We start from the raw sequence: 67,603 nt of genomic DNA, 5'->3' as shown, positions 1-67,603 counted from the left end.
GGCCATTGTGCGTGATTCCCCTCGGTTCACCCCGTCCCTTCCCTTATCCTTCGGCTGGCTGAACTGATCGATAATTGTCAGCAGCCCAACAAAATGGCATCGAAATGGCAGCCAAATGGCCAAAAGCGACATCTCGCGAACGTGCCTCACATGCCCCCGAATTTTTGGGGAACACATTTCCATACAACTTTCCAATTGAATGAGCACGTTGGCTCCGACTTCCACTTCGATCCAGGAAAGTGAGAAAATGTCTGTAAGCCAACTTTAAGCCCAGTTGTGAAACTTCAAAACGAATTCCTGCAGGATTTTCTACACTGATTGCTTTTAAAATATGTATATATACATATATATGTTCTCTTTGGAAAATCACTTTACCTAAAATAGTTGTCAAAAAGGTGGAGTTTTATTATTTGAGTTATTATCTGCTTGGCCAATAAAATTTTCTGGTGAATAGTTATCCACCCATTTCTTAATGCAAACCATTTCCTTCTTATTCATTTTGCAAATAAAGTAAAGTCTTGTTTTCCATCTGGCTTCCTCTAAATCATTGAATCTATAAAATACATTTCAATGGCCCAAAATGATTGGGCTCTAATGAAAATGGCCGAGTGATTAATGAGCCGAAAATGATGTGGCATATTGAACAACAATTAGAACAGGCCCCCCACCCTGTGAAATATTTTTGGCAATGTGTTGCATCCTCAGCATTTTCCATCCTATTTTCATTAGCCGCGGCAGATGGCGGTCATTCCGGGCCAATATTCGACACTTGGCGACCCCTCAAACAAACTTGCCATGCAAAATGTCTTGTCTGCTCGTCTTTGAGCTGTTAATTGGAAACGCGATGAGGGGAAATTAATTCCGAGACGCATTTATTAATATTCATTATACGCACTGTTGTGCGGGGGCGTGGCATTTGCTTAACCCAGTTTCGTTTTTCGAGGGATTCTCACACTCTTCCTTCATCTCTCTTTGGACACACTGAAAATATGGTAAGAAATCATACTAGCTTTGATAAAATTCAGTATTAATTACCATAAATACCATTTTACGATATCTATTTTATATTATTAAATGGCATAAACTATATGATAATTAATGCAAATAACAATCCTGTTCGGTTTTTTTTCAATTCTGTATTAATTACCATAAATACAATTTTCCAATATCTATTTTATGTTATTCAATGGTATAAACGATATGCTAATTAATTGTTAAGTTGCAAATAACAATCCTGTTCGGTTTTTTTTATCTGTAATTTGGTATCCATTACCAAAAAAAGTGTTTTCCAATATCTATAAAACATTATTAAATTATATAAATGATATTTTATTACTAATTTGACCAGTGAATATCAAACTTTTTTCTGCATTTTTTTATCTGTATTGGAAAAAAGTTGTTAACCTTTTGTTTTCGAGGCTCTCTTCCGTCCTTCGGCTCTTTATCTTTGCCTGCATTGCCTTTGACACTGCAGCACTCGGTGTCCTGCGTCCTCGGATTCCTGGCTCTGTGTGTGACTCTAAGTGTGCATAAAATATGGCGCTAAAATGCAGTTCCTCCTCCCAGTTTTCCGTTTTGCCCGCCACATCCTTTCCTCCTTGGCAGTGGGGCACATTTGTTAGCCTGGTTTTTATGGCCACGTGCGATGTTTAAAATTTACTCAGCTGCCAGCATTTTTGCCCCAAAACTGGAGAGTTGCTTAACCCCAGAGCTCGGCTCTATCTCTATATCCTTTTGCCGACCCGACAGCTGCATTGATTTTATTTTTTACGATATTGGATTCCTTGGACGAGCATATTTGTGACAGGAATTTTGTTGATTTTCCGTATTTATTTAAATGCTAGCCAACCGAATTCTGCTTAAATTCAGATACAATTTCAATATTAAATTTCCGTTTATTTGCTTGCCCAAATTGGTTTTCATCTCTTCAGGACGGCACGCAGAAAATGAATTTTTCAAAAACGCCCGAAATAACCGCAGAGTGTGTGGGTGGATGTGGGTGTGTGGGATCTATTCAAAGTGTCAGAAAGGACTCGCTGCCCCAGAGATTTACTACAAATTACGGAATCTATCCGGACCGTACATCGCCGAGTGGAGAGTCCAGCGGAGTGTCCTTATCGGCGGACATGCATCTTGGCCCCGTTGCGGATGTGCGGCATCAGAATTACAGGACGAGTACCAGGACCCAAACCACTGGCGGTGTAATTGAACCGGAAAATTACATATTTCAGGCTATTTTTATGCCGCGCTTAATGGCGGACGTGAGAGCAACGAGTGGAGTTGTTTGTGGTCAGCAATGAAATAATTTATTGTTGCCTTCTTGGGGTTACCCAAGTACCAGTACCTATGCTACCTTCTGGCCAAGATGGGGCTGGCAGATATGAGCCGGGGGAATACCTCACATAATTACACCTTAACCCGCCGCATCGGATCGGCGCGATTAAGCACAATGTGCCAGGAGTCCTAGAGTCCTGAAGTCCTGCAATCGACCTGTCCTCGAAGGGTGAAAGCATTGTAAAACTGCCGAGATTTATCGCGGCATCAAAGCAAACTGCTGCGGACAGTCCACTTACACACCGTTTAGTTAAATGGGAGAGATAAATGGGGCCAGGATTGGAATGGATAACTGCTGATAAAGTATCTACAGATGCTATGGCAACACACAAAAAAACGTTTAGCTTAAATTGACCAATATAATAGTTGAACGATCCCAACCCATCGAATTGTCAATTAGACCAACGAAATAGTTACCTTCCAAAGACCATATACTCACAACTTAACATTTTATGGTAGTCTTACCATTTAATAGTAACCAAAGCCATAATAAAATACAAGTCACTATTTTTAATAGTGGGTAACCATTTCTAACAGCTACTTAACTATTTGTATTTGTGAACTTTAACCATTTATTATTTGGTGTGAAACTTTTTTAAAGTAGACATATCCTTAATAATCTTGTATTTAAATGGTAAGAAATGAAAATCTAAAAATTGTTAAGCAGATCATAATATTGATATTTTGTGACCTTAATAAAATGAATTTATTATTTTTTCCATTATTTTTTAAATATTAATAAATATATTATAATGGCAAACACCATTATTTATTTTATTTTAGTTTGAGAATAAGGGCCCTAGTTATCATTAAATAAAAATAGTGTAAACAAGTTCTTGTAACCTACGCAAGCTCAGCTGCGAAATTGTACTTAGGTTTCTGAAGACCTACACATTTTGCAAGACCCCCTTGAGTGTCCTGGCCAATTTGGTGTGGCCATCATTTATTCGCTTTTGTGCAAGGCCGGAAATTCCCCAGCCGAGCTATTCAAATGCAACCTCCGACACTTCGTCATCGTCTCGGCAATTGGCTCTCCAGTCAAGGATCCATTGTCTTGTTCTTGTGGCAAACACTTGCCAAAAAAGCGAACTTGTGCTGTGGCGAATTTCGTGCAATTCATAAAAATTAATTAAGAGCCCTAAGGGGCCAGCTGCCAAGTACTTGGCGAGCAGCCCGGAGCGAACTTCTGACTGCTTCTCGGCCCCCTCGAGTGGCCCAAGTTATTGCCAGTGTTATTGTCTTGTTGTTATTTCAGACTATTGACCAGTTCGCACTTCAAGTTTGTTTGCCTTCGCCGGGCGACTTCCTTCCTCCCCCGGCAGCCCATTCTGCTCCTGCTCCAGCTACTTCTGCTGCACTCTGAAGAGATCCGAGTGTTTGTCTCCTCCAGTTCCGGAGGACAGTCGAGAGCGACATTACTTCGGCATACACTTTCCAAGGATGTAGCTACTAGCTAATCATATTCCTTTGAAACCCTAAGCTATGAGCTACATTTTTGGCTTAAACAGATAATAAATATTTTTTGTTGTGATATTCGTTTCCAATTTTAAATCATCTCCTGGTGACATATAGTTAGGAAAATATTACAATAATGTAATATAATTAAGGGTTTTTATTAAACAATGCTGTGTTTCACTTGGACGAAGCAAACAAAAATACCAATGTTTTTAGATTAGAATTCGATGTCTACATAATCGTTACATAAAATATATATAAATTGTTTAAGTAAAACATCCATTTTTAATATAAATAGATAAGAGCCAATAAACAGAAAATCTTTTTTAAGGCCTAGGTCCGCAAATTAAGGCAAACTATTTATATACATATTTATGTCAAAAATAAAACCTATTTTAATCATATTGGATTTAAGCATAAGATAAAAACTGTTACGCATTTGTAATGTTCCCTAAGTCTTAGATTACAATAATATGATAATACTAAAGCAATTCCGTTTAATTTTTGCTTAAATAACTGATGGTATAATTTAAGATGGAAGCGCATCTTCAGGTTGGCTTCACAGAACAGATCTAATGTACACTGCACGGACTCTACGCCTTCCGCTCGCCGGATTGTTGAAGTTGTTATTTCATTTTTCACTTGCACTTGTGTTTCCCCAAACCAACCCAACCCAAGCCAAACCAAACAAGACCAGAACAGACCAGAGGAACCGACCCAGCCCGATCCAATCCGACCGGAGATAAACCAGCTGATGTCTGACCACCGTAGTAAAGTTACCAACTATAAATTCTGGCCAAGCTGCTGCTGCTGCGGCTGGCAGTGCCCAACTTTAAGGCATAAATCGATGTCAACGCCGTTTAAAATCGCATTTCGAGTGGCTCCGCAAGTGCGCAACTCTAATTATGACTGCCACTCATTTCCATGCCGCTGGATTAGACGATTCCATGTTTGATTAGGCAACACTTACGGACCAAGTTTTACGACTCCATGGCTAATGCGTTTTCAATCATCCCAGTCGGGAATGTCGATTCGAGCGTATCGAGAGGACGTCGAGAGTTGGAGGACTTTATCCTTAATGAAGGATGCCAAAGAGGTTTCAGGCAGCAGCGGAATTCATTTCAGAAGTTTTCCTAATGGTTTTAAGCGTAATGAAGCCGGAAATTAGTACACATTTCGCACTGTGGGTGGCATTTAAAGTCAATTGACATTGCAGACTTTGAACCAACAATTCAAAGTTAAAGCTTTAAGCAAGCATTAAATTTAAGAAAACATTTAAAATAATTTTATTAACATTAAATTATACATATATGGGTAACTGTCTAAGCTGTGCTAAAAAGCTATTTTTACTTTTTCTACACGAACTATAAAATTTATCCATCCATCAAAAATGTTGCCAAACTTTTTAAATTATTAAGTTATGCATGCTAAAAGTATAAAATGGGTTAAACAGAAAATTAAAAATATATAAATGTTGTTTTTAATTGCTTGGTTAAGCGGAGAATTAATAATCTGTGAAAATTGCATACCCCACTCGCCGTTTATCTCCCCTTGCGGGTTTTTCCACTTCTTAACAGCATTTTCTATTCCCATCGCAAAGATTCCTCCAGCGGCTTGTGCTAGTTAATTCGTTTTAAGTTTGCAAACTAAAAGTTTCAGTGTTGCTGCTTTGAATTTCACCAAAATGGATAATTATTTTAGCAAATTGCGCGAAACGCTTGAGCAAAAACTTGCAGACTCTTGCTTTTCTTGCCAAGTGGCTCACCTAACGCGAGGTGTCCGCCCGTCATTAGGATCCGGGATCCAGGGATTCTAGGCCCGGGTTCAACAGTTAAACAGTCAACAACAACGGCGGCTGAAAGTCATAATTCAACTCCGACTTTCGGAAGACACGGAGAACTTTTAAGACGCCCCACGCCCTGCCACATTTTAATTAGTCGCATTTGTTGCAAGCCAACCGATTTAATGCACTCGAAATCATTTCGCGAAACTTTCCAGTGGCGGCGGTTGAGGGGCGGGGCATTCAAAACCCCCTCCTCGAAATGAAATAATTGCTAAACGTTTTCAGAATGCAAAGTAGGGATAGTTAACGGAGTGGATATGTAAGCGGATGGCAGTGTGAGTGATAAAAGAGCTGGGATGTGACCGTTCTTCATCCGGAAATCTCTCAAAAACATTTAATATTAAGATTATACCATACAAAGTCACCTTAGCTTCGCCCGAAGACCTTATTCTTATTATTCAAAAATCATTAATACAGTCTTATAGATAAAATACTATACATTCGTATTATATTGCTTTTAGGATTTTTTTTTTTAAATGATCTTTAAAATAGTTTCAAGTAAAGCGAAGATCCAAAACCGAACAGACCAAAAATGTTAATATACCTAAATAATCCGGACTTGACGTAGGTTTATCTTAACATGTTTTGTTCTTACAGTATATAAATTACAAATTTCAGATTTTTTGTGTCTTTTATTGTGAATCTTGTGACGTTTTCTATATCCGGAACACCCCTTCCCACATGAAGGCACGTGTAAAAGTCTCTCCCAGAAATCGGCGACAGCGGGAGATACTACCAATCCCATGGAAAACAGGACTCCCCGAGAGTTGTTGCTACGTGCAGTGCATGGCGAATTGCGAAAAGTCCCGGCATTGGGCACAACTTTTAACACAATTTATAAATGCTACACAATTTATAGAATTTTTGAATTAAACACAAAATGTATTTCGGTGTTGGTGGCGCCGGCATAAAAGTTGAGTCGGCCGCAAAAGTTCCTCCAGACTCTTGCAATTGTCGAAAACAAACAGCCAGTCGTTTGTGGCAATTACCGCAGTCAAACGGGCGAAAAAGTTCCTCAGACTCGCCAGCTGGGCCTAAACTCTTATATTCTGGTCCGAAAATGCAATTACGAAATATTTACGCATGCATTTACATAATTATTTAATTGGGTTATCAAACATAAACCGATTTGTATTTATGTTTCACTTTGCTTTGCCCACTTGCAGCTTAATTGGTTTTCCACGAAGCCAAAATGAAAATCGCAGCCCACAAACAGAAATATCAATTACTATTAAATTATAAATATAATTTCAAATTATTTACACCAAAATCAAATCAAATACATTGATAAGGCACGAGTGGAAAAAAAACGCAGGAATTAATTTGTATATTCAAAATTTACGGAGAATTGATAATATGTTATTTTTGTATTGTGCAGTGAGAGCAGCGCAAATTGAAAATCTATTCAATAGAATATTTAATTAGCAATCGGTAGGACTAATGAAATGCATGCATTTTATACTGAAAACTGCTCTCGATTTTATATTGTTGCTACATGTTTCCACAAACAGTATTAAATTTTTTTTAATTTGCTTTGATTCCAAAGTGTTTCAAATTTTGTTGACACCTTCAAACACCTAAAGTATTTATTCTTGGAAGTGGTTTCATTGTTCCTTTCCTGTTATGTTTGCATTTTGGCTTTGGCACCCAAGAAATGGGATATAGAAAAGGAGTTGACCAAACAAAAATCGTGGCTTGCCCTGTTTGGCATAAATTTACAATAAATCGGCGCACGCAACTCCAGCGCCTCACAATGGAAATGAAGACATTACGTATACGCCACTTTGTACCTGCCAGCGTGGAACGTGCTCGCCAAAACCGAGAACGAAAAGGGGAAATGTATTAGAAACGGAAACAGCTCAAGGGAAACACTTGAAGGGGCAAAATACGATTACGATTACCCCCGAAAGAAGGTCGGTTTTGGGGGGGAAACAATTTGTTGAGTGCGAGCAACAAGTAAGCGGCAAGGACGAAGGTCCTGTCCCGGCCAGAGACCAACTATCGAAACTAGGCAACTGAAACTACGGAGCTTCTAGCTCCTCGGCGGAAAGGACGATGGGCGGCACATTCCTTGCAGACGGCGCGCCGCATAAAAATTTATGATTATGTTAAAATGTAAAAGTGGCAGCCAGGCGAGCAACGGAGGTGCGGAGATCCTGGCACAGCGCAGCAGGTGAGCGAAATCGTGTTAATGTCCTTGCCAGGGATGAGCTAAAAACACAGCTGCAAATGTCAGCTCAATTTTTTTGTATTTTAAAAGAGCAAGCTTAAAAACAAGACATATATTAATTTAAAAATTTTAAAATGTAGTAATTCATGTGTGAAGAGCTATTGAACATTATTTTATATTTTTTGTAGAATAGAAATATTTTTTCCCAGGTTGGACATAAATAATAATAATAATAACTAAGGAGTTGCATTTATTTTAACCTTTACATTGTTTTTATGATAATCATTTTAATTGTGGTCAGCAATCTCTAGCTATTGTTTAAAATATAATAATATTTAAGAAATATAATTTATTTTTTACCTTGCATTATTTTATTTTTCATGTTCATATTCATATTCTAATATTCTTATATTTTTCAGCTATGGCACGTGCTCCTCACTAGAAAACTCACTCTTTTCTTGGCCAACTGGGTCGCCTTGAGGAATATAAAATATGATTTTTGTGCTTAGCAAAAATGCGACAAAACTGATGACGGCAACATCGCGGGTATTATGGCAAATAATGACACTACAACGGCAACAGTAAGACCAACAAATGATAGCAGCTTGCTGCATTATGGCAATTTTTAGCATTTTCTTTGCTGTTAGTTTTAGTTGCCGTTTACGGGGCCTGTCATCCTGTCATCGTTCGCAGGACTCGCAGCTTTCAAGATGCCAGGATTTGTGTCGACTTCGTTTGTCGCCCATCAAGCAGGTTTTCACACATGTGACCCTAGAAATTTTGGCAAAGTTTTTGATGATTTTGAATATGCTTATTTAGTTGTGAGACATTTTCCATCACTTCATTGCAAAATTTCCGCACATCTGGTAGTGAAGACATTTCAGCTAAATCCACTTAAAATACGCTCAAACAGTTTGGTAATCGCAGCTGGTAAGCCGATTGAACAAAGCTCATCGGCTTGGGCATTCCCACAAATTTTCAATAACCAAATCCAGAGCCTTTGTGCCATAAGCAACCTTAATATTTCTCAGATTTGTGACTGTTGGAAAATTACTTCCTGCCAAGAGCAGCAAGCTTCCGTATCCGCATCCGAATCCACATCCACATCCGCAGCCGGCAAACTGCAGCCGGAGTAAGGAAAAGGCATCAAATCGATTATGTTGCTATTACTTCCGCCAGATGTCGCTGCCAGCTGCATTCGCATTCCCCCCCCCTTTCACGCTTTTCCTTTGATATGGATGCGTTGCATACTTCTGAAATCAAGGCAGGAAAAATAAAGAAAACTGCCGGAAAGAATTCAGAATTTTATTACGATTTATTTTTTTAAATGCGAACACTGATTTTCCAAGTAGCAGGTTATTTTTTCAGCTTTATTGTAAGATATTGTTAAACGTATCGAGATGTTCTTTATGGTCTCAAAAGTATTCATATCTTTATCACGATATTATACCATTTATATATTCGAAAACGTTTAAAATAATGAAATAGGTATGGTTTCGATTCGAGATTTTTATATAATTCCTTATCAGTTTACTTTACTTTCATTTAAAAACAGTTGAACTTGAGCTCCTTATTATTTTACTAACTCAAAATTAAAGATCCGGATTTTTCTATGCAGAAAGGGTCGTATTCCAAACTTTTCATCCAACCAAAGCTAGAACAAAAGCATTGTGGCCACTTTGATAAGCCCTGACTTGAACAGTTGATTTCATGAGATGATGATACCCAGGGAGATGATGTTGAGACAATGCTATAGGAATTTTGACTAAAGCAACAGCTGTGAAGCTCACACACGTTGCCGTATTCACCATATCCATTCGTCCTCCGGCACAGGACTCTCTACATTTAGTCATTCCTGTTCAGGGCCACTGCAAACTATTGTCGATCTCACAATGGGAATATTCCCCCAGCCAAAATGCAAAAGGCTATTAAAACTCCCCCGGGCAGGGGCCTTTCGATGGGCCAAAGGAAGGGGCTGGAAAGAGCCTTTTGATTGCCTGGCAGGTGGCCCTGCATCCCCGCATCATCATCATCTGTCGCGCTTCTGTTGGCCATGTTGTGGGAAGTGTAGGTGGGCCCCATTTCCACCCATTTTACCCCATTTTCCCAGCACCATTTCCGATGCCAACCAGGTCAGACAGGCAGGCATTGCCCGCTGGGCATTCAATTGCGAATTCAATTGGCAGTGGACACCCGAAATGCAGCAGTTCATGTTGTCCAAATGGCTAATTAGCTGGGAAATGCGCTAAGCACTTGCACATAATTGCCCCATAATCCTGTCCCTGTTGTTGAACAGATCATGTTCAACGAACTCGACAAGATTGAGGACAGTTTAGTCTTTGATTGATAACAAATTGTGGTCGAAAGTCTTTGCCTTAGAAAAGAGGCTGCACTGTTAGAAATTATTAATTTTTGTAGCTTACCAGCTAACTATTTAAATTAGTTAAAAAATTAGGAAAATGTACGCTACATATTTGTAAGGCACATAAAAATTCCAACTCAAATGCCAAATGCTGATATTATAACGTGCCTAAATATTACTCTTTAAATTTCGTATTTATTTCCAGTCCGGAATGGACTTTCTGAATTTTTTAGATTAAAAGCTAAGCACGTTAGTCAGTTACAATAAAAGTTATTTTAATCATTGAATACCAACCAAGAAAATAAATTATATGAAAATCAAAATGAAGGAATGAATAAGAGGAATTAATTAAATTGTAACAAGATTTGACACTTATTTATAACAAAGAACTACTTAAAATATAATTACATTTAAAATTAAATTCCCCATTGAATGTACATATTTCTCCTTAGACTTTGAGCGATGTTTGTGACCCCGGTGAATTGATCTTTGCCATTTCTCCGAGTGCCGAGCAAGGCGTCTGCTAAATGAGGCGCGTTAATTAGAAACCATTTCCGGGAATTGGCTGGAAACGGAATGATGGAGGCTGTGGCCGAGTCCCGTGCGTGCCATCTTACACTCAATTGATTTAATGGTCTCGGAGACTGGAGAATGGAGTCCGAAGTCCGTCTGGAGGATTTTCCAGGAAGGGGAGCACTGCTCACATGATGTCCCCGCTCGTTAAGCCGTGCGATTGTCCTCGTTTTATGCGTGTCACATAATAAATCTCATTTGATTTGTTTACTTCCCATTACTCCTTGGGCTGAGGACTCCTAACTCTGGACTCCGAACTGAGCTGCCCAGGATCTGTCGGCCATTGTCCTTTGTGCCTGTCATTAAACACGGGTCATTGTTTTTGTGGCCCCAGCATCCGGCCAGGATTTCTTCACCCCCTCTTGGCCTAATTTGATTGGCCCCCGCTTAAGTGGCGCCGGTCGTCCGCTCTTCGCTGGCAATTTAATTAATAATCAAATTACGCATACGCCACGTGACACGCTGCTTTCAATTTAAATGCAATTCTTCACAGATACCGTGTTTAATAAATACCCACCGCAGTGGAACTTATTTCATTTAATTAAAGTCGTCTAGGAATCCAATTAGGCTCGACTATAGCATGATCTGAGAGGATAATTCCCCGAAAAGCATCCGGAATGTTCATTTCCTCTTTTTATTGACAAACCAATGGCAAATATTTAGCAGTTATCAAATTAATTGGCTGCAGAAAATCACAAGAGATTAATAAGCTGCGAGCCTCAGCATTTTATTTATTTTATTGTTTGAAGAAAACCATCATCGCTTTAGCTAAGCAGAGCTTCAGTTGTTTAATATGTCTACAAAATATATTTATTTACTTCACTTTGTATACAAAAGCTAAATTAAACAATACAATTTCAATTACCTTTAGAAATCTGATAAAGACAAATATTGAATTTAAAATAAATTTCAATTTAAACTAACAATATCTTATACAGAGACATATTAAAGCTAAGTGTTTTGTATATATACCTTATACCTTTCTGAATACTAGTTTTATTTAATTTGATAACTAATAATTATTATATTTTATTGTATTGAAATTAATTGAATTATACACATACGTAAATCGAATTATGCACAGCAAACTTGACTGTTTAATTTAATGTTTCACATATCACCTTCACGATTGAGTTTGAAAACATCCTCTTTATCGATGTGGCAAATATAAACAACTGGCGCCAGCATATTGGCCCAGGAGATATTTTAATTCGGGCCAGTAAATTGCTTGCATATTGGGGAGACATTAGCCCTGACCACGCCCACACATTGTCTGGAGAAAGCAATAACCATAAATGTTAACAAGAAGCCGACGCGTCAGCCCACAGAACCCAGAACTTAATGATGCCCGACGAGGAGGAGCCACTCGAGCCGAAAATTGTGGGCCAGGACATTTAGCATGTGGCGGTGACAGGTGCTAAGGTGTCTGCAGGATTCGAATGCCATTTCTATCTGCCCATGGAATTAATTAGAAAACTGCGGTCGGCACTTTTCCCTTTCCGTGTCCTGCAGAGCAGAGCATTTGGGAGCAAATTTAATTTGTGGTTACCTCAGCCGTGGCAAGGACACACACGGACAGGCATTTAAATTTGCTAGCGCAAAATCTCAGAAAATTCTTTGATTAAATCTCTTCCTTTTGTTGGAGAGTGTGGGAATAAGGTTGCTGTGATTGATTAACGTATGTGTCGAATTGAAAGTGTTGGGCATAAAGTGAGTGCAGACATGTACCCTCATATCCTTATCCTTGAGCAGCAACAAAAGTCGAACTAAGTCTCATTGCCAGCCTTTATGGCGAATGACTGATTGTCCTTGGCCCTCGTCTATAGCCGGGATCCCCTTTTTTTTATTCCATAACTGAGCGACGACGGCGACACGTTTGCCCATGAAAAATCGTTTCAGCGAATCTTATTATAAAACATGTGCTTAAGTAATAGCATCCGAAGTGAAGTCTTGTAACAGATTGCCAATCCACTCCAGCAAACGGGGTTAAGATTAATTTGTTTGCACTTTGATGGGAAATTCCTTGACGCCGAGTTGATGGAACTCAAAATTGAATCGAGCAAGGAGTCAAGGACAAGCATTGAATTATTATTGATTTTTCATATGAGCTGCCTTAAATAAATAGGATGAAGGATGAACATACGTCCAACATAAGAGATCCATCATATTTAGGTGCAATTCATGGATAAAAAGAATTAAAATATAAATCAATTAACAGACTGCTCCACACAAATGCAGATCAAATAATATGTTTTACTTAAAATCCTTAAAAATATATCCCGAATAAATTCCAACGGATGGTTTTACTCCCAGATCTGATCGCCCCATTGTTATCAATATCTTACACCACTCAATCAACCCCTTCAGCCGCACAGTGACTATCAAAAGTATGCGCATAACTCAGACGCCGCCATTTGCATGCTTCGAGTGTTCACAAATGGGATTCGGACTTGGATTTTTCCGCATTGCATAAATTCCCTTTGCGCCAGCTTGACGAGGGGAAAACTTTTTGCAACATTTTATCAGATTATGAAACACACAAAATGCAACTTCCCGTGCTGGGAATATACTAAGAAGAAAGAAAAATATAACTCGAATGTGTTCTTACCGTACCCACATATTTTGCAAAGTAAGCGGAAACATTAAAATTGTATTTGTGAGCCAAAACCGCGGGAGTTGAGGGGCTTGGAAACTGAAGCACAACAATTGCGAATCCAGGGGAGAATCATGAAAGGTGCACATGCGAAAAGTCCTCTGAAAATAGCTCAAGTTTGAAGGGAAAACTTGTAATAAGCAACATACAAACAAATTTAAGAATAGGTATAACGTATACGAACGTTATACCTCATTGTGATTTATTAAAAGGTAAGTGATTTATTAAAAGGTAAGTAATTTTAAATCTTAAGATTTCAACGTTCTAACAAAAAAGTATTAAAAAAAAATATACCAATTTATTATATGTTTTATGTATTATTTAATTTTATAACATACAAATAATTTTTCATACAAAAAATATTTTTCTTTCTTAATATAAAAATATTTTTTTTTTTGAAAATTACATATTTATAAAGTTAATTTTGATTGCTTTGAGCAATCCAATTTTAAGTATTTTGAACAACAATTAAAACAATAAAACAATATAACAAGAAACTAATTAAATGGCTCCGAAATGCCCTCTTAATATTAACCCTGATTAAATGGTGTTTATATTAGTTTGCTTTAAATCCAAATGGCAAGCTAATAGCACGAATTTATGAATTTTCCGCTTTGCCAAAATATGTTATCGTGAGCGAGAGAAGCAAGCTTTTAGTTTTTTCAGCTTGGAGCTGCAAAAAAACACAGGTGATAAAGCAAACAAGCTGCACGCGAAAATCGCATCAGCAATTTGTAAAGGACAAGAAGTGCAGGAAAAAATATGAAAGCATGCTATTGAGGCCACAGAAATGCTGTCGTTTTTTGATAGTCCGATCGGTGACCCCGATTGGCCGCATATCCTTATCAATCTCTATTAAACGATGCTTTGGAAAACAACATTTGAATTCGAGCTCGGGCACTTGCGGCGCTGAAGATGCCGACTCTTGTCTGCGGCATCGGGCAAAAAGCCATGACAAATGGCCAACAGGATGCATATTTATGATTGCACACTCCTCTCGAAATGTTGACCGCACTCAAGGGCAGGCTGAAATGCTGCCGTTGTTGTTGCAGCCACTTTGGCAGTACTCGGGTAAAATGCCAGCACAAACTTTATACGCACGTAGTCAATTACTCACACCAAGTTGCCGGGGAAAGCAGCACCACCCACCGAACAGCCCAACCACCCAACCACCCAATAAACCCACCACCCACCGCCCACTCACACGTGCTTGCATAGAATACACATATTTGTGTACCGACGTGTATTGTCATTTTCCATTTTGGCAGCTCGAAAAAAGTAAACAGAACGGAGCAGATAAATTAAACCCGTCCAAACTGATGCGGCCCTGTCATTCTATTCAACCTGCCAGTCTTTAGAGTGTATATTTTCAGAAATATACAAGAATTTAACTGATTTACATACTCGTTTTTGGTTAAATACGAGTATTACCAAAATGCTGAAGTTTTAATTGCAATCGATATTTAATATTTTCAAGAGAACAACAAATTTAAAGGTTTAAACATCATGCGTTAATAATGCATTCGTATTTTATGAAATTAAAAACAAAATCAATACAGAATTAAAAGCATTTTAAATATAATGACCTTGCATGTATTTATAAAAGTTAGAAATAAATAATTACGCCCTGTGTGAAATGCCCTGTGCAGCATGTTACTTTAAAATCAATTCGAATGCACTTCTAACGAGCACTCACCCTCTTCCCCAGCCAAAAATTTAAATTCGATTTGCATGTATTCCCCACAGAATAAACAAGGACAACTCAATAAATATTGCCCAGGATATAAAATTGAAAGTATTGCCTAAGCCCATAAAACAACAAAACTTTTAACATGTCCCTCCGTCCTCGTCCTCTGGTTGTCTTTCGATCTGAACGTTGTTCGCTCTTTGTCTTAATTTCTTAAAAGGCCGAGACAATTACAATTGGAATTTATTTGGCATTGTGGTCAGCACCGGAAAAGGAAAACAGGGAGCGATGCAGAGATGTCATGAGTTACTGTTAATTAGAAAATTGTTATTCAAGGGATTCGAGTTTGGCTTCGATGTTTAAAGTGTGAATTCGTGTTTGTGGGTAGATTAGAAAAACTTTAGGTTTAACTGTCAATTTTATTATAAATCATTTTAATTCAGTCATATAACTATTTTTTGTTAAAATTTTATTTGCGTTTTGCATAAACAATACGAGAAGGATAACGTTGGTCGAAAGTAGGAAGAAAAAACGTAAAACGTGTTTAAAGAACCGTTTGCTTCAAGAATTATTAAAATAGCTAAGCCCTTATTTTTAGATATTTAAAATTGTATGCATTTTTTTTAACTATTAGAAAAATCTAATGACGTTTTTTTAAAATGGCGGAAGTGGGCGCCATTTTTTCCGGTGGGTTACACTGAGTGGCGCCCCCTAGTGGCACGAATACACCCTCTAGCAACAAAGAATACACACATGTAGAAAACATGTAGAAACCCTATGCGAATTGTGGCCGCGGAAATATTTTGTCGACATTTATACAGACATCATCGACTTGGATAGTGACGATCTCCATACTTTTTAAAAATACATATAACGGATAAAATACACGATACTTTACGAGTAATAGGAACTAAAACTCTTTGGTAATAGATAAAGCAACAGTTATTTATTTCTTGATAGAAAAATAAAATCATTAATACATAATTTTATACATACATACTTTCCTGACAATGCCTTAAACCTTGGCCCAACTTCTCGGCCCTAGAAGGTCTAACAAAATGGCGTAATACAATTATGTCGCTGTAGCGCTTTGCTTGGCTTAGCTCATATGACTTAAATGGTAGAAGCGAGGTGCTCGACTGTCCCACGAAAAACGGGGTTCCGTTCCCTTAGCTTAGCTCTGAATGTAACAAAAACCTCACTTGCTTAATACAATTCGCAGCCACCTTCTCATCTAGATGTACTCAAAATACAGCTGCTTACTGAAGAAGACATTTGGAGTTTACAATTACAATAAGAACTACGTGTAGGTAAATGCTAAGTAATTAATAATATTTTATCATTTAAGCTATATGCTGTACTTTTTTCTTTTGTTTTTTTTGCCGTAGTGATCTTCCCTTTCAAGGGATATTCCCAGAGAAGTAGTCATAATTAAAAGCCCAGTGCGACAGAAGCTTGGTAAACGTAACTTAACGTTTGTGATAAATCTAGCATTTTCTGGACTGAACTTTAGTTTTGGTCTAACAATCGCGGAGTCTACCTTATTACCCCATCTTATCTCCTATGTGCGTGCATGTGCTTTTAATACACGACGGGATTCGGATCGCGTGGCTTGCGTGAATACTTAAGGCCCAGATCATCGGCAATTTCATCTATCGCCTCCAAGGCAAAGTCCAGCTGCTCCTTGGTGTGGGCGGCCGAAAGGCAGAAGCGGATGCGACCTTCCATTATGGGCGTGGCCGGGAATCCTGCACCCACTGCGGCAATGTGCCGAGTAGTCAAGGTGCGAACTACAGCGCTGAAATCAAGAGAAAATATTTTAAATATTATACAAAACTAACACACTAAAGGCTAAAGAAAGATAGATATGGGTATATATATCCTCATACTTACCCAATTTTAGAAAAGAGGTAGACCAGCATGGGCACCACTGGGGAGTCCTCATGGCCATATGTGATCACTCCTAACTGAGCCAGACGTCGACGGAAGTAGCGCGTGTTCCTGGCCAGCTGATGTATCTTCTGGCGGCCAATTTCCGAGCCATCTTCACCCATAATGGTCTTCATGGAGGTCAAGATCTGCTGGGCGATGGGTGGCGAGATGGACGCTGCATAGCAGTGGGCATGGCTGTTGGTGCGAAGGAAGTCGATCAGTTTCTAGGGAGAAAAATGTATTAGTTTGCGATATCCACAAGGGTAACCTTATAGACTCACCTTTGATCCAGCCAGATAGCCACCAGCACTGCCGAAACTCTTTGTGAATGTGCCCATCAGGATGTCCACCTCTTTGGGATCCACATTGAAGTAGTCTGTTACTCCACGTCCACGAGAGCCCATGGCTCCAACGCTGTGAGCTTCATCCAGATACAAGTAAGCCTTGTATTTCTTTTTCAGAGCAATAACTTCTGGCAAACGGACAATGGAACCTTCCATGCTAAAGATGCCCTCAACCAAGATCATGACTTTGTCCCATGGCTGACCGCCCTTTTTGGGATTACCATAGCAAACGCCCTGGCGAAGGACTCGCTCCAGATCGCGCATGTTATTGTGCTTGAAGACCTTGGTGGTGGCTCCTGACAAACGCAATCCCAGAATAATAGAGGCGTGGTTTTTCTCGTCACTGATCACCAAGCTATTGGGGCCCAGGAGCGAGGGAAGATTCAATGCATTCGTGGCGAAACCCATGCCGAAGACAATGGCATCCTCCACGCCAAAGTATCTCGCTGTTTGAGCTTCTAGCTCTCGCAGCTGTTCGTTGTCACCCAGCTCAGAGCGAGGGCTGCAGTAGGCCAATCCAGCCGCACGAGCGCTTTCCTCCGAATCATCAGCACACCGGCCAGTGGCGGCAGCAAATCCTAGGTAGTTGTAGGATCCCAGGTTCAAGCAGCGGGTTTCTGTTCCGGTAAATTTGAAACTCCAACCATAATCATCGGTCACACGATCCTTCAAGGTGAGCTCGTCCCCCGGAACACTGCAGATGGGTCGATTCCAACAATCCTTAATCCTTCGGTAAACGTATCTCGAGTAGAAGCTCTCGAAGGCATCGTACAGGGCCACATAACCTTCGCGACCCTTCTCGGTGGCCACTTTGGGCACAAAGAGCAGCTGGTTGATGTAGCCCAGGATCATCAGAAGATAGAATCCCAGGTACGTAAGGCAGGCGGTATGCAGGGGCACCTCCTCAAAGGAGGTCTTCTGAAAGTGCTCGAGTTCCGGCGAGAGTTTGCCCTCCGCCTGGTTGGGCTTGGACTCCTGATCTCGCACAACGGACGCATGTCCATTGGGTATTGACTTCTTTTCCGGATGGTAGTTAATCAAGCTGGGACTCTGTGAAAGGCGAGGAGAGATCAACGATTATTAGTTAGTTATTGCTGTTTATTGATTATAGGTATCGCTGGGAATCTACATAGCCACTCATTGAAATTCAATTATACGAGGGCAGATAATAGCCGGCCGAGGGAATTGTATGACCAACAGGTGCGAAAAATAATTAGGTTCGAGCAAAGTTACACTGAGGAAATAACTATTATAACAAAATAGATGCAAAATAAAAAAATTATCCAAATTTTAGTGATATAAAATTTTTTTGCGGAATTAATTTTGTTTAATTTTACATAGCCATACTTAATTAAGTTCTAGATGTAGGCTTTATTATTATATTAATGGACCTTTGATCTTGAAGCATATCATAATTTAGGTAACTATCTAAAACCATTTCGGATCTACAAAGGTATCCCCCGTAAAATATAGAATCTTTATCATATTTATCAAGCATATAGACAGCACCTCTTAACTTGCTTGGCTTTTCCATGCGGTCACTCAATTCTCGAGCCAATTAACATTAAACTAACAGATCCATATATGCAAGGTACTACGTATACAGTCACACGACAACTGAATAATGAACAATTTGCTCCACCGCTCACATGAGCCGTGTTCGACATGAAGTCACAGACAGACAGAGACAGAAAGTCGAGGAAGCCGTATATGTTTATCTGTGTTCTACAATTGCCCAACTTGGCACACTTTAACCTCAGTGGCTAACAAATAGAGCGTTATAAATAACTTATTTATTTATATGTATATATTATTCACATATTGATTTTGCAGGCCAAAGGAACCGATAGGAGATTATCTCCCTTTAATTGAGCAATTCGCATTTATGATATATACGTTTATATGTATGGCAACTTAATCGTATAACAAAAACGAGTCGGCGACAATAACATTTCGTGTTTATTATCATTTGCCACCGGGCTTGTTTACTAAATATTGGAGAGATACAGTGAGAGGAGGGCAATATGAAGTGGGTTACGCGCTGGTGAGTTTTTTAATGGACTGACTGGGTTAGAGTATGTATATAAACGAACTCCAAGAGAGCGTGGTAAATAGATAAAAATCGAAACAGAGTTGAATAAATAAATAAAAAAATGCGTAATACTAATTACGCGATTGGATGGGTGCAAAAGGAGGACAAGTAGCAAAGTTTGTGAGAACTAGATAATGACTTCCATATGTTGTGGATCCCTACAATCCAAGATAACGAATGACAATCGACCAGCGCATGCCAATGTTTTAACGACTTTCATGGGGATTCCATGATTTTTTCCTGTGAGTCATTAAGTAATTGCTTTGAAGCACTTGTAGTATTTTTAGTTTAATTCACTTTTATTTCAAAATATAACTCTCTTAAAATGCTGGTCATCCTTATCCAAGCCACTATCTTAAAAAGCATGCATAGGTATATGCAACATGCTGATAAAAAATTAGCTATGCGATAGCACGAACTATCAAGGCTAGCACGCGCAGGCATTTTTATAGCCCAAATAAATATTTACACTTGGTTAAAAATATGTAAACTTTCTTTCTTAATTCGGTACCAACCGCGTAAGGCCTATTACTATTAGTAGGGATTGAAGAAAAAAATCCTAAAGAAAATATCTAATTACTTTTCGAAGAAATACTTCAGTCTCTATTATGGATTATATTATCTTGCTTTAACACTACCTTTTCATAGCTTTTATTTAAAAGTCCTCTTGAGTTAAAAACCTTTTAAGCAGAGGTAAATACTTAAACATATAACATAATCTGTTTGATCAAGAACTTAACTGCGGCACCCCCGAAAATCCTACTCTCCGAAAAATGTAAAAAAAATCTTATCAGCGCCAAATCAACGCCCTCCCGAAAAGCACTGAATTTTGAGATTGTGGAAGCATTGTGATTCACCTCGAATAGCATTCTGCGAGGCTTTACGTAAAAGATTGGCCGGAACGAACTTGATAAGGCTGGCCCGGCATGGCATGGCATGACAATATTATTACCAGACCGCAGTGTATCGAGTATTAAGGGGCGCTCTTCACAAACATTGCACCCAGATGTATGAATTTGTTTCGGGGACGGACAACCAACCTTAGGAAAATTACAAATAAGTACAGGAGTGCTGGAGAGATTACACAGATAATACTATTTATGTTAACCAAAAAGGTGTTTTTCATATTTTCTAAAAATCACTATAATTTCTTAACACTTGTAGTAATTTAGAACAAAAATAAACCTTAAAATTATTTTTACATTCATTATGAAACCTTTACTTTTAATAGGAATGATTAAAATATCTGATTACTCTTTTAGTCGATCTAGTTTTATTTTTATACAGGATCATATTTTCGCTTTCTTCCCTAATCGTTTTGATACCCCATAATATTAAACAACTATCGTAGCTAGATCAAAATTGAACATCTTGTTTGCGATCGGTCTTATATGTTTACTCTTTACATGTATGACATCCAATTTCGTGAAGCTTATTTTGTGTTTTAAACATTAAAGAAATTTTTTTTGTTTAAAAGCTGACTAATTCGTTTATCGAACTTACTTTGTTGCTTAGAAAATGATTACTTTGACTTGCCTTCTAACAAGACCAAAAAAAGCCAAAATAGAAGTCAAAACATTCCAACTGGCCAGCACTTGGGGCGAAAATGAAAGCACGCGAGGAAAACACTGCAGTGGAGGAAAACAGCTGTGGCTGACCCAGAAACCGGGAAAAGCCGAGGAAATTCGCCCTAAAGGGAGTTCAAATTGGGGCGAACTTATCCAACTGACGCACCCTCATCACTCCCTCTCTTTTCCTCACTCGCCCTCTCACAAAATCAATGACTAGCCGGCAGAAAGAGCGAGCGAGAGGTAGTGATAGAGAAATGGAACCACATTTTCGGTCAATTTTAATGGGTTCCTTATTTTGGCTTCCTACACTGAGCCAAAATGTTACGCTCACCTTGTCGTCTACTACAGGTTTTGCATGACACCGTCGCGTGCGAATTTCAGTGTAGGCGGGTGCCGAGAATTTCCGCTGGCTAAGAAGTTCCTCTTTTTCCGGAGGACTGAAGTTCACCGCCCCATTTCCGTTGGCCACCTTTCCACTTCCGTTCGTTGTGGCGTAGCTCTCCTCGAAAACCGCTCCAGAATCGCCGTCGAAATTGCCCATTTTTCCCGATCCTCCGCTCCGATTCCGGATTACTCAAACGCGCCCAAAAAATTACGGAGAGATGAGAGTTGCGATTCGCTTAAATAGGTTTCATTTAGAGGTGGCAGCATCGTTTTTGAAAACATCGATAACATTGATTTTTGACCGGGTGTCATCGATATTCTTGTCGTAATTCATTTATAGCCTGATTCCATTTCCACAATTTGAGTGTGAATGATTTACAATGTACAGAATGAAGCTCCAAAAATTTGCAAAAAATTGATTTTTACGTATTTATTCTCATTATTTTGATCAGACCAATAATTTAGCAGATAACGGTCTTGCAATAAACAATTACTTATCGACTTTTATAGTAATATTTTATCTATTAAACGCATTTATTCAACTTGCCAAATAATCCCCACAAACTAAGAACGTTGCGTATTTGCTTATCTAAGGATTAAAAATTTTGTTTAATTCTTCATGGCCAGGCCTGGTGAAACTTAGTGATATAAAAACAAAAAAGGAACAACATTTGCAAATACTTTTATTTGAGAAAAAGTTTTTTTCATAATTTTTTTAAATTCAACACAATTAAACCGCCGAAACATCGATTCCTTGATAAATATCGATATCAACTAAAATATCGGAAAACATCGATGTCCGATGCAACGATGTTTTTTTACATCACTAATTTAACCTAGTTTTTTTTCTTAATTAGTGAAAAGTTTTAGGACATTTAGATAAATTGTAACTTAAGTGAACCGCCAGATTGGGCCAACGTAATCCAATCTACTCTGAAGATGCGACCAGTATTCGCTTTCCTGCTCCTGGCGCTCCTGTGCTTTGCCAGCACAAAATCGGAGAGTGATTTTGAAGAAGACGATAGTGATGATTTTGCCGAATTTGACGACGGCAATTTCTATGCGGAGCCAGCGGCCAAGAACGCGGATTCCTTCTCCGGAGGAGCAGGATCCAGCCGCGGGGAGTCTAGGGAGGATGCGCCCGCCAAGGAGCAACGCAAGCCGGCACAAAATGTGGAGAGCGACGAGGAGGATGGACTCGTGGAGGATGACGATGAATTCGAGCACTTCCAGGTAAACAAAGACAGGTGTTTTCTTCCCAGGGCTAAGAACTTTGATCCAATGCATATTTAATCGTTTAGTATGTTTTATAAATGAGTTCCTATCGAATTTCTACGTCCCTATTTGATTTTTTGATCTTATGTCTTGAGGTCATTCTTCTGTTCCGCTGGGAAGTTTTAAAAATCATTGGCTAATTAAAACAAGGTTTTCAAACTTTCACCTTAGCTAAATGAATATACATGTATAATTCTCTATAATTAAAACTGACGCACTGTTACTACAAATATGTAATACATTTTAAACATTTTAGTTACCCAATTATGTAACTAGATATCAGTAAGAGTTACTGAAGATCGACTGTACCCACATGTTTTTATCATATGTAGCTTGAACTTCGAACGCTAGCAAGTAGGATTTGCCCTCTAAGAACTTCTTTCATTGTATATTCTTTAGATCAATACCACCATTGAAACTTAATCAAATATTATATCTAATTTATAACATTTCCAGGACGAGGAAGAGTTCGAGGGCTACGATGGCGGAGACTCCAAGGATCCGCCCATCGATCAGAAGGTTGAGCCCAAACTCAACATACCCAACATCCCGCTGCACTTCCGCACCCACTGGGACTCCTATTGGATGGAGATGCTCATGGTGGCCGGCCTGCTGGCCTACTTTGCCAACTTCTTTGCGGGAAAGGCCAAGAACGCTCGTTTAGCGCAGCTCTGGTTCAGTACGCACAGAGCTCTGCTGGATGAGAACTTCGCGTTGGTGGGCGACGATGGCAAGGCGGAGAACGAGAATCCGGGACTGATCAAGGAGAGCGAGAGCCTGTACACCCTGTGGTGCTCCGGCAGGACCTGCTGCGAGGGCATGCTCGTTGAGCTTAAGATGATCAAGCGACAGGATCTGGTGTCCTTGGTGGCGGGATTGATGCGACCACAACTCGATCAGGCTCACATCAAAATTGAACTCACACGCGGTGTAATGGATGCATTCGTATTTGCAGTCGGAACCAAAAAGACCATAACCAAGGTGTTTAAGGAGTACACGGATCTGGTAAGAGAATAAACTTAGGTTGTACACACTTACATTTAATAACGCACACACCTTTTCACGAACAGAACAAGTTCTGTAGTCTAGTCGGCAAGCCGGAGGATCGCTACAATGTACCCACCGGCTTTGGCGTGCTCTCCGAAGTCCCAGAGGCCACGTCTGCCATCCTCGAGTCACGTGTTATTACTGCACTTAACAAGTACCAAAGCTATATCGATTACCTGCACATCTCGGACCAGTTCAGTGGACCCATCCAGCAGGAGGAGGGCGGCACCTTAAAGCAGCCCGAGACCAAAGCCGTCCTCCTCGCCGGCTTCAATCTGCCGAAGCACGCCGAAATGGAAACCATTAAACCGTTGTTATTGTTAATATTTTATTTGATGGAGCGCTTGAAGACTTATCGCATGTCCAAGGAGGTAATTATCTATGATTACTATAAGGAAGCTTTGTCAGAAATATAGCAAATTTATTGTGGTTATTCCAGGGCAAGGCCAAGTCGGACAAAAACCGCCAGCGCGTCGAGGAGGAGTTCTTGAAGAGCACTCATGCCGCTCGTGCCGAAGCTGCTGCTCAGCGACGCGAGGACAAGCGCAAGCAGGAGAAGGAGCGCATCCTGGCCGACGAGGACCCGGAGAAGCAGCGCCGCTGGGAGGCCAAGGAGCAGAAGCGCCAGGCCAAGAGGAATGCGCCCAAGATGAAGAGACTGGCCGTTAAGTCCCTGTAGATTTATCTCCAGTGTGCCATTAGCCGCAAGGAGCGCTCCTCCTTAACGTACACAAACCGACCATTTGTAGTTGTTCCTCTCAAATGCCAGAATAAAGCAATATCTATTTGTTTCCTATGGAGCGCCAAAACAAAAGCCCCTGTTGTGGTTACCTAACCTGGATCGTATAATGTTCTAGACTGTTGAAAAGCAGATAAGCAGCGATGAGAAAGAGCGTCAGATAAGTACAAGCTTGTGTAACACAATCCCTTGCCTTATAAGTAGAATGAAATCATGGTTTTTCATCGACTATGTGTGGAATGTCAGTAATGACTATAGAATTCCAACAAACTAATTTTGACACTCGACTTAACTTTGAATTTTGTTTTGTCTTTGTGATCCAAATCTGTATTATTGAATATCGACAAAAATCAATATATTTTAGGGTTTAATCCAAATTGGCCGAAAGAATACTAATATATTTATAAGGTTGACTAGGATTTGGTTTACAAATAGTTCACAAAATAATGTAACATTTTTTGCACAGGCACGCCAGTATGTTGCACATGTTTCGATGAGTCTGTAGTTCGGTTATTTCACCACTTAGCACTTGACGGGGAAACAGTTCTCGTTGGACACATAGGCGATGTGATTGCGCAGCGTTTTGATCTGCTTTTGGGCAGCATCGAAGCTGTAGGAGAGGGTATTCAGCTGACCCTGCATCTCTCGGATTACAGCCTCGCGATCATTGACGGACAGCGAGGCAGTCGCTCGGCACTGGGCCAGCTCCTTCTCCAGCCGATTGATCTGCTCCTGCTGCTGGGACTTGATCAGCTCGGCCCGTTCCTTGGTGCCGGCTATAATCTTGGCGGACTCGGTACGCAGAGTGTCCAGATCGTCTTGTGTGGACTTGAGCTGTTCGCAGAAGAGATCCCGCTGTCGAAGGAGCTCCTCCAGCTCGTTCCTGGCCTGGGTCAGTTCCATTTGACACTGGGCCAACTGGGGTCGCACATCGACATTGGGCTGCTGCTCCAGCTGGGCCTTGCAGGCCTTCAGCTCCTTGCAGACCACCACCAGTTTCGTCTGCATCTCGTCCTTTTCCTTGCACACCTGGGCCAACTTCAGTTGCTCGTTCTCCAGGAGCTTGGGAAAGTGGAGCAGTTCGTTGAGCTTTTCCTGGAACTTGGCCCGGATTTCCTTGACCTCGGTATTGATCTGCTGTTCGATGCGTTTGTTGTTCATGTTCAGCTTCTCGAGGGAGACGCACTGCTCCTCGACCTTCTGCTGGGCCAGCAGGTACTTGTTGCGGTAATCCTCCAGCTGCTGCGACTGCTCCTTCATGATGCACTTGAACTCCAACTGCTCCTCCTTGAGTTCGTTGACCCGGGCGCGTAGTAGATTTAGTTCCGCGGCATCGGCATCCCCATCGCCCCCCTTCGATGGGCAGGGTCCGCAGATGCCCTTCATTCTGCAGGAGAAAGGGATATTAAAATTCGTATTATTGTATTTTAAGTATAACCAACCGCTTCTGCATCTCCTTCATCTGGCAGTCCTTGCGCTGGAACTCGGTCAGCAGCCTGGTGTAGTTCTCCTTCATCTTCTCATACTTGTCGGCCTTGGTGTTCCTCTTTCCGCCGCAAATGACCAGTGGGTCGGGATCCTCGGGACACGGGGGTCTGGGCGGACAGGGCCTGGAGCAGGGATCGTCCTCCCCTTCCTCGCTGTCGTCGTCGCCCTCACAGGGCTCCGGACCATCGCGGTTGGTCACCTCCTGGAGCAACTTCTTCACCGAGCACTGCATGCTCTGGATGCGTCGCTTCAGCTTCTCCAAGGACTCGCACTTGGCGGCGGTTGAGGATTGTGGCATGGGGCAAGTAGCAGCTTTTTGAGGCCTTCTTTTTGGTGGACAGGGTGGAGGACATGGGGCAATGCTGCTGCTGCTGCTCTCCGGACAGGGACCTTGACAAGGACCTGGACAGGGCGGCGGACAGGGCTTGGGGCAGGGTCCTGGAACGCAAACCGGCTGCTTCTTGCAGCTCATGATGGCGCAGGCAATCTCCTCGATCATCTTCTTGTCCTCCGGACAGGCGCCCTTCATCTTCTGCATGGCCTTTTGCAGGGCGCAGATCAGCTTGTCGTCCTGACCGGCCACATCCCGTTGACCTCCACCTCCGCCTCCGCAAACACTGGCACAGGAGCTGGGCTCATCGCTGCAGGGATCCGTGGCACTGCCAGCCGGCGCACAGGGTCCTATGCCGCACATATACGGCGACAGGTTGTCCTCGTCCACGGTGGTGGTCATTGGCAGCTCCTTGTAGTGGCGATGGGAGCCAAAGTTCTGCAGCTGCACCGCCCTGTTCATCATGGTGTGCAGCTTGATGTTCTCCTGCTCCATGCAGATCCTCAGCCGCTTGATCTCGCGCAGCTCGTTCCGCGTCTTGCACGGCTTGGCGCACATGTCCATGATGTTGCTCTTGATGTCCTGGATGATTTTGTTCTGGCAGTCGATCTCTTTGATCAGCGCCAGGTACTCCATGTACATGCGCTTCTGCTCGGGATCGTCCGAGGATTCGCCCAGCTTGGAGAAGAGGTCCTCGTCGGGACCCTCTTCCATCATATGCTGCTCGCCGATGTACTGGTTCTCATCGTCCTCGTACTCGCCCCCCTCATCCGTATACTCTGTGTTCTCCGCCATCGCGTCTCAGATTCAGTTACCGATTCGGCCAAAAAACGAATAGAAGTTAGTCAATCTTGTCTGGAATATTATTAATTTTTTTTGTTGGTTTTTCCCGGTTAGAATTACTAACGATTTTGGGCTACTTCTATTCTGGCATGAAAATTTAACACATATTCTGAAAGAAAAAATTTCGAAAGAAGTTTTAGAAAAAATCAGTTGTTTTCTTCGTAAACGAATAAAATGAACTGAAAGACCCTCGGACGCTCGGCCTGGACAGTTGGCAGCAGATTTGGAATGGCCTGCTCGGACTTTGGAGCGACAAACGAAAGATCCCGGAGCACTGGGTTGGGCACAATTGTCCAGGTGGAGTGGAGCTTCTCAGGAAACCCCCACCCCGGGCAGGGTGAAGAAAACGTCCTGCAGAAGGAGGAATGTGTATCCAGGCATTTGTTCGGCGAAACAAACAACTATATTTACTACTGCCGCTACTTGAATTGGGTCAAAATTAAAACGCAGTCTAATTTAAAGGCGATGGAATTTGTATATAAAGAATTTTAGGTTTCTATTAAAAAACCCAAAAACAATTTTATAAAATATTTTAAAGCCATGTATAGTATACATTGTGGATTTTTGTATGTGGATACCGCTTAAAATACCTCGAATGTATCAAAGACCTAAGCCAAGCTAAGATATTATCCTAAATCTTAAAGATAACTCCTCCCTCCAACAGCGACATGGTCCAGGAATAAGTTGATATATGAGTAGGCGTAACAGCATATCTTCCATCAAATAATTTTCGTAACGTCTCACGTATAAATTCTAATTTTTTTGGGAAACGAATGTGTCATAACGTTTTAAAAAAATTCTCTGTTGGCCAAAAACAGTGCAAAAAATTAATCAAGTGAATTGTAAATCAATTAGGCTAAATTTTCGTAGATGTTAAAGCCATCAAGGGGGCCGCTAGCCACAAGACAACGCACACTTGGATTTCGACCGAAAAATCGGGAAAGAGTACGTTCCACCTCGATGGGACTGGATTTCGAATTGGATGAGAAGAGCGGAGATCAGCCCGATGAGAAGAGTAGCTATGTCAGCCTATCCCGTCAGAATTCAAATGTTCAGGATAAGATGAGTGCCAGCAGCTTAGGCTTCCGGGATCATTGTAGTCCGAGTATTGTGAAACTGTCTCAGAACGGCAAGGAAGGCAGAGAAGTTAATCTAATCATGAGCGATGGCGAGCCAGAAGCAGAAGATTATCACAAAAATGGTGATTCGGACAGGAGATTACCCAACTCAGAAGCTATTGGGAGCAAACTGAAGGAGGAGCTTTGCAAGTACAAGCAGGAGCTTAAGGAATACAACGAAACCACCAAGGATCTGGAGGAGAAGTATATGAAAATCAACTACGAGCTGAGCGAAATGCAGCAGAAACACGATCATTTGGTGTCCAGTAGGGGGCAAACTTCGGAAATGGATATGGGAAGTGAAGCGGATCCGGGCAGTTTCTATAGTTCGGCCAGCAGTGTGGCCTCGAAAATGACCATCCGACGAAAGAGTCCCCAAATCCTGCGCAGCAATACCAGTTTCATGACGGTTCTTTCCGCCCAGAGTTCCTGTGACGATATCAGCCAGAAGAAATACTCATCCGAAAGGGGTAATCATCCGAAGCATCGGAACAAGGAAAGTCTCTCATCGCAGGTGGACAGTGTTTTCGATAGCCGTATTGTGGAAACTTTGGCCAATCGTCATATAAAGCGGAGAAAAAAATCCTTGGAGCAGGACGATCGGGAGAGGGAGCCCGCATCATTCAAGGACGTCTATAATGTGCTGAAGGATGTGATCAATACCTCACAGGTAGGATTTGTCTGAGAAAATCTGTGGGTCTTTAAAATCACTTATAAAGGTGTCTAAGAGTAAGGACTTAAGAGAGGACTTCGACCAATACCTATCGAAAGAAGGCGTTCGTTATTTTTAGACGCCATTATGAGTCATAGGACTTTACAAAAAGATTAAAATTCTGATGATCTGTAATACTAATTATTATTTTATAATTTCTTGACTATTCCCCTTTTCGTCAAATAGGACCACAAGTACAAGCATGAACGAGATCGGGATAGGGACAGAGGCTCGGGCGACCTCAGCCAGCTCCTGACCACCATCAAGAGCCTGAAGAGCGAGCAGCTCCAGTTCCGGACGCTCATTCGGCAGCAGCAGGAACGGATAGCGGATTACCACACGCGGTGTGTCAAGGCACAGGACATCATGAGCACCCAAAAGCACGAGATCGAAAAGTTGCATGTGAACAACAAGCAGTTGGAGTCGAGCATCTATCACGACATTGACAGTCTGCGATCCAAGATAGACAACAAACTGAAGAGTGTGTCGCATTTGCCCAAGATGATGCGGGACGAGCATTCAAAATACGAGAAGGTAATGCGGGAAAATTGTCTGCTGGCGGATAAACTTCATGCCCTCCAACAGGAAGCCATGCAACTGAAGGTCAAGATCGATGAGCTGGGGCGAAGAAAGCTGGTCACCATCAATCGATTGAAGGCGGCCGAAAGGGATCTTAAGATATTCAAAAACTACAATTCGGCCCTGAAGACGGAGAAGCGGAAATTGACACAGGAGCTGTCTACGACAAAAGATCAATTGGAACAGCTCCAGGCGAGCAGTAAAAGACAACTTTCCCGCCATCGAGAGCAAAGCGAAAAGCAGCGCAGGGATCTCCAGAAAAAGATCTACGACCTCGAACTGAAACTGAGTAGGAGTCAAAACTCCACGTCCAGTTTGATCCAGGAACGGGATAGCCTGATAGCTGAACTCCAGACGCAACTCCACACCTTGGTCCACAATTTCGAGGTGTCGCAGAAGCATATAAGGGTTCTACGGCGTCACATCTACTCCATGACGAATCCGGGTGGTGCGGGCATCGGTTGTAGTGGCGGTGGCTCGGCCGGCATTACCCACTTAGCGGGAGGTGGTTCCCATCGACCCAGCCTGATCAGGATAAATCAGCAGGGGTCCAGCACCGGACGACTCGGTAGCCCGCGAACGCTGAAGGCCAAGATCTAGAGGGGTCTAGCCCTAGATCTAGATCGGCTCCATCAGATGTCCAGGCAACTTGAAGGCACGGTTGTAACTTTGACCGTATCATCAAGTTGCCTGGACATTTCCCGTCGATATCGAAACACAAATGATTTCACTCTAATGATCATGTGAACGTGTCACGTTTTTTAAAAGTTCTTTTAATGATTGGTTTTATTGTGTTGCGGTATTTGGGTTGGTTCAGTTTATTATTCAATACTCTCCCGTTCCATTAGTTCCCAAAGCCTTGAGAAAGTAGTCTCATAGGGATTTTTGACGAGATCCGTGACGGACTCACCTATCTAATTTAAGCAACAAGTACTGTTCATACAGCACCATTCGTGGCAGCCACAGCCCGCATTGATAAAGCTTCCGGGGCCCTGTTTTTGTGGATTGGAAATATTCCACTGTACTGATCCGTTTCCAAGACCCCAAAAACTGATCTTCCGTCGTCCAACCGCCCACATCCTTGCTCTCGAAGTCGAAGGAGTAGTTTCTTGAGTGTTTCGGCATCTCACAAGACCCTAACCAGGTGCTCCACTTTCCATCGCACTAGGAAAACTTATATCCAGCCACATAATATCCATCCAGACATATGACAGCAAAATTCAAAACATCCGTACTCAATCTGCTCGAATTGATCGCAAACGCTTTCTGAATAAATAATTAAAAACGAACTCATTTTTTTAGAATTAAATTTTTTGTATCTTAAAATTAATTCTAAAATTCATTACAATCTGTTATTTTGGTACTTACTAGCACAGAAGAGCTTTTTTCCTCTAATTCTACCCCGGTCACAGGCGAACACCATTTTTCCTTGCAGAAATTAACTATGATCGAATCGAAAACATACCGATCCACTAATCGTTTCACTTAAACCATTTTCCAACTGATAGAATTATTCATAGTGTCCATTTGTTTGGACAAAACTGCTTCAATTAATACTAAAGGTGAATAATTAATATTAGGCGATCAAAGTCCGTAAATTTTCCAAAAAATTCAAAAATCGCGAATGTTTTTATTTCGGAAGAGTCGTTGCTGAATTTCATTTATATAACCACATGGTGAGTGTAAGTGCGTTTATCCTTATCAGCACTAACATAACAATCATTTATTTTATCTTGATTAAATGTCATTGTGCAAATAATAATAAGGCAGCCCAAGCTGAGTCTCAACTCTTTTAGGGTATACAAATTTCTTACTTAGTTCTGCCGCAAAGTTTTTAAGCGATGAAAACTAATTTGGAATTTCTACCCTATACTGTTGAAAAAATTCCATTTAGACAAAGTACTTATTAGCATTGTAAGGGAAAAAAGTTAGATGACAGCTTTTGAGACCCTGGACTTGTTCCACATGTTATATCTTATTCAAATAACTACCCATTCTCAAACAACATTTTTCGGACAATGAAAATGGAGTTAGTCGACCAAAACTTTAAAACTCAAATTTGTAGTGCTCGTGGGCTGATTTGTACCCAATATTTATTGAAATTAAAAACCATTAATTTAAGGTTTAAGAATGTTAACCAGAGTTTTGGGATTTGGTGGCACCTGACCTACGAGCTGTGGGCAGCTCTCACCAGACATTAGCTTCACATCGTCGATGGCGATGTCCCCGAATGGACGCCTAGCGTGTTTTCCCGTGAATACCACTTTAAAGTCCTGCTCCATTTTGGGAATTGGGATCGTCAAAGTTAACCACTTGGCTGCTTGGGATTCAGCTATAATACGCCTAAAGGATAAATATTTATATTATTATAAATGGCAAAGAAAGCATTAATGCAAGTAATCTAACTTTTAAGGAAGTAATATTATATTACATATTACAATAATTTTGTAATTTCAGTTCTGAACTAATATCGACAATAAAATTAATTATTAATGATACATTTTTCTCGCGTTAGCTTTGCCCTCCTAGCAACTTATCAACTTACTTCCAAATGGTGCCATTAATGGGATTGGAGTCTGGTGCTACGGACACTTCTAGAGAATCCACTCCGCGACCGAACATGTAGTAGCTGAACGAGAAGCAGGCGTTCTGCTGACTGAACTCCTTGGGATATGTTGGCGATAGCAAGTGGTGCCTGTCCGAGGAGTTGCCTCTCCCGGTCAACATCCGCATGTAGTATCCATAGGATTCGCTTTCGGTGAACGGTCCGGTTTCGGCGTAATGGAAGTGGGTGACATCACTGACCCGATTCCAAAGACTAGGATACGGGAACGGCATCCAGTGGCACCTATTCATGTTCTCGAAATTGCAGGAGTACGCTGGTGTGGGTTGAGTGTAACATGTTCCCAGCTCGTTGCTCCACTTTTCTCCATCGCAATAGGCAATGGAATGACCAAACAAATCTGCATTCGGGCATGATACCTCTAGCTTTAGATTTGTAATGCTTTCGTTTTCCAATTTGCAGCCGCTTTCTAAAATTTGTAACAAATAAGGGACATATAGTATATACTTCACATTTATATTTTTAGTTTTAATACATTTATATAGTTGGTTAAAAAAACTTGTCTTAGAATAATTTTTTTTTGGTATTTCCCTTTAAAAATGTTTTACTTGTTTCGTGGCTTTCTTAATCACATATTTATTTTAGTTCTAGAAAGTAAAGTAGTGTTTAAAATGTAACAAAATAATTCCATTTTAGAATAAAGCTTTATTTAAATTGATTTTGTTTTAATAACAATCAAAATTGAGTCCTTATTGGTGTTCAAGTTTGCTTTTGTTTAGTGATTACTTGACTGCTTGACTTGTAAAATTTGATGAAAATTATTTTTGCACAACTTTAAATCGATACAAATTGATAAAAATATTTAGCACTTACTGGCACAGAATGGCTTTAATTCTGTAATACGACCATCCTCATTGCAGGGAAGCTCAGCATTTCCCTGCAGGATGTAATCGGGATCACACTCAAACAGCACTGAAAATCCATTGTCCTTGTATGTGACCTTTCCGTGATCTAAAGTTAAAGATTGTATACAAACTCCATTTGTGTGGTCTATGCTATAAATCAGAAGAAGTACGAAGGCCCAGTAAAATGCCATAGCTGCAAGTACTGCGGCTGTATATTCCCCAAAAGTGGAAGAAAGACTGACCGATCCGTGTTCAGCAATGAAACTCAATACCTCTTAAAAATTTGAATAAAGAAAGCGGAGCTGATAAAGTTCTTTCGAAACTATTTCCAAGCAGGGGTACATTTGGGCAGCATATATTTCTTATCAGCATCAAGAGAAGAAAACCCGGAAGAAAAATGTACTGTAATATAGCGTGGGGTCCCTAGAGATTTCAGTTAACTAAAAGCAGTGTTTCAATTATTCGATTTCTAATCTAAAATTTATTATTCATTTGGATTAAGAAAACGGAGCTGATAAAGTTCTTTCGAAACTATTTCCAAGCAGGGGTAGATTTGGGCAGCATATATTTCTTATCAGCCTCAAGAGAAGAAAAACCGGAAGAAAAATGTACTGTAATATAGCGTGGGGTCCCTAGAGATTTCTGTTAATTAAAAGCAGTGTTTCAATTGTTCGATTTCTAATCTAAAATTCATTATTCAAAAAGAGAAAAAAAGAGTTTGATTATAAACATATAAATGCTCTTGCAAGTTCCCAGTATGGTCGTAATCTGAGAAACCATGAGATTTACATCAAAAATGCCGTCTCTTGTAAACATAAGCTTTAAAAGTCTTTCTAGTTTTCCTGTTTGCAAGTGCATTAGTACCTATAGTATAAGTCTGTACTCTATGATAATTTTTCATCGTCTTTGCAAAAATTAAGTCAATATTTTACCCGTTACTCGTAGAGTAAAAGGTAGATAAAGTACTTTTTCGCATTGATAGGGAAATAGGTTAGATGACAGCTTTAGAAACCCTGGACTTGTTCCACATGTTCCATCTTATTCAAATAACTACCCATTCTCAAACAACATTTTTCGGACAATGAAAATGGAGTTAGTCGACCAAAACTTTAAAACTCAAATTTGTAGTGCTCGTGGGCTGATTTGTACCCAATATTTATTGAAATTAAAAATCGTTAATTTAAGGTTTTAGAATGTTAACCAGAGTGTTGGGATTTGGTGGCACCTGACCTACGAGACAGTTGGACAGTTCTCACCAGACATTAGCTTCACATCGTCGATGGCGATGTCCCCGAATTGACGCCTAGCGTGTTTTCCCGTGAATACCACTTTAAAGTCCTGCTCCATTTTAGGAATTGGGATCGTCAGAGTTAACCACTTGGCTGCTTGGGATTCAGCTATAATACGCCTAAAGGATAAATATTTATATTATTATAAATGGCAAAGAAAGCAGTAATGCAGAAAATCTAACTTTTAAGGAAGTAATATTATATTACATATTACAATAATTTTGTAATTTCAGTTCTGAACTAATATCGACAATAAAATTAATTATTAATGATTCATTTTTCTCGAGTTAGCTTTGCCCTCTTAGCAACTTATCAACTTACTTCCAAATGGTGCCATTAATGGGATTGGAGTCTGGTGCAACGGACACTTCTAGAGAATCCACTCCGCGACCGAACATGTAGTAGCTGAACGAGAAGCAGGCGTTGTGCTGACTGAACTCCTTGGGATATGTTGGCGATAGCAAGTAGTGCCTGTCCCAGAACTTGCCTCTCCCGGTCAACATCCGCATGTAGTATCCATGGGATTCGCTATCTTTGTAGGGTCCGGTTTCGGCGTAATGGAAGTGGGTGACATCACTGACCCGATTCCAAAGACTAGGATACGGGAACGGCATCCAGTTGCACCTATTCATGTTCTCGAAATTGCAGGAGTACGCTGGTGTGGGTTGAGTGTAACATGTTCCCAGCTCGTTGCTCCACTCTTCTCCATCGCAATAGGCAATGGAATGTCCAAACAAATCTGCATTCGGGCATGATACCTCTAGCTTTAGAGAATTTGTAATGGTTCCGTTTTCAAATTTGCAGCCGCTTTCTAAAATTTGTAACAAATAAGGGACATATAGTATATACTACACATTTATATTTTTAATTTTAATACATTTATATAGTTGGTTAAAAAAACTTGTCTTAGAATAATTTTTTTTTGGTATTTCCCTTTAAAAATGTTTTACTTGTTTCGTGGCTTTCTTAATCACATATTTATTTTAGTTCTAGAATAATAATTCCATTTTAGAATAAAGCTTTATTTAAATTGATTTTGTTTTAATAACAATCAAAATTGAGTCCTTATTGGTGTTCAAGTTTGCTTTTGTTTAGTGATTACTTGACTGCTTGACTTGTAAAATTTGATGAAAATTATTTTTGCACAACTTTAAATCGATACAAATTGATAAAAATATTTAGCACTTACTGGCACAGAATGGCTTTAATTCTGTAATACGACCATCCTCATTGCAGGGAAGCTCAGCATTTCCCTGCAGGATGTAATCGGGATCACACTCAAACAGCACTGAAAATCCATTGTCCTTGTATGTGACCTTTCCGTGATCTAAAGTTAAAGATTGTATACAAACTCCATTTGTGTGGTCTATGCTATAAATCAGAAGAAGTACGAAGGCCCAGTAAAATGCCATAGCTGCAAGTACTGCGGCTGTATATTCCCCAAAAGTGGAAGAAAGACTGACCGATCCGTGTTCAGCAATGAAACTCAATACCTCCGAAATACAAGAATTTAAAAATGTGGATAAAGAAAACGGAGCTGATAAAGTTCTTTCGAAACTATTTCCAAGCATGGGTAGATTTGCGCAGCATATATTTCTTATCAGCATCAAGAGAAGAAAAATCGCAAGAAAAATGTACTATAATATAGCGTCACTTCCTTTTTTTTGTAAATTTTTTTTGCACGTGGGGTCCCTAGAGATTTCAGTTAATTAAAAGCAGTATTTCAATTGTTCAATTTCTAATCTTAAATTCATTATTCATTACATAAAAAAAGAGTTTGATTCGAAACTTATGTATGCTCTTGCAAGTTGAGAAACCATGAGATTTACATCGGAAATACCGTCTTTTGTAAATATAAGCTTTAAAAGTCTTTCTAGTTTTCCTGTTTGCAAGTACATTAGTACGTATAGTATAAGTCTGTACTTTATGATAATTTTTATCGTCTTTGCAAAAATTAAGTCTTTATTATACCCGTTACTCGTAGAGTAAAAGGGTATACTAGACTCGTCGGAAAGTAAGTGACAGGCAGAAGGAAGCGTTTACGACTCCATAAAGTATATACAAGGTGAGTTCCAAAGTAAACAGGACTTTTTGAATCTAGCGCCCTCTAGTGGCGCCATCTATATGTCAACTGGTGCGTTAGAATCTGCTATCGTTTATCGACTTCCAGTAAAAATTTCATGACATTTCATCTATTGGAAGTGAGGTTATTGCGTTTTAAGTGTCAGTATGTTTTTGTCATCGGTGCGAAAATGAGCTTCAAACAAAGAGCCAACATTAAATTTTGTTTTAAAATTGGTAAAACTTTTACCGAAACGTTTCAATTGATGAAAGAAGTTTATGGCGATGATTGCCTATCCCGTAGCAGAGTGCACGAGTGGTTTTAAGGACATAAATGACGATGAACATGTGGGCCAACCAAATCCGTGATCACCGAAAATTCCATCGAAACTGTGCGTGAATTCATAAAAAAATCAGCCGAAATCATCATTGAAATTCATGGAAATAGAATTGAACATCTCCAAAACATCAATTTATCGCATTTTGACCGAACATTTGGGCTTACAAAAGGTGTGTGGACGGTTTGTTCCGCACAAATTGACTGACGTCCAAAAATTGCTCAGAATTCAACATTCGAAGGACATTATTAAAGAGGCAAAAAAAGACCCGAACTTCCTTTACAAGACTGTGACTGTTGACGAAACGTGGTGTTTTCAATATGATCCCGAGACGAAACGCCAGAGTGCTGAATGGAAGGCGCCGGACGAGCCGAAACCCAAAAAATCGCGCCTGGAGAAGTCAAAAGTGAAGACAATGCTGATTTGTTTTTATGATTCCAAGAGTATTGTCCACAAAGAATTTGTTCCACCCGGCCAAAACGTTAATGCGGTATTCTACCTTGGAGTTTTGAAGCGTTTGGTGCGCCGTATTCGACGTGTTCGGCCCGAATACCGCGAAGATGGAAGTTGGCGTTTGTTGCACGATAATGCGCCGTCTCATCGATCGACGCTTGTGTCCGACTATTTGACCAAAAATCACATTTTAACCATCAACCACTCCCCGTATTCACCTGATATGGCACCGTGCGACTTCTACCTTTTCGGGAAAATGCATTTGATGATGAAAGGAAAGCGTTATGCAGACGTAGAGGCCATTCAAAAGGCTTGCACCGGCATACTGGCGGCCATACCGGGCAACGAGCTAAAACACTCGTTCGACATGCTTTTGGCCGTGCACAACGCTGTATTAAAGCAGAAGGAGACTATTTTGAATAAAATAAATTGGTTTTGACGAAAAAACTATTTGTTCTGTCTTTTTTTCCTGTTTACTTTGGTATATTCTTGATCAGGATCACTAGCTGAGTCGATCTAGCCATGTCCGTCTGTCCGTCTTTCCGTCCGTCCGGATGAACGCTGAGATCTCGAAAACTAGCTATTGAGATTTGGCGTGCAGATTCCTGAGCTTCTTACGCAGCGCAAGTTTGTTTCAGCAGAGTGCCACGCCCACTCTAACGCCCACAAACCGCCCAAAACTGTGGCTCCTACAGATTTAATGCTAGAGAAAAATTGTAACAGAAATGTATTGCTCTCGTCAATACCTAAAGATTGACCCAAAAAAAGTTTGCCACGCCCACTTTAACGTCCACAAACCGCCCACAAACTTCAAAAAATCGTAAATTTGAACGTGGATATCGCGGAAACTATCAAAGATAGAGAATTGGGATTTTAGATTGCGATTCCGTAGCCTTGTACGCAGCGCAAGTTTATCATGCGAATATGCCACGCCCACTCTAACGCCCACAGACCGCCCAAGCCTGTGGCGCCCACAACTTTCATGCTAGATACAAAATTTTAACTGAACTGTATTGGTCTCGTCAATACCTATCGATTGACCTAAAAAAAAAATTTGCCACGCCCACTCTAACGCCTATAACGCTTAAATCTGTCTACCGCCGATAGGTGGCGCATTTCAATCTCGCTTTGCTGCTTACATATCTCCATTTTCCTTTGGTCCCTTTAGCTGAGTAACGGGTATCTGATAGTCTAGGTACTCGACTATAGCGTAAGAATTTGGCGCAAGTTGTAATGCATAACGTCAGTTTCTTTGTTATTAGTGCCGGGCAAGCTAAAAGTATGCGATTTCAGTTACGAGGAAATCATTTTTATATATTTTTAGCAAGGAAATAGCAAGGAAGCTGACGTTATGCATTACAACTTGCGCCAAATTCTTACGTTCCCCAACACTGAAAATTTAAAATAATGTTTAACGGCCGCTGCACCTGAATACTGAACTTGGGTATATACCTTTAAAAATCTGTAAAAAATCGATTTACCAACGGATTGTCGTGATCAATGGCGCTTATTCTCCGTTAATATTCACCCTTCAAGAAAACAACATAAAACTAATTTCGGGTTTTCGGCGTGTATTTGTAAAGAAGCCATTTATGCCAGCGTTTTTGCATTTTTTCCAACTTTTTCAACTTTGACGAATTGTAGCTTCTAAACTAATGAATGGAACTCAATGATGTGTATAAGAAAGTTAAAGAGCATTCTATTACCTGTAAAATAAGTCTTTGATGACCGAATTCGGTTATCACAATGATGTTATTATTAGGCGATCAAAGTCCGTAAATTTTCCAGAGGAGTCGTTGCTGAATTTCATTTATATGACCACATGGTGAGTGTAAATGCGTTTGTCCTTATAATCACTAGCATAACAATCATTTATTTTGTTATTTTATCTTGATTAAATGTCATTGTGCAAATAATTAATAAGGCTGCCCAAGCTGAGTCCCAACTCTTTTAGGGTATACAAATTTCTTAATTAGTTCTGCCGCAAAGTTTTTAAGCGATGAAAACTAAAATGGAGTTTCTACCCTATACTGTTAAAAAAATTTCATTTAGATAAAGTACTTTTTTGCATTGTAAGGGAAATAAGTTAGATGACAGCTTTTGAGACCCTGGACTTGTTCCACATGTTCCGTCTTATTCAAATAACTACCCATTCTCAAACAACATTTTTCGGACAATGAAAATGGAGTTAGTCGACCAAAACTTTAAAACTCAAATTTGTAGTGCTCGTGGGCTGATTTGTACCCAATATTTATTGAAATTAAAAATCGTTAATTTAAGGTTTAAGAATGTAACATTTAAAGATTTAAAAAGAACGTCAAATTTCGCTCTCAGAAATACTATATTAATAGGAAAATGCAGAAGTGCCCTTCATTTGTGACTTAATTTTAAGAAAAATAATATTATTAAATAAAATAAAGCGGCAAAGCTAAGGCCAATGTAGCGATGAAAATAGATAATTCAGATCTAAACGAACTGTTTTTAGCTTTTAAAGTCGAAGTGCTGGTCGCACTTGGTTTCTGAGTGGTGGGTTTGGGCGGTTTCTGCGTTCGCTTTTGAACTGATGCCTTTGGTTGACCTGTCGATTGAACAGGTGCTGGCGATTGAGCTGGTGCTGGGGATGGAACTGCTGCTGTCGATTGAACTGGTGCTGGCGATTGAACTGGTTGTGGCGGAATTACTTGTGATAGCGATTTTACTGGTTTCGATTCTGTTCCTATACCGGGTGTTGGTAGAGCCGGAGTGTTGGGACCTATGAGCTGTGTACACTTCATTAGCTTCACATCGTCGATGGCGATGTCCCCGAATTGACGCCTAGCGTGTTTTCCCGTGAATACCACTTTAAAGTCCTGCTCCATTTTGGGAATTGGGATCGTCAGAGTTAACCACTTGGCTGCTTGGGATTCAGCTATAATACGCCTAAAGGAAAAATATTTATAAATGGCAAAGAAAGCATTAATGCAAGAAATCTAACTTTTAAGGAAGTAATATTATATTACATATTACAATAATTTTTTAATTTCAGTTCTGAACTAATATCGACAATAAAATTAATTATTAATGATACATTTTTCTCGCGTTAGCTTTGCCCTCTTAGCAACTTATCAACTTACTTCCAAATGGTGCCATTAATGGGATTGGAGTCTGGTGCTACGGACACTTCTAGAGAATCCACTCCGCGACCGAACATGTAGTAGCTGAACGAGAAGCAGGCGTTGTGCTGACTGAACTCCTTGGGATATGTTGGCGATAGCAAGTGGTGCCTGTCCGAGGACTTGCCTCTCCCGGTCAACATCCGCATGTAGTATCCATGGGATTCGCTATCGTCGTAGGGTCCGGTTTCGGCGTAATGGAAGTGGGTGACATCACTGACCCGATTCCAAAGACTAGGACGCGGGAACGGCATCCAGTTGCACCTTTTCGTGTTCTCGAAATCGCAGGAGTACGCTGGTGTGGGTTGAGTGTCACATGTTCCCAGCTCGTTGCTCCACTCTTCTCCATCGCAATAGGCAATGGAATGTCCAAACAAATCTGCATTCGGGCATGATACCTCTCGCTTTAGAGAGTTTATAATGGTTCCGTTTTCAAATTTGCAGCCTCTTTCTAAAATGTGTAACAAATAACACACATACACATTTATATTTTTAATTTTAATACATTTGATTAGTTGTTTAAAAAAACCTGTCTTAGAATAAGTTTTTTTTTTGGTATTCCCCTTCAAAAATGTTTAACTTGTTTCGTGTCTTTCTTAATCACATATTATATTAATCTATGCAAATTCTAAAACCGTATTTAGTTCTAGAAAGTAAAGTAGTGTTGTAACGGAAGCTTTTCAAAATGTAACAGAATACTTCAATTTTAGAATAACGCCTTATTTAAATTTATTTTGTTGTTCATGTTTGCTTTTGTCTAGTGATTACTTGACTGCTTGACTTGTAAAATTTGATGATAATTATTTTTACACAACTTTAAATCGATACAAATTAATACAAATATTTAGCACTTACTGGCACAGAATGGCTTTAATTCTGTAAGAAGACCATCCTCATTGCAGGGAAGCTCTGCACTTCCCTGCAGGATGTAACCGAAATCACACTTAAACAGCACTGAAAATCCATTGTCCTTGTATGTGACCTTTCCGTGATCTAAAGTTAAAGATTTTATACAAACTCCATTTGTGTGGTCTATACTATAAATCAGAAGAAGTACGAAGGCCCAGTAAAATGCCATAGCTGCAAGTACTGCGGCTGTATATTCCCCAAAAGTGGAAGAAAGACTGACCGATCCGTGTTCAGCAATGAAACTCAATACCTCCGAAATGCAAAAATTTAAAAATTTGGATAAAGAAAACGGAGCTGATAAAGTTATTTCGAAACTATTTCCAAGCATGGGTAGATTTGCGCAGCATATATTTCATATCAGCATCAAGAGAAGAAAAATCGCAAGAAAAATGTACTATAATATAGCTTCACTTCGTTTTTTTTTTGTAAATTTTTTTTTTGCACGTGGGGTCCCTAGGGATTTTAGTTAATTAAAAGCAGTGTTTCAATTGTTCGATTTCTAATCTAAAATTCATTATTCATTGCATATTTATAAAAAAGAGTTTTATTAGAAACTTATGTATGCTCTTGCAAGTTGAGAAGCCATGTGATTTATATCGGAAATACCGTCTTTTGTAAATATAAGCTTTAAAAGTCTTTCTAGTTTTCCTGTTTGCAAGTAGATTAGTACCTATAGTTTAAGTCTGCACTTTATGATAATTTTTCATCGTCTTATTAAGCCAATATTTTATTTTAAATTTGTGCTTTTTTTGGCACTTTGTGATATCATTCCAAACCTAAGTAAACACTCAACAATGGCCGATCAAAATATGCAATGTAAACAACACCGTTCTAAAGAAATCCACTTTGCTCTTTCCTACAGCTGATTCACATTGTATATAGCATCGGATGGGTGTTGTATATATGCAATAATATGTAAACAATTTCCACAGCCACTTTGGAGGGTGATTCTTTTGCGAAAAGTGTTTGAAATCGGGTGGTCTTTGTGGGCGCCAGTGGAATTAAAGGGGCAGGGAATTGGGGTCGATGAGTACGAAGAAAATAGGAAGCATTCTTCTGCGGAGAAAGAGAGAGAAGAAAGAGAGAACGTCAGCCGGTCTAAATATATAACACCGAGAAATAATTTTTGATATTACAAAAAATATAAATGCTAAGGTGGGCGACTACCAGATACCTGGTATAACTTTATTTATATACAAAAATTTATTTTGATATACAAAACTAAAACAATTTATGTTTCTAAATAAATGAATTAACAATCAGTGCAATGCAGGTAATCAAACTTAATTAAAGAAAAATATTTAATATAAAGATGCTTACAATTTGATCATACTCAATGCAAATAAGTCTCAAAGCTGCTGGGGTCTAAAAAATGTCGACGGGCTGAAGAAAAATTTCAATTTTGATCTAGATTTTTAACATATGAGTAAACTTCCGGTCCTTATAAATTTCTTGATTCGAGATTGCGTGATTGAAAAAATGTTTTTTTTTAATAGAAAACATTCCAATGTGCTGAAATAATCCCCAGCATTATAATTCCAAGTTCCTTCTTGTGGACTTTCGATTTATGGCGGCTTATCAGCCATGGAAACTTTTAAAATTAGCATGAGTTATATGAGCCGTATGAGCCAACTCAATAGTTTTCTTATTTTTGATTTCAAAGTTATTAAATTTTTTTGGTAGCCAAAAGAGAGATAAATGCTGCATACCTTGCAATTTAGGAGCAGTGGGTAGCATATTATCGGAGATGGCCAGCGGGGAGCATATTGAAATGAAGCCAAAGGTGCGCCGATGTTTTCGGCTTTTCAGTTTGGCTTTTCCAATGTGAGGGTCGCTCGGCGATTTGTTCTCGCCTCAGTTTGATTTTCGCACACGACGCGACGACCACGGATGAGTTTAGGATAGTTTAGCGGATTCGCAGTGACACGCTCCGATGGGCACATCGCATTTTTCCGAGATGATGACGCAGTGCGTCTTCGTCGTTGTCGTATCGCTGATTTTGTCACACGTGCGGGCAGCTGGCGATGAGATGATGCCTTCCGCCTACGAGTCCATAACATTGCCTCCTGCTTGCGTCATTCGTGCCACGCTCTATATGACATCTTCTTCGAAAAGGAGCAATCAGGACTTTGGTTTGCCTCTGGATATTGACTGCAGTGTAAACAATACCCTGGAATCGAATCCCTTCGATATGGGCGCCCAAAGAGTGGCCGGAAAGAGGCATGTCCTCCTCGATGGCTCACAAACACCTCCCTTGGGTATCTCAAGTTATGGTTTGGAGTACCTGGACAATTGTGTAGATCTAGAAAGTGTTGAGATCCAACGATTTGTGGGCGATGCCACCCTGAAATTAAGCTGTGGAGGAGCTTTAATACCAAATCTCACCAAAGTATCCTTAAAAAACAATGAATTGGGTACATTAAGTGAAGATACATTCCAGGACTTGCCACATCTGAAGCTTCTGCAACTGCAACAAAACTCCCTGAGGTACCTGGAAAAGCTTCAAGGATCTGCCGAACTGGAGGAGCTCTTTATCCAAGATGAAAATGATCTGGTCCTAAAGGATAAGGACTTCATTCAGCAGCTGCCTGAGTTAAGAAAACTAAGTTTGATAAATATCAAACAAATAGAGGGCACATTTTTAAAGAACTTACCAGAAAATTTAACCGATCTGACACTCGAAGATACGCCCATCCAGCCGGGAGACTTATTTTTGAACAAAGGTATAGCCAAACTTGTTAACGTTACCCTCACAAATTGCCAGCTGCGAAACTTTGCTTTGAATCCCCCACACAATCTGGACATTGTTTATCTGAACCTAAGTGGCAATGCTTTGGCGTCTTTAAATATAAGTTTTCATGATGGGCCAAGTACGCTTACCACATTGGACTTGAGCCGAAATAAGTTGGATCACTTGAACTTCACATGGTTTTATAGGACCACCAGTCTGCGGACTCTCTACCTGCAGGAGAACCGCTTCCATTCATTGTCGCTCTTCCAACTGGGTATGCTTTCTTCAGCTACAATTCAGCATATTGATTTGAGATCAAATGATCTAATGAGCCTTAGGGATACAGAAAAAGCCAATTATCCGTACTGGAACCCACAGCTCCGGATCTCAATCGATGGTAATCCTTGGAGCTGCCAGTGGTTGCTGAACTTCTCGCACACTCAGCCCCAGCTATTTCGACTTTTCCAGTACTCCAAATATATATCCCATATCAATGTTAACGGACTGAGCTGTAAGCCTAAAGAACCGCCCACGGAAGAACCGCCCAAGGCGAGAAGAATTATGCATGTGAGAATCAATGGTTCGGATTCTTCGATTCCAGTGCCGCATCCGCCCGGAAACGTCTCCAGTTTTACAGTCCTTTATGGAAATCCTGTCGAACTGCATCGAAGTCAGCGATCTTTGGCTTTGATAATCGTGTTCATGTTGCCTCTAGGGATTGCATTTCTTTTCCTGTTGCTCTATCTATACCTGCATTGCGAGCGACTCTTCCATTTGTCTTACTACGCGTCGGGATTGCCTTGTTTTGGTGGCGAAAAATCCTCCAGTGGACCTAGGTTTGTGGACCATGTGGATATCGTGCGCTTTCCCATTGCAAATGGTAATGGTTCTGCTGTGGATTTGGAAACGGAGCTGCCAGACGGTTACGAGACTCCAGTGAGTGGAGGTACCTCGATTTGCAATTGCACGGGTCACAGGGAGTCCACCTGCTCAAGGACTCATCATGTCACCTACGAATCTCTACCCACCGAACTGCCATATCAACTGTACGCAGAGATCAAAGAGCAGGCGGATGAGAATGGAGACACGGATGATATGTTGGCAGTCACTCCAGCTCCTACGGCTCCCATCTACGATCATCTGTCCTTTGTGGAGGAGGTGCCAAAACTGGACGAACTGAGAGACATTTCTTAAATATCCTTCACACCGCATTCATAAACTTATACTCATCAAAACGAAATTACTATAAAATAGTCAATACACTCGTTACGCTTAGAGTATATATGTTTCTTGATCAGGTTCACTAACCGAGATCTTAGGAACTGTAAAAATATAGTGTTTATTTCATTTTAAATTCGCACGTTAATTTATAGTAAGTGTCATAAGGGCATTAAAAATGTTACAAGAATGCTCTATCACACTTCCTGCAAAGTTGGTTGCCAATCACATCTAAGAATTTCTGTGACGTTATTACTAAGTATGTTTTGTTGGTATTGTGATAAGCTTTTTTAAAATAACTTTAGCGCTACCGAAATTCTCTAAATTAAAAACGAATAATTTTTATTATTTACTCTTTATTTGTTTTCTGATTTCTCTGCTTTAGCTGTGTAATTTATTGTTAAGAACGCCTTAGTATAAATTCGAATTAAAGTTTTCGTTAAAAAACTGATGCAATCATTTCATAATTGGTTTTCGGGAGCTCAGAACGATACGCCTTATGATGTTTGGTCTCTTGATTGTGGGTTTAATGTCGTTGGATTCTTCAGTTTCCGTTGGCTTTGTGTTTTCCTTGGCAAGATCTTCACTTTGGTCTCTTTCAAGAGGACTTAAATTGTGGACAATCGGATAATTTGCACTAAATTTGACCGCCTTTTGCGAATCTTCAGCGAAGACTTCCCGTTTTTTGGACAGGATAGAGCGCACATTGCTGTTAGTCGCGTCTTTGATGACGGGAATCTTTACAGGTGTTCCTTTGCGTTGTGGCTTTTGTGGTGCGGTTCTATCCGTGATTTCAATGCAATCGATTTCATCTGCCTTCAAGGAAGTTTCCTTGAACGACTCCTCGCCGCTATCTTCAGTTTCGGCCTGCAGCTTTATTAGCTTAACTGGAGTTCCCTTGCGCTGCGGCTTAGCAGGCGTCTCCAGCAAAATGTCGTTGGACTTTACTTTTATGCCTCCCAAGCGTTGCTTAATTGGAGTACCCTTCATCAAAGGTTTAGCAGGGGTTTCGCTAGTTTTCTGGTCATCTTCTTCGGGTTCACTTAGGTTTATGGGCGTTTCTTCATTATTTTCTATTTTTGTAAGACTGAAATCGGGTTTGACAGGTGTGCCTTTCATCTGGGGCTTTGGAACTATTTCCGATGATTCCAACTCGGTATTTACCGGCGTTCCTTTTTTGATGTTGACGTGGACACTATGCTCCAAGTTTAAGTTGACTTCCCTTTTTATTTTAACACCCATAATGGTCTTAATGGGTGTGCTGTATGTCATAGGCTTGATTTCGGATTCCTTGGTTTCCTGTTTGACCTTTAGAGCGGGTTCTATTGCGTGTTTAAAAGGCTCCACTACCTCTTCTTTAACAGCTGGTTTAATGGGTGTGTCGAGAAGTATTATTTCAGTTGGTTTTGGAAGAGGTATTGAAGTGGTTTTTGGAGTAGATAACTGAGCTGATATAGAGGGAGATGATGGGGCTACACTGACAATGCGAGGCAACGCAGCTTTTAGCTCCGCCTCCTTGATGTTGAACTCCATGGCCTGCATCGGTTTAAAACCGATCTTGTGCTCCGTCAGAAGATTTTCGCGGTCAATTAGCACGCAGCGAGATTTCAGGGACTCAAAGCGCCAACTGGGAATGGGGATGCATATATGAAATTAGTTTTAGAACAGGAAATTAACCTAGCGGGACATACCGTGCCATTTCCTGCTGCACGGATCGCATTCGTTCCTCCAGTCCAGCCTTCTGGATGCGCATGCTATGCAGCTGCGCCTTCAGCTCGTCCGTTTCGCGTCTAAATGGGGATGAGGATTAGGCATTAGGGGTGTGGAGGCTACCTAACTGGTCAGCAAGAACAGGCCGTATCTGGTGAGGCTCAGCAACTGATTGCCGAGCGATGCCAGCGCGGTGTCGACCAGCAGGGGCAACTCATACTTGCAGAAATCCAGCATCGAGTCCAGCCAGGTGACCGACTTCTCGCTGGCCAACTGGCGCAGCCGCTCCTGGGAGAGATTCAGCTGCCGTTCCAGACTCTCGTTGGCAGCCATCAGATGTCGGATGCGCTCGTTCAACTTATCTGTGAGAGAAAAGGGCGGTTAGTAGTGAAATTATAAGGTAAAAGGTATTTAAGTTATAACATAAATGAGCTCAAATGGATCCTTCAGTTGGTGATACTATGTACTTATCATTGGTAGTGATACTATTGGGCCTTTTATTTATATTAGTACACCGTAAAAGGAATACTCACTTTGATAGGTCTTGTCTGCACTGCAGAAGATTGTGCTGCAGGCCTGCAGCTCCGTGTGCATGGCCACGTTCTCACGCTTGAGACGCCTGATCTCGAACTGGCTGTCCGAGAATGTCTTCTTCATGTCCAAATAGCTTTTCTTCTGGGCCGCCAGCAGGTTTTTCATGGCCTGCCTTTGATCGTCCACCTCGGCGAACAGCGAGTTGCCCTTGCGGTCTACAAAAGTGGTACAAAAATCCAAACTTAAATCTAGTTCTAAAGGGCGTGGTTGTTCTATAGCCACCATTGTTTTCGGGGGCGGAGGTTAGTAGCGCTATCTTGGCATTGGCATCCACCAGCTGCTCCTGGCAGCTCTCCAGTAATTGCAACTTCTCCTCCAGCTCATCCCGCTTGCAGTTGAGGTTCTGCTCCATGCAGCTCACCCGATCTTGCAGGCATTCGATGGTTTTCTAGTGATTTAAAATTATATATTAGTGGTTTTGCTTATAGGATGTTTAGTAGTGCATAGACACCTCTTTTTCGGCCAACGCAAAGGTGTTGTTGACCCGCGCATCCTCGTATTCGGCCAGTTTTTGCATCAGCTCGCAGTTCTCCTGTTCCAGGGCATTCAAGCGCGCCAAGCAATCCTCGTGGGGATCACTTGACCTGGCAGCTGACCTTTCCGCCAGTTCCCGTTCAGCGGCAGCCAGTTTGTTCCTTAGCTGGCTGGACTCCTCCACCTTGGCGTCGTAGTCCTGCTGCAAGGTGTCCTGTTCCTCTTTGAGCACCTTGTACTTCCGACGCAGCTCCTCCAGTTCCTGCGCATCCCCGCCAGAGTTACTGGCCACCGGCTGGTTGCTCAGCTGTTCCAGCTCCTGGGTTAAATAGGATTCCACCGCCAGGGCGGTGTCCAGACTCCTTTTCAGCTCGTAAATCCTTTGCGCATCCTTGTCGCTCTGATCCTTCAGCTGCTGGTGGCGATCGTGCAGCAGCTTGTACTCCTCCACAATGTCGTCCACACTCAGTGCGCTTAGGTCCAGATTTTTGAACATTTTCAGGTTTGGTTTTCTCTGAAATTGTTTACTCGATCGTTTTTAAAAATAAATTGTTTTTTTTTTTTCAAAAAAAGACGCCAGGAGTGTGACTGCTGAGCTATCGATAAACTATACTATTCGATATCAATAAAAATATATCAAAATGTTTCCAAATGGTCACCCTAAAATGACAGGAGCGTGACTACGATAAGCAGGAGGGTGTCCCTGCTAGCCAGTATAGTGCATTGGCTGTCAGGGGTGTGTCCCTGCTAGCACAGAGAGTGTATTGGCTGCCAGGAGTGTGTATTCGCTATTTGCCACTGTTAAGATGTAGCATTTTTTACCAGTATGGTAGCACTGATACTGTTAATTTATTTTACGGTATCTGGCGTTGCCAGAAGCAAATTATCCGTGCTGCCAGACCGAATAAATGATGATTCAACTACATAAAAGTATGAAAAATGGCGCCTTTTTCAAAAATTAAAAACAAAAAATTTATTAAGCTTGTTAGTTTATTTTTATAAACCAATAATAATAATAATAATGATTACAATAAATATAATAAATCATAAGTAAGCAACTGAAACGCATGCGCTTGTCTGATGTTTATTCACATTTTGTTACCAAGGCGACTGTTTTGTTTTTCAAACAGCTGGCTCACTTTTAAGAAAGTACAAATACTAACCAAAATAAGTTAACGAAAATGCAGCAAGACGATGGCCAGGAGAAAGCCCAGCAGTTGCAAAACTTTCAATCAGATGACCTGCTGGAAAAACTAAAGTTACTAAACTACGAAAAGCATTTGCTAAAGGAATACAAACTCAAGCCTTTGTCGCGTTTCTATTTCGTAAAGGCCACGAATCCCGGCGAGCAGTTCTATATGTTTACTTTAATATGCTGGTGGCTGTGTAAGAAACTTGGAAAGGATATGGAGCGACCGCAGGAATACGATGATCCCAATACTGTGGCAGCCAATATCATTAAAATGCTGGGGGAGATTGTGAGTACTGTTACCTTAATTTAAAAAAACTCGAAGTTTTTCAGGTTGTAAAAACGTTTCTTCTCTTAGGATGTCCCCGTGGACTTTCAACCCAACAAACTAATCCGTGGAGCCGGACCCATTTGCCTGATGGTCTTGGACGTCCTCTCCACGCAGGCCTGCAAAGTGGCCAAAGTGGGCTACCAAAAACTGCACATCGCCCAGGAGGAGGAGTTTCTGGGCGATTATCTCGAGGACAATGCGGAGATTATATTGGAGAAACTGGAAGATGAGCAGAACGCAGCCGCCTTGAGTGATGACAGCGACATGGAGTTGGAGGCGCATAATTTTAGGCAACTCAACTGGCTAAATCGACCACAGAAAAAATCCATTGGTGATGTTAATCTCGATGAGCGAAACCAGGAGTTGGATGCCCGGATGAGCGATCATCAGGAGTGGCGCCTGGAATTGGAGAGGGTTCTGCCGCATCTCAAAGTTTTTGTCAAAGCCGATGCTCGCGACTGGAGAACCCACATCAGTCAGATGGAGGCCTTTGCAGCGAGTATATCCGAAACCTCGGAGACCATCGAGTCTCAACTGAAGAAACTACACAGCGAGTTCACTTTCAGCTTGGAAAAAATCGAGAGTCGCGAGAAACACTTGAATAATGAGCTCCAGCCCCTGATTCAGCAGTTCAAGGAACTTTCTATTGAGCTGTCCACCATTCAGTATGCCCAAAACCAATTGCAGGCGGATACGGAGAAGCAGATGGCAGAGCTCAACGAGGTCATGATGGAGCAGGAGCTCAAAAAGGAGGAAATGGAGCGACGTGGACAGGTCATGTCCGATGGCAGTGAGTATCTGGGGATTATTGGAAAAGATTTGGGATCTACAAAAAATGGGTAGGGTATTTAAAAACTTTATCTTTCAAAAATAAATTTAGAGATATAACTTGTATTGATTTTTACACACAAGAAAACCTTTTTTTAAAATGACCGTTGGAATTTTCAAAAATTAACCATTTATAAAGTTACTCTCACAGCAACAAAATACTTACTAGAATATAATAACCAAAGTAAAAGCAAAGTACAAGTCACTACTTTTAAGAGTAGTACATTTTTTTTATAATTGCATAATTATCCGTATTGGTAAATTTTTTTTCAACATTTACTTTTGTGTGTACGTAAGTTCTACACGAATTTTCACGAGGTGTTCCTGATTGATTAAATACACCAGTTTACAAAAAAAAATTGATGAAATACGCACTTCAGGAAACCTTTGTTTTCCGGTAAGATTTTACAGGTAATGGAATGCCCTTTAACTTTCTTATACACATCATTGAGTTCCATTCATTAGTTTAGAAGCTACACTTCGTCAAAGTTGAAAAAAAAATGCAAAAACGCTGGCATAAATTGCTTCTTTAAAAATACACGCCTAAAAACCGAAATTAGTTTTATGTTGTTTTCTTAAAGGCTGAACCTTAACGGAGAATATAAGCCATTGATCACGACAATCCGTTGGTAAATCGATTTTTTACAGATTTTTAAACGTATATACCCAAGTTCAGTGTTCGGGAGCAGCGGCCGTTAAACATTATTTTAAATTTTCAGTGTTGAGGAACGTAAGATTTTGGTGCCAGTAGTTATGCATAACGTCAGTTTCTTTGCTTGTCTTTGTCTTTAATGACCGAATTCGGTTTATCACAACTGGAGTTAGAAAATAAAAAAGTGCGAAAAACGTTTTTTACACTTTAAAAAAAATTGGTACCATAGAAAAAATTTTAAATGCCCTTTTCTTAATCAGGGAGATGTATCTTACCGGAAAACAAAGGTTTCCTAAAGTGCGTATTTCATCAATTTTTTTTGTAAACTGGTGATATTAATTCCGAGTCATTTCTTACTGACCTGAATGTACTTCTTTAAATCCCAATTGTAATACCACTAACATATAAATTATTACCTTGAGTAAGGCAGTAGCAATTCTTACAAACTAACTTTTTAGATCATATAGCAAAGCATTAGGTAAGGTAATTCCCATGCATGGCAAATACCACAATCAGTTTGGATGGGGGCCACATACCTTTGGCACCGACACCTCTGACACTCTATTTGCTCTGCAATGATAAGACGTCCTCTGTTTGCCATCTCCGATCCCTGATTCTGGTCAACACAAAATCACAGATCCCTCGGAAACCACCCACAATGCAATGCGGTGCTAATCCCGACTCAATGGCCCTTTTCTACTTATCAGGTTCGGTGCAGCAGATCAGGAAATCGATCGCCAAGCTGAAGGAGGACATTGCGCAACTGAATTTGGAAGTGGCCCTGCTGGTGCATGCCCACGATCAGGACATTGTGGTGCGGCAGTTGAACGAAAACCAAACCACCGACCTGGCAAACAACCCATAAAGCATATACCCAACTGATAAGGAACTACTTAGCATACTGTCATGTTACCTATATGGTGTGGTATATCCCTGCCATCACGATCTTTTCACACCTTGCGAATGGGTGTGCGGTTGCTGTCGTTCCAAAGAGATAGCTGCACTGAGCAAAAATACTCTGCTTACAATACAATTTGTTACTAAAAATGAATGTATGTATTTATATATAAAAACAGTACCTTACTATGGATTAAAAAAAAGGAATTTTTTGATTTTGTACATTTTTTGGTCGAGTCCTTTATGAGAACAGATATACATAAATTTGAATTGACATATGTATATATTAAATCTTAAAATGGTAAGTATAGTTAGCCATACTTTGTGAGATACAGTTTTCCAATTTTTTTTGTTAAATTCAAATTGAGCAAGATACATAAATTCAAATTTAAATATGTATATTTAAGGTTTAAAATGGTAAGTATAGTTAGCCATATTTTGTGGGATACAGTTTTTCAATTTTTTTTGTGAAATTAGAACTCAGTATGATTTTTTCTGAGTGCCTGAGGGAAGAGGGGAATGGCACTTGGACCACCGGCGTTGACCCCGCCCGCCCTGACGATCGTTTGATTCGATTGCCGGTCGCGTTGATAAGTTTCGTAATTGGTTGCCAAGCCAATTGGGCGGTCAATTATCACCTCTTTGTTATCTGCTCCTCGGCTAAAACACACACTCGTGGTGCATCTATGCACCAACAAGCGCGTGCGATCCTCTTCCTTCGCCGATCGATGGCAGATAACGGTACGGAGGTCGCGCTAGAGCGGTACACTGTCGTCCCTGGCGCACGTACTTCACAAAAGATGCCGCCGACGACGACGCACTACCACAGAACTACCTTTTACATAGCCATGCACTGGGAGAAAATAATTTTACAAAGTTCCAAAAACTATTTCAAAGGATCAATAAGAAATGTTGTTAAAAAAATTGAACCTAATGTTTGCTAGTAATGAGATTAATGGTTTTTACCATTTTGGATTTGAGTATTGAAAGTGAATATTTTGAAAAAATCAATTAATTTATTTGTGGCCCTTTTGGAATTATGTTATTTTTGTTGTAGAATTACAATTTTAGGAAATAAATCAATTAAGTTTTAAAATTTAAAATCATCCTCCTTTTACTACTACTAAATGTCTTAATCAGGATTGGCGATACGGAGAAAATTAAGCAAGTCTATTTCTTATAGTGTAACCTGGACTATAACCTAAGCAAACTAATATGTACCGGGAAAACCTCGAAATCCTGTAAAGAGGTGTTTTTCACTGCATCCGCGTCAACATTGCGCATCTGCATTGGGCATCCCACTTTGCACATCTCAAATACCATATCCCACAAAAACACCTTGTTTCCATACTTTTAGGCCCAATAACTGATAAGCCAAAATTGAGTTCTTGGGTTTGCGTGTGTTTGACCAAATGTGGATGCGGTTTTGCCCAAAACTTGTTGTGATTTTTGCTGCGGTCTGTAAAAGGTGCTAAAATGTTTTTCTCCGGCACTGACCACACAAAAGGAAATGAAAATAGGGGATTTTCCACCAATGGGAAATTGGAAACTGTTAAAAAATAACCATCCAGACCATTTTGCAATAATTAGTTGAAAGTACACCCAAAAAAAATCTTTGAATGTCAATTTGATAAGTGTGGGTGAAAATAACACTACACCTAGGATCAAATTATTGGGATCAATTTGATCCTAAAAAAGAATCAAAAGCATACCAGATTGTATGAAAAATCCTATTTGACACTAAGTAGTGTCATTTTGACAATAGCGGTGGATACTTCGAAACAAATTTTTTTTTTTGATTAAACTGGCGTTCCTGTGATTATAATACACACATTTCTAGTATTTTATTATTTGCAATATAGCGAATATTACGTATACGTAAAAATAATATGAATCTATATACACTGTACATTGTACATAAAATCGTACATACATATGTACCCATGTAAATTCTTCACCTTTCTCTCCCTGCACCTCTCTCTTTCTTTTTCACTATTTTCACACTGCTCCCACTTGACATAAATTGCATTATTATTAGGCTTATTTGAAATGCGCCGACAACAACAACAACAGCAAAGCGATGCAGTGAAATTGCAAAAGCTCACTCAGCGAGCAACAACAACAACAACAGAAGAGAGGGGTGGGGGTGGAAGGAGTAGGAGAAGGAACGTCAGTAAACTTGCTGCTGCTCACTGTTGTTGTTGCTCTTATTGCTGTTGTTGCTCGTGGTGCAAAAAGCCAAAAGTCGACTACTGTTCATTTCCCACGGTAGGACTTCTCTCTCTCTCTCTCGCTCTTCTGGGATGCCATTCCAGTGAGACAGAAAGCAACAACAATAAATGGGGAGCCTCTCTTTGCAGCTCTCACTCATGTTGTTTTTTTTTGCCCGGTCTGAGCTCGATTTGAGCTTCGTTTTACCTTCGGCTTTTTCGAGCTTCGGTTTTAACTTCGCTGGCTTGGTGGGAGGCATCTGCCTCTCTTGCTCTCATTGTTGTTGTTGTTGTGCGAGTACTTGGATGAATTTTATTTCTTCATTGTTTAAATTACAGTAAATACAGAAAAAATACTATACAAAAGAAAATGAAAAATACCAAAATCTTTTATAGGCTTAAAGTCTTTTTAAGAAAAATATAAAAATTGGTACGATTAAAAACAAAATTTATATCGAATATATGTTTATATTTGAAGAATAAATGTCTGCAGAGCATTTTCCAGTAATCTCCACTGTACACAAAAAAAAAAAAAAACAATAAAAGTAAACCTGTTGCCCGTTTTCGACTTTGAATGAAATTTTTTTTATTTTTTGTAGTGGTTTTTTTGAGCCTCTGGCTAAAAAGCATTTTGTGAGCATAAATCGTGAGGGGATCGGATCTCTTCCATGGGTCTCCTTTTTGTGCCTCTCCGAGTTTTAAAACTCTAATCCCTAAGCAAGGCGCCACCTACCCCAGAGATTCCTTTTCCCAGTGCCCTCTCTTTGTAATTCCCCAATAAAAATGGAAAAACTAATAAATTTTGCCCAACTAGCGGACAAAGTGGGGGTTCGAAACCCAGCGGGGTGGCTACTGGAAGCACGACAGACCGAAAAAATTATTTGTTTTGTCATATATGCAAAGTCCCATAATTTATGATCTAATATACAAAAGAAAAAAGTTTCCAGAGTGAAGGATGAAAACTTCGGCGCTTCCCATTCAACAAAAAAAAAAAAAACAGAAAGAAAGAAAGAATGGGGAAGAGAAAAGAAAAGAAACAAATTCATTGAAAACTTTTAAGATTTTTGGGTTGGGTTTTGACCTGATCGCGGTGTGGGATATCTGGGATCATTGTCAACATTTTGACCGCTCGCGGTGCCCATAATCATCGGTCTATCCCCCCGCAAAAACCCGATATGCCCCTTCATCCAAAATTGGAAAGAGTGACGCCGCCGCCAACATCGATTTAAATGGAAATCAATGTAATAAAACATTTTTTTGTATTTTCACTTTGTAGCGACCTGGTTACAGTAAAAAAAATATTTTGCAAAAATAAACCCATATTAGTTAGGAGATATTTAAAGATTATTATATTTTTTTAAATTCGGTATCGTAATGGTACCATGGTTTATAATAACATAAAACTGTATCAATAATAAAAAACCATTATTGTTAGAGAATGATATAAACTAGTTTTATTTTACTGTGCAGCCAACAGTATTAAATGTCGCATAGGTTAGCCCTATCCTATTAATTTCGAATTGAAATTGTGACACCCACGCAGGCGACACCTTTGAGATTATTTGATATCCCCCAAGTTGGGAACGGAAGTTCATGTGGCGCTTAGGAAAAGACCAAAGAACTAAATTGATCGTAAATAACTTAGAATCCAGGTGGAAATGTTTAAAAAGATGTGGGCTGGTAATTTGTATAGAATGGGGATTGTGTTCCTAGGAAAATAACGCAATTTACAAGTTTTTAAGCACAAAGCGGTGAGGAATTTCCATTTAGACATTAACGAGATATGGGTTGACACCTTTTCAGTTCAATTGGTTAGTGATGGTGTTGTATGTATGAGCCGTGTTATAAAGGTCCATTTTAGGGTGGGGTTGGCTTTATATTCTTGGGGTCAAGTGGTAGAGTGATTTTATGGTAAACAAACCATTTTAAAGTTACTTGTCCCATTTGATCGTTACAAATAAATTTAAAGGCGATTAAATGGTAAAATCATTTAGTTGTAAGTATTCAGGGTATTGAGTAAGTATAAAAGAGGAATTAATCTCTTGTATTGCTTTTGTAAATCTCTTGATTCACAGCTCCTAACTAAGTTATCAAACTTGAAATTGATTTTTAAACCTGAAACCTAAACCGAACTTCCATTTGAACAATGATTCCGCCGACCCCGTCCACTTTAAAAGCTTTTGCCACACACTTTGCCTACTTCTTTATGGCAAATTAATGACCGAAAAAACGAACAAGAATTTCAAATAAACCATAAATTTTATTAATTTCTATAGCGGCTGCCTCACAAAAAGCGATAGCTATTCGTGTGTGAGTGACTGTTTTTTTTTTTTTTATCTGAACAATAGGATCGATTCATGGAGTTCTGCAGAAATACTACCGAGCCACTGCGAACCGCACCCAATTATAATAAAAAAATACATTTCGTGCGAGTGGAAAAACCTAGTCTGCTCCCACAGAAGTGACAACAAATTTAAAATTTACGAAATAAAAATTAAAATTAAATAAAACACGGTACGGAAAAAAAAGCCAAAAAATGAACAATGGACGCGGTCTGAAACCGAAAACCGAACAACGAAAATTAGCATACCAACTGAAGATCGAGACTGCATATCAAATGAGGATCCGATCAAGTTTTGTTCGGGCCAGTTCATTCAGCTGCGGATTCATTGATAGATCGTTCGCCGCTCAGTTCCGTACCCCGACTAACTGTTAAAATAGACACATCACCCAGCGACTTTACGAGCCAGCCGACCATAATTCAAATTTATGTGAAAACACAAGTCCGGGCCAAAAAAATAAATCAAGTCACGACTTTTGGTGGGGAGAGGATACACTCGGAAAAAAACCTTTTTTGATCCTTTAAAAATGATAAATATTTGTAAACAAATTAAGGAAATATTTTTTATGTCATTGGTACTTTTAGTTTAACTTGGACGCAACATTTATATTTGCTTTTTTAATCCAATTAAACGGAATAAAACTATCTTAACTTTAAATTCTTATAACATACCTTAATATTTTTCCGAATTCTTTTAATTTGTAGGATATGTGTCTCGTTTTTTCTTCAGTGAAGTGATACCCCCCGTTTTTACCACTCGCACACCTTGAATGAGGCCCAGAGACCCGAAGCTAAATGACAACTCAGCCAACTACCGTGTGCCAAATGAAGAAATAAAGATGGAACCAAGTCGAGGCCTCGTCATCATCGGAATCATCAGCATCATCGTCGCCAACTGTTGACAACGCCTTGCTGCGGTGGCTGCGGTCCAGTTTCATTATTATTAACCAAAAAGTATAAAAAAACTGAATCCAAAAAAAAACCCCAACGGATCCCATTCAACGCCCACGTCTTCGACATTTGCCTGCTTCCACAGATTCATCTGTATATTTTTGAGTATATATTTATTATAATTTTTTTTGCATCTGTCTCTGCTTTCAGCCGTGGTCTTTGTTGCCCCTCAGAAATTTATGTGACCGCATCGCTGCCGTATGAATTTTTAATTTTTCACCAATCTTCGTTTTTTCTTGTCCGGATTTGTTTGCCTTTTTAATATTGGCAATTAATGAAATTTAATACTTTTGTGTGCACTGTCTGGGGCACAAGTTTTGGGTCGTTGGAATTTTTTGCTGGCCCTAACTTTGTTTGTTGATAGATTGAGAAAGTTGGGGCAAGGTATTTGGTCAAAGTTTTAGAGACTTTGAGATGACAGATTGTCTACAGATGATGTAGAATATGGTGAAGAATATGGTCCTTATAAAATGAAGAAACAGCTGCGTAGAATAGTGTTCATAATGAAACCCCTTGATCAAGAAGTATTTTATAGCAAAGATCTTTCAAAATTGAAAGAAATATTGCATCACATTCCATGCCATGTAGGCAAAATGATTTTTTGTATCTTCTTCGAACTGTTCATAATTAGTTTCTCCTTTATAAAGAAGCTCCTCGCAATTGTCGATACGTCTCCTTTTCGAGTCCGCTGATTGCCCATTTAAAATATGCAAATTTGATCCGAAAAGCAATAAGACAGACGGAAATGGAGAAAAAACAAAAGCGAGGCGGACAAAGATGAAGCCATCAAAGTGGAGTTGCCAACGGATTGCACTTAAAAATGCCCAAAAGCAGTCGAAAATAATTTGTTAAACTTTATGGACAGGCGAAAACTTAATTAAAAACAATCCTTTTCGGGCCCACTTAATTAAAAACATTGGGTGTTAAGTTAACGAAGTTTTTTTGTTGAATGAAAGATACAATTTTTCTGTTTTCATTGAGAAATCGTAAAAGATAAACAGATATGGTGAGGCAAAAAAGATAAACAGACCATTAATATGGTGTTTTTTTCTGTTTTATTTTTCTTGGGGTCTAAAGAGGCCACACAAGAAGAAGAGGAACAACAAAGGCGGAGGCGGCAAAGCCAAAGGAAATGCGAGAAAAAGTTTCCCAGGCCCTGAAAACAAAATGGAGCTCCACAAAAAAAAAAGAAATAAGAAAAATATACAAAAAAATTGAGTACTGCGTAATACGGTTGCTCTGCTCTGCCACTGGTTTTTATATATCGCCTCTCGCTCGCACACAAAACGGGTTAAGAAGCAGTTAAAAAGAGGGTAAGAGGGAAAGAGAGAGCGGGTGCGCGAGTGAGAGGGACAGACAGAGAGCGCCGCCTAAGGCCACGCCCACAACTATAAAAATATGCACAGGTATAGGTGAAAGAAAGTTACTTTTTAACCGAACAGCAGCTAGATGGAAAGAGAGGGAGTCCAAGAAAATGCCAAGAAATCGTAGCTGTATTAACTTGAATTTACCAACACATCTTGCACTCATTAGCAGCCTGAGCTTAATTGAAATGTTGGCTTACTTAAGCTTAATTAACAGTCAACTCAGGTAACGCCTTCGAAAGCACTCAACTCAGGTAGCTCTCTCTCTCTCGCTCGCTCGCCCACTCTGCTCTCCCGTTCAGTGTCTCAGCTCGCTCTTTAGCTCATTTTCCTCTGACCAATCAGCTGAAACACTCAAAACTCGTTCGCACTCGGCCAAAGGCAGTGCGCCAGACAGAGATGGCCAACCGAGAGAGGGCTGTTAAAAAAGAGGGTAACGATAAAAAAGGAAAAACACAAAAAGTTCAACCCATCAAGCTGAAGTTTTCGATCGTAACTTTGCAGTTGACTCTCGCGCACAGAAGCGTTCGGAAGTGAAATATATTTTATTAATAATATTACCCAACACAGTGCTACCAAACAGAAATCGCATATTATTTGCGCTTTGCCTTGCCAAAATAGCAAAGGGAATTTCATTTCGGTCTTTTGCAATAGGTAAGTGGTGACGCCATTTTGTGGCTTTTTTTGTTTGGCTTCCGTTAGAAGCGACGCCATTTTGTGGCTTCCGTTTGCCAGCTACTGTACTTACGCATAAGAACTTAGGGCGAGCAAAAGAGACGGCTAGCGAGCGCTGCGCATGAGCAGTAGCTTCGGCTACTGGTCTTCGTTTTGCTTCGTTTCTCTTCGGATGACTCACACACTTACACACACACACACACAGTGCCACCGAATTGAGTAAGAGACAGGGACAGAGCGATGATCTCGCTTCCTCAACTTGCCAGCAGCGACGCCGGCAGCGACGTCGACCGAGGACGGCGGCAGAGGCGACTACTATTTCTTTCAGTTATTAGTAGCATTCATTCATTCAACTTTGTGCCGCTCGAGCGTGCGTATATAGAGTTCCCTCTCATCAGTATCAGTAACAATATCAGTAACAGTTCCTTCGCGAGTACCTTCAAAAAGAGATACAAATCGATCTATCTTACCAACGGACATACGAAAATCGCTCGGGAAAACAGCTAAGGAAATCGGTTTAACGCCACATTTCAAGCCCGAAGAACGCGTAACTCCGGTGCATCCCATTGGGTAAGTCTTTCTTCCGCCTCTCTCTGTTCAATGGCGTTCTTCGTGTTCTTCTGCTCGTCGTTCTTCCCCCTTCCACACTTGTTTCGCTACCAGTTTTACGCCGCTTTCATTGGACAACTGAAAAGTGAGCAAAGAAGAAGAAGTAAAAACCCCACACGTAACACGGGTGCGTGTATCGCCCTCTCTTTCTGCCCGGGCCTCTCTGTTTTGGGACATAGTGCGCCAGAGGGAGAGAGGGCGATGCGTCTAACATGGCGTGCGTGTGGCCAACGGAGCTTTTTCGGCCTCTGTGTGCGTGAGAAAGTGTCGCCATTTGCCAAAATGGCGGACGCCAAGTTTAAACATTTCCCTATTGGATTGTAAAAAGTTTTTACCCAAAAGTCTTGACACAAATTTCCAAATCAGGTGATTTATATTAATAGCAAATCTTCGAAGTAAATCCCCATTGGATTGTAAAATCATTTACACAAATCTTGACATAAATTTTCGATATGGGTGAATACTATAACAGCTTTAATAGTTTAAGATTCGAGACAACAAACACTTCCCTATTCCATATTCTACTCAGGGTAAAATTTGAAGAAGAAAGCATTTTTCGATTTTAAATTTAAGCATGAATTTTGAACCCTTAACTATTTAAATTTCTCTGAAAAAGGCTTTAAAATTCAACAAATTATACAAGAAACAAAATAAGAGAAGTTTTCCTTCGATTTTTTTACTAAAGAGAATTCTTTCCATTTCTGATAATATTTTTTATTGATTAAATCAATTTTTTAACAAGTTAAACTTTAGATTCCATTGATTTTTCCATGATATAATAAAAATACTGTCAGATCCTGTAGAAACTCATAAAGCCGTCGGCATTTGTTAAAATCGAACCAATGGAAGCTTAAAAAGTTGATGAGTCAGCATGAAGAAACTTCTTTAAGATTGGACAAGAGCCTAGTTTGTCGAAGGTTGATCGCAAGACGCACAAAACACAGCGAATCATCGCCAAGAATGTCCGACAGATCATCATCAGCCGTTTTGGCACAAGTTTTTAAGCTATGAGTCATGAAGTTGTGCTTCTTTTATTTGATTATGAAATACCAATGAGTACGGCTCAAACTTCCAACAGATGTTAAAAAAGTTTTGTGACTGCCTGGTATTTTGAAATACCAAAGAGTTTATCAGGTGGCCAACACTTGGTGCCAAAACTTTCATGACTCATGTAGAAAAAGGAACTATTCATGGGTACTTTTGATCTGTTTCTATTTCTCATTCCTAAGTAGTAGGGGTTTTTTCCTGAAAAAACCCGGACACTAAGAAATAATATATAAAACTTATATTTAAGTTAGTAAACTGTAACAGTGACTTTTTAAAGAATTTTTTTCTGAAGAAATCTTTAAAATCGTTGTGTTATCCAACTTAGGAACTGCTAAAAAATAGATTCTTGGTTCTGGTTTCTTGCTGTTTGCATTGAGGAACTCTGGTATTTTTACCGCTTTCTCGCGACCATTTCTTTTGCGTCTGATCTTTGACCTCGTCTGGACCTCCCGCTGCGCTTCATCAATTAGAGTCTAATTAGTTAAGCGATTACGGTAAATGGGCTCAGCTGGCAGCTAATCTCCGCCGACTTTTGAGTAACTGTCATATCTTTACGGCTAAAGGTGAGAAGCGGCCAAAATCGACTTTCTTTCGCCCCGAAATTCCCATCCGATTTGCGATGGATCTAAAGGAGATCCCTCATACCAACCCGTCATTGTATCTTGTGGTGTGTTTGTGTTTGGGGTTACCTTCCTTTGTTCCCGTTGAAGTGGCACTGCCACATATCCTAATTGTTTCCACCGACTTATTGGTTCTGTTGTCAGGACAGGACCTCGTGTGTGTGGGTGTTTTTCTGGGGAATTCTGCGCCATTAGCACAATTAGATTCGTATCAAATGGACTTCGGTGCCTTTGTCTTCCCAGCCTTATGTCCTTTTATTGTCATTTATTCTCGCTTCGGTTTTTTTTCTTTTTTTCACTTTTCGGTTGTAATTTTTAATGGCACCTTGCCAACTCACTGTCCGCCTCCTAAAAAAAAAATAAAGGGATGGTAACAGATGAGAGGTGAAAGAAGTGTGGTAATCGCTTTTGACCATATCCCACGTCCTTCGACGTGTGTGTCACTGCTTTGAGCCCTTTTTTGGACCCAGTTTTTGAGCCTGTTATCGCCCATACCGCTACACATTTATCTCGGGGTGTTAAACTGTAACTCTCGAGACTCGTATTCGTGGAAGTGACCGACGCACTTACTCTGCACTTCTTATGTTGCCATCGCCAGAGATCTCTCCATATATAATCTCACCCTCTGTTTGCAGTTTGCCATTTTATTTCTCTTTGCCATCGGTGCAAATCTAATTTCACGCAGCATTAACGCCTTTCGCATGCCCTTCACACGGAAACCCAAAGTCCAGAGTCAGGATCACGCTGTGCGAAAGATCTCTTCAGATCTCCATATCTCAACCTGGCCGTCCAAAAAGTGTGTGTGTACAACACTAATTATTTTGAGTGCGGATTAATGGGATTATCTTTGCGTTGGACAACAGTTTATTATACAATATTTGGACAGTTTTCCCTCCGTTTCTGTGGGTGTTCGTTTTCCGCTTAAGCGGATTGCTATTCGCAGTTGCCAAATACTAACAGTTGGAGATCGCTTGGAATCCCGGATCAAACAAGCTGCCAAGTAACGCCCGCTTGGATTTTGGCATGATGTTGCACAGGTTGTGCGCTGGATTTTGATGATTGTTTTGCTTGGATTTTCAACGGACTAGATTGATCTGCTTAGTTGATCTCAAGATTGGGTCTTTTAAACATAAGAACATGTAGGTCTTACTGAGTTAGGGTTATGAGACTGACTTTCACCGGTAAACTTGTGTACTATTCTCTTCTTAAAACTCTTTGAAATTTGTATAAACTGGATTATTTCTTAATGACATTTTACAATATTAAATGATCCTAAATACTTTACAAGAACCCAAACTTATCACGCAATAGGATAGTCCTTCTGCCATTGGAAACCTTTATTATTTAAATTCCCCAACTCACTTAACCTTCCAAATTGATGGGCTCACTCAATTGTCAGCTCGAATTTCACCGCTCTCAAGGGTTTTCCCTCTGTCATCCCAACTCTGCAGACAATTTCATCGTCGTTCGAGGCATCCAGCAAATGGCCAAATAGAGTGCTTAACCCCGGAGAGCAACCCGTGGCTAATGCTGCTCCACTTAGGCCCAAGCTCCCAGAGACAAAGTAAATGCAAATAAAAATCCACGTACAAATCCAAATCCGAGTCCAAATCCAAAGCAAGGCATAGCCAAATGCGAGACCGATCGGTGCGGAGAAACCCGGACCCAAAAGAATCCATATCGAATGGATGGCCTTATGCAGGCGCCCTGTGTCGCATGATTAACGGCGTTAAAATGCCAATGTGACGCCACATTGTGTACACAAATTAACATTGGAGGAGTCCCTCTTTTGGCCAGGCTTTTGAGCCGATCTGAGCCGAGCCTCAGTCTCCCGCCAGACATGACCAATGCGATCAGCGACCCAAACCTCTGCAGCTCACCCACTGGGGAAAAAAGGGCTATCAAAATTAGGAGTTAGAAGATTAGAGTAAAAGGTTAAATAAATTAAATCATATTTTTAATTATAGAGGTCATTGCTTGCAGTAGTAATCCAAAAGTCAGAAGATGTAATGTTCTAACACCTAACTCAATCAGGAAAACTTTATAAAAGTAAAATAAAACATATAATCTTTTTAATATTATACCTTTTGTAAAACTTGTTATTTAAAACCATAGATTTCTTATATTTATAAATGTGCAATCGAAAGGAATCATTATAATTTTTAAGCAAAATTGAAAATTTAATCAGAACCATTTTCTCCGAGTGCAGGACTCAAGCCAGACTCAGTGTTATAATTTGAATATGTTTAGTGGGCATTAATGTTATAATGACAATAACTACGTACCGTCTGCGGCCGGTGCAGCACCCGCTGTGACGTTTGCCTTTTGTTGTCAACGTTAGCTCCCCGATCGCCGGTCCCCAAACCGTACCCGTTTCCATTTCCATTCCCATTCCGCATCTGAATCCAAGTCCCAGTCCCAATCCCATTCCCAATCCCATTCCCATTCCCAAAAGTGTTCCAGCTGCGAGCTGAAAGCACCATAACATATAAATAAATATCGAAATCGGGTCTTGCCGAGACGCTTGTCGCTACCAGTCAGCGCTGGCTTTTGTTTCGCGCAGAAAAATTCCCGTATACCCCGAGCGAAACAAAAAGGCCAGTAAATCTGGAAAATATATATCCCGAAACGAAAAGGCCAGGGAAAAAAATCCAGAAATCCAGCGGCGCCGAAATGACAAAAATAAAATTACATAAAAAATAACAGTTGTTAACTACCGCGCGGGGGAGAAGGGAAAAAAGTCATCGATGGGCATAAATTTGTATCGGCTACGCAAGGCGCCAATTAAAAATAAACTTGTTACAGCGCCACCTTAATGAAGTGGCCAAAAACAGGGAGATTTTGGCAACTGTACTTGGTCATAACGCGGCGGGGGAGTTTTCAAAAGGAATTGGCTCGTCTGCGAGATGACTCAGTTAATTTAGAAATGCAAAACCGACCATGGGAACTTGGGTATTTATGGATATTCCTTTATTAAATTTGGTATGGAGGTCATTGTGTTATAAAAAATTCTTTCAAAAAGGTTTTTATTGGTGTTCCAGCCTTTAAGCTTATTGGTTTCCAAGGTATTTGTGTCATTTTATAGGGATCATTTAGTAGACTTTTGGTGAAATGTTGAGAAAGCTGTTATTAATAGTTATAATGTTTACAAATAGGTAATTGAATAATTGTGTTTTGCGGAAGTTAAGTACAGACCTGCTCCGTCAATGAACTTCGCTATAGGTTTGAAAGAAAATGTATATATTTAGGTATATATATCCAGAGACAACGGTGAACAATCCTTGGTGTCGCTGGAGACAAATTATTATAAAGTCCGCCGAAGGTTAGCAACTGTGAAAAACAGTTGTCCGGACGTCTTGGTGATTTGTAAATGTCAACACCGCGTCCGAGGTGCGGATTTGGTTGCCTTTAATGAGTCATGGCCGATTCCATGTTGCGTGATCTTGACGTATTGTGGTTGCCGCACATATGAATACTGTTGTGGTTAAGATAATGACACCTGGGCTTAACCATAAATTAGTTAAACTGTTGATCAACAGAAGCTTAGTCCAGTGTATCTCACTAAAGTGTTGCTGAATACGTGACGTCTTGGTTTTTTAAACGACACCTAACTTTCCGAATTTATAGTTTATTTTTTTACTATTAGAATTTTAACTATATATATTAATCTCTGAAATGTAATACGCAGTTAATAGAAATCTTAAATTTACCTTGCTATTCATTTGACCGCAGCTGTTTGGATTTAAGTTGGGGATATTTATATATATTCCGCTTGAAATTTATTGACCCATAAAAGTTGTCGCAGGCGTTGCTAACTTTATTTAAACTTTGCGTCTCCCTCTGTTTTAGGTGTTTGCCTTAAAGTGCGCCATAAACTAAAAGCCAAACCTAAAAGTCGGCGGAGAGGAAAAAAATAAATAACGCCCACCGAAACGCAACACCACCTACTGGTCACCCGTGAAAAACCGTGAAAAAAAGGGGGAGGAGAGGTGAAATCACAGAGCAGCGATATACGGGCCAAAAAGATAAAGCCGGCAGGAGGAAGAGGAAGCGACGTTGCCGCTTTTCACCGACCAATCAGCCAAAAAGGCAGCAATTAAACCCGGTGTTATCTGGGTAGATAGCGATTAGAGGTGTCGAGAAAATAAACCCCATTGAGTGGAAAATCCCCCTCTGAAGAGCCGAACTGAGCGCCATAGAGAGAGGGCTGAAAGGCGGGAGTGGACCCTATAGAAATACCCATTTGCCGAGAGCGGGAGTACCCAGTTTTGAGAGCCCCGAGCGATATTTAACCGCCACACTTGGAGCACCCCACTCAAGCACTCAAACACTCAACCGCCGAGCAGAAGTACACATATCGCCTGTCAAAATGTTTGCTGTAATGCGAATCGACAACGATGACTGCCGGTCCGATTTCCGCCGCAAGATGCGTCCGAAGTGCGAGTTCATTTGCAAGTACTGCCAGCGGCGATTCACCAAGCCGTACAACCTGATGATCCACGAGCGCACCCACAAGTCCCCCGAGATCACCTATTCGTGCGAGGTGTGCGGCAAGTACTTTAAGCAGCGGGACAACCTGCGCCAGCACAGGTAAGCCATATCCTCCATCCCGTACAGTTCAAAAGTTCCCCAAGTCCCATCATCCATATTCCCCATATAAACCGCACAGAAAACTTTTCCCTCTTGAAACGGATTTCATATGATTTTAATGCAGATTTATTCCATATTCAAATTCCAAAACAAAATTCCTTATTAGTTCATAATTGCCTTTTAAAGTGCACTTTATATTTGCTGAAAACAAGTAAAACAAATATTTTCTCACTTGAGAATTCTTATAAATATAATAAAACCGCTAATTGCTCACAAGTGCTTACATCAACGGTTTAATGTAACACTTTCTGATGAAAATCATATTAAATCAATATATTTAAATTAGGCAAAAATCGATAAAAACCATTATGATTAATTTCTGGGTGTAAATATGTAAATATCGAAGCTAACTGAAAATATCGAAAATCGTTATTTTTATGGTGTTGGTTGTGGGAAATCAAAACAAATTATTTTTAATTCACCTTAAGTAAAAGAATAAAAACTTACGGTTATAGGGAAAGTTTTACTTGAAAAATTAAAATAAAGATTACATGGAAAATCCCCTTTGAATAGATACATATATTAGAGTTGAACTCATAAATGTAGGTTATAAATAAATAAAAATAACTAGGGAAACTTTGAGTCCCCTGAAATATTTAAATTTTAATGTACAATTCAGTAGGTTCTAATAGATAATTATATGTAAAACAAAACCAGAACAAAATATCTTTGAATTATTTATTCACGCAATTAACAATGCAAAACATTAATACATGGCTAACACTCTGACAGGATAAATTAAACTCTAGATTATCTCTCAATAACTTTAACAATTATATTGATTTCGAGCAACAGTCTTTAATTGGGTAAATATTTGACCAAACAATATTCTTTAATATATTGAAAATCCTTAATAAATATATAATAAATTTTTGGTATCTATAAGTTCCATACGTTTACACAGACTAACATGAAATATTTGAGATAACCATCGAATTTTCCGAATCAAAAGCTCTTTTTGATTGAATAAAAAGCTTGATCACATTATCTGCACACTCTCATATGCATACATAAACACCTAACCAACCATAAAAGAGCCGAAATAATTTTTTTGGGCTGTCAGCAACGCTTTGTAATATTACTATATATTATTGTAATTTTTTTTGCTACATCACGAATTATTCTCTATTTTTCTGTTTCTCTCTCTTCTATTTGTAGATGTAGTCAGTGTGTTTGGCGATAAGCTAAAATACCATATAAACATATATATAAATATATATAAAAACCACACACAGAGCAATATATAAAGTAAAACCGATATCTAAGCACCGCAGCACCAACAACAGCACGCAATATCACAGCTATATCTT

General features: G+C 40.1%; 11 protein-coding genes across 15 annotated transcripts in view; 5 read left to right on the top strand and 6 right to left on the bottom strand.

Moving 5' to 3' along the window:
- Window positions 1-16,001: 16,001 nt before the first annotated feature.
- LOC119547870 (serine palmitoyltransferase 2) lies at window positions 16,002-21,642 on the bottom strand. Its single transcript, XM_037854906.1, has 4 exons — window positions 21,348-21,642; window positions 17,291-18,403; window positions 16,971-17,233; window positions 16,002-16,875 (listed from the first exon to the last, which is right to left on the bottom strand). Exons 1-4 carry the CDS (start codon window positions 21,555-21,557, stop codon window positions 16,659-16,661), a joined length of 1,803 nt encoding a protein of 600 aa, XP_037710834.1. The 5' UTR covers window positions 21,558-21,642; the 3' UTR covers window positions 16,002-16,658.
- Window positions 21,643-22,339: 697 nt separating this feature from the next.
- Window positions 22,340-24,536, top strand: LOC119548256 (coiled-coil domain-containing protein 47). Its single transcript, XM_037855399.1, has 4 exons — window positions 22,340-22,633; window positions 23,132-23,680; window positions 23,746-24,093; window positions 24,162-24,536. The coding sequence occupies exons 1-4, from the start codon at window positions 22,340-22,342 to the stop codon at window positions 24,399-24,401; spliced, it is 1,431 nt and encodes a 476-aa protein (XP_037711327.1). The 3' UTR covers window positions 24,402-24,536.
- Window positions 24,537-24,819: 283 nt separating this feature from the next.
- On the bottom strand, window positions 24,820-27,304 carry LOC119548214. Its single transcript, XM_037855347.1, has 2 exons — window positions 25,904-27,304; window positions 24,820-25,848 (listed from the first exon to the last, which is right to left on the bottom strand). Exons 1-2 carry the CDS (start codon window positions 27,073-27,075, stop codon window positions 24,984-24,986), a joined length of 2,037 nt encoding a protein of 678 aa, XP_037711275.1. The 5' UTR covers window positions 27,076-27,304; the 3' UTR covers window positions 24,820-24,983.
- LOC119548215 (keratin, type II cytoskeletal 1) lies at window positions 27,243-30,302 on the top strand. Of its 3 annotated transcripts, none has more exons than XM_037855351.1 (3): window positions 27,243-27,597; window positions 27,994-28,911; window positions 29,140-30,302. In XM_037855351.1, the coding sequence occupies exons 1-3, from the start codon at window positions 27,352-27,354 to the stop codon at window positions 30,130-30,132; spliced, it is 2,157 nt and encodes a 718-aa protein (XP_037711279.1). In that variant the 5' UTR covers window positions 27,243-27,351; the 3' UTR covers window positions 30,133-30,302. The 3 variants fall into 3 exon arrangements, with proteins under 3 accessions (XP_037711279.1, XP_037711277.1, XP_037711276.1); XM_037855349.1 differs by lacking the exon at window positions 27,243-27,597 and having other exon boundaries at window positions 27,844-28,911; window positions 29,140-29,487; window positions 29,539-30,302; XM_037855348.1 differs by lacking the exon at window positions 27,243-27,597 and having other exon boundaries at window positions 27,845-28,911.
- Window positions 30,303-31,649: 1,347 nt separating this feature from the next.
- Window positions 31,650-33,213, bottom strand: LOC119546320 (MAM and LDL-receptor class A domain-containing protein 1-like). The gene is made up of 3 exons (XM_037852519.1): window positions 32,969-33,213; window positions 32,078-32,564; window positions 31,650-31,875 (listed from the first exon to the last, which is right to left on the bottom strand). Exons 1-3 carry the CDS (start codon window positions 33,189-33,191, stop codon window positions 31,650-31,652), a joined length of 936 nt encoding a protein of 311 aa, XP_037708447.1. The 5' UTR covers window positions 33,192-33,213.
- Window positions 33,214-34,143: 930 nt separating this feature from the next.
- Window positions 34,144-35,723, bottom strand: LOC119547967 (MAM and LDL-receptor class A domain-containing protein 2-like). The gene is made up of 3 exons (XM_037855017.1): window positions 35,479-35,723; window positions 34,611-35,100; window positions 34,144-34,408 (listed from the first exon to the last, which is right to left on the bottom strand). The coding sequence occupies exons 1-3, from the start codon at window positions 35,699-35,701 to the stop codon at window positions 34,231-34,233; spliced, it is 891 nt and encodes a 296-aa protein (XP_037710945.1). The 5' UTR covers window positions 35,702-35,723; the 3' UTR covers window positions 34,144-34,230.
- Window positions 35,724-39,166: 3,443 nt separating this feature from the next.
- LOC119546318 lies at window positions 39,167-41,393 on the bottom strand. The gene is made up of 4 exons (XM_037852516.1): window positions 41,149-41,393; window positions 40,255-40,744; window positions 39,654-40,060; window positions 39,167-39,171 (listed from the first exon to the last, which is right to left on the bottom strand). Exons 1-4 carry the CDS (start codon window positions 41,369-41,371, stop codon window positions 39,167-39,169), a joined length of 1,125 nt encoding a protein of 374 aa, XP_037708444.1. The 5' UTR covers window positions 41,372-41,393.
- A 1,687-nt stretch (window positions 41,394-43,080) lies between these two features.
- On the top strand, window positions 43,081-45,503 carry LOC119547959. Its single transcript, XM_037855009.1, has one exon. The coding sequence runs from the start codon at window positions 43,136-43,138 to the stop codon at window positions 45,125-45,127; it is 1,992 nt and encodes a 663-aa protein (XP_037710937.1). The 5' UTR covers window positions 43,081-43,135; the 3' UTR covers window positions 45,128-45,503.
- Window positions 45,504-45,509: 6 nt separating this feature from the next.
- Window positions 45,510-48,512, bottom strand: LOC119547958 (protein Spindly). Its single transcript, XM_037855008.1, has 6 exons — window positions 47,907-48,512; window positions 47,678-47,843; window positions 47,395-47,610; window positions 47,082-47,223; window positions 46,843-46,941; window positions 45,510-46,778 (listed from the first exon to the last, which is right to left on the bottom strand). Exons 1-6 carry the CDS (start codon window positions 48,423-48,425, stop codon window positions 45,608-45,610), a joined length of 2,313 nt encoding a protein of 770 aa, XP_037710936.1. The 5' UTR covers window positions 48,426-48,512; the 3' UTR covers window positions 45,510-45,607.
- Window positions 48,513-49,110: 598 nt separating this feature from the next.
- Window positions 49,111-51,849, top strand: LOC119547866 (intraflagellar transport protein 57 homolog). Its single transcript, XM_037854900.1, has 3 exons — window positions 49,111-49,407; window positions 49,477-50,239; window positions 51,637-51,849. Exons 1-3 carry the CDS (start codon window positions 49,111-49,113, stop codon window positions 51,792-51,794), a joined length of 1,218 nt encoding a protein of 405 aa, XP_037710828.1. The 3' UTR covers window positions 51,795-51,849.
- Window positions 51,850-59,206: 7,357 nt separating this feature from the next.
- LOC119548001 (protein drumstick) overlaps window positions 59,207-67,603 on the top strand; it is a 9,965-nt gene continuing 1,568 nt past the window's right edge. Inside the window, exons 1-3 of one of the 3 annotated variants that reach the window (XM_037855063.1) lie at window positions 59,733-59,937; window positions 65,493-66,233; window positions 67,452-67,603. The exon at window positions 67,452-67,603 is cut by the window's right edge and continues 1,568 nt beyond it. In XM_037855063.1, the coding sequence (XP_037710991.1) occupies window positions 66,013-66,233; window positions 67,452-67,476 (246 nt within the window). In that variant the 5' untranslated portion in view covers window positions 59,733-59,937; window positions 65,493-66,012 and the 3' untranslated portion in view covers window positions 67,477-67,603. Of the gene's footprint in view, window positions 59,347-59,732; window positions 59,938-65,492; window positions 66,234-67,451 lie in introns of those variants that run through there. The other 2 variants (XM_037855061.1, XM_037855060.1) reach the window with 2 other exon arrangements.

This window comes from Drosophila subpulchrella, chromosome 2L (genome assembly GCF_014743375.2).
Source record: "Drosophila subpulchrella strain 33 F10 #4 breed RU33 chromosome 2L, RU_Dsub_v1.1 Primary Assembly, whole genome shotgun sequence".
NCBI lineage: Eukaryota > Metazoa > Arthropoda > Insecta > Diptera > Drosophilidae > Drosophila > Drosophila subpulchrella.
The sequence above is the reverse complement of the archived record's forward strand: the minus strand, read 5'-3'. Positions and strand labels throughout refer to the sequence as shown.

What these genes read in the sequence shown, in the direction of transcription:
- LOC119547870 (XM_037854906.1), bottom strand. Translation starts at nt 21,557, where the DNA reads ATGGGCAATTTCGACGGCGATTCTGGAGCGGTTTTCGAGGAGAGCTAC. An exon ending in AACCTGTAGTAGACGACAAG is followed by an intron (nt 18,404 to 21,347) that starts GTGAGCGTAACA and finishes CGCCTTTCACAG; the next exon opens with AGTCCCAGCTTGATTAACTA. An exon ending in TACCTCTTTTCTAAAATTGG is followed by an intron (nt 16,876 to 16,970) that starts GTAAGTATGAGG and finishes TCTTGATTTCAG; the next exon opens with CGCTGTAGTTCGCACCTTGA.
- LOC119548256 (XM_037855399.1), top strand. Translation starts at nt 22,340, where the DNA reads ATGCGACCAGTATTCGCTTTCCTGCTCCTGGCGCTCCTGTGCTTTGCC. An exon ending in ATGAATTCGAGCACTTCCAG is followed by an intron (nt 22,634 to 23,131) that starts GTAAACAAAGAC and finishes TAACATTTCCAG; the next exon opens with GACGAGGAAGAGTTCGAGGG. An exon ending in TTAAGGAGTACACGGATCTG is followed by an intron (nt 23,681 to 23,745) that starts GTAAGAGAATAA and finishes TTTCACGAACAG; the next exon opens with AACAAGTTCTGTAGTCTAGT.
- LOC119548214 (XM_037855347.1), bottom strand. Translation starts at nt 27,075, where the DNA reads ATGGCGGAGAACACAGAGTATACGGATGAGGGGGGCGAGTACGAGGAC. An exon ending in ATGAAGGAGATGCAGAAGCG is followed by an intron (nt 25,849 to 25,903) that starts GTTGGTTATACT and finishes TTTCTCCTGCAG; the next exon opens with AATGAAGGGCATCTGCGGAC.
- LOC119548215 (XM_037855351.1), top strand. Translation starts at nt 27,352, where the DNA reads ATGGCCTGCTCGGACTTTGGAGCGACAAACGAAAGATCCCGGAGCACT. An exon ending in ATTTAAAGGCGATGGAATTT is followed by an intron (nt 27,598 to 27,993) that starts GTATATAAAGAA and finishes AAATTTTCGTAG; the next exon opens with ATGTTAAAGCCATCAAGGGG. An exon ending in ATGTGATCAATACCTCACAG is followed by an intron (nt 28,912 to 29,139) that starts GTAGGATTTGTC and finishes TTCGTCAAATAG; the next exon opens with GACCACAAGTACAAGCATGA.
- LOC119546320 (XM_037852519.1), bottom strand. Translation starts at nt 33,191, where the DNA reads ATGGCATTTTACTGGGCCTTCGTACTTCTTCTGATTTATAGCATAGAC. An exon ending in ATTAAAGCCATTCTGTGCCA is followed by an intron (nt 32,565 to 32,968) that starts GTAAGTGCTAAA and finishes TACAAATTTTAG; the next exon opens with AAAGCGGCTGCAAATTGGAA. An exon ending in ATTAATGGCACCATTTGGAA is followed by an intron (nt 31,876 to 32,077) that starts GTAAGTTGATAA and finishes TTTATCCTTTAG; the next exon opens with GCGTATTATAGCTGAATCCC.
- LOC119547967 (XM_037855017.1), bottom strand. Translation starts at nt 35,701, where the DNA reads ATGGCATTTTACTGGGCCTTCGTACTTCTTCTGATTTATAGCATAGAC. An exon ending in ATTAAAGCCATTCTGTGCCA is followed by an intron (nt 35,101 to 35,478) that starts GTAAGTGCTAAA and finishes TACAAATTTTAG; the next exon opens with AAAGCGGCTGCAAATTTGAA. An exon ending in ATTAATGGCACCATTTGGAA is followed by an intron (nt 34,409 to 34,610) that starts GTAAGTTGATAA and finishes TTTATCCTTTAG; the next exon opens with GCGTATTATAGCTGAATCCC.
- LOC119546318 (XM_037852516.1), bottom strand. Translation starts at nt 41,371, where the DNA reads ATGGCATTTTACTGGGCCTTCGTACTTCTTCTGATTTATAGTATAGAC. An exon ending in ATTAAAGCCATTCTGTGCCA is followed by an intron (nt 40,745 to 41,148) that starts GTAAGTGCTAAA and finishes TACACATTTTAG; the next exon opens with AAAGAGGCTGCAAATTTGAA. An exon ending in ATTAATGGCACCATTTGGAA is followed by an intron (nt 40,061 to 40,254) that starts GTAAGTTGATAA and finishes TTTTTCCTTTAG; the next exon opens with GCGTATTATAGCTGAATCCC.
- LOC119547959 (XM_037855009.1), top strand. Translation starts at nt 43,136, where the DNA reads ATGGGCACATCGCATTTTTCCGAGATGATGACGCAGTGCGTCTTCGTC.
- LOC119547958 (XM_037855008.1), bottom strand. Translation starts at nt 48,425, where the DNA reads ATGTTCAAAAATCTGGACCTAAGCGCACTGAGTGTGGACGACATTGTG. An exon ending in TTGCGTTGGCCGAAAAAGAG is followed by an intron (nt 47,844 to 47,906) that starts GTGTCTATGCAC and finishes TTAAATCACTAG; the next exon opens with AAAACCATCGAATGCCTGCA. An exon ending in GTGCAGCAGGAAATGGCACG is followed by an intron (nt 46,779 to 46,842) that starts GTATGTCCCGCT and finishes CCCCATTCCCAG; the next exon opens with TTGGCGCTTTGAGTCCCTGA.
- LOC119547866 (XM_037854900.1), top strand. Translation starts at nt 49,111, where the DNA reads ATGCAGCAAGACGATGGCCAGGAGAAAGCCCAGCAGTTGCAAAACTTT. An exon ending in TTAAAATGCTGGGGGAGATT is followed by an intron (nt 49,408 to 49,476) that starts GTGAGTACTGTT and finishes TTCTTCTCTTAG; the next exon opens with GATGTCCCCGTGGACTTTCA. An exon ending in ACAGGTCATGTCCGATGGCA is followed by an intron (nt 50,240 to 51,636) that starts GTGAGTATCTGG and finishes TCTACTTATCAG; the next exon opens with GTTCGGTGCAGCAGATCAGG.